Genomic DNA, 72,089 nt, shown 5'->3' with positions numbered 1-72,089 from the left:
AGTATTAAAATTTCTATTCTTATAGGTCATGAAAAGAATTCTCTATGTGATGGTTACATTGTTGAATTCATTCATGATTCTACTGAAAATTATTATGAGGGAGGAACATATGTTTGTAGGAATTGCAATAATATCAAGTTTCCTCTCTATGTGCTTAAAGTTTTAAAGTTATGCTTGTTTTTCCCTCCTATGCTAGTTGATTATTGTTCCCATAAGTTGTTTGCTCAAAAAATCCCTATGCATAGGAAGAGGGTTAGACTTAAATGTGCTATTCATATTCTTCATGATGCTCCCTTTATGTTACAATTCTTATCTTTTATGTGAGCATCATTGAAATCATCATGCCTAGCTAGGGGCGTTAAACGTTAGCGCTTCGTAGAGGCAACCCAACTTTATTTTTGTTCCTTGCTTTTTGTTCCTGTTTAGTAATAAATAATTCATCTAGCCTCTGTTTAGATGTGTTCTTATGTCTTAATTAGTGTTTGTGCCAAGTAGAACCTTCGGAAAGACTTGGGGAAAGTCTTTGCGATCATCCCGTAAAAAACAGAAACTTTAGCGCTCACGAGAATTGCTGCCATTTTTTATTGGAGAGTGATATTTAGTTAATTATTTTTTCAGATGATTAATAGATAAATTACTCACGTCCAGAAATTTATTTTAGAATTTTATGAGTTCCATAAGTATACGTTTGATCCAGATTATTACAGACTGTTCTGTTTTTGACAGATTCTGTTTTCGATGTGTTGTTTGCTTATTTTGATGAATCTGTGAGTAGTATCGGAGGGTATGAACCATAGATAAGTCGGAATACAGTATATATTACAAAAATATGAATTTAGAATGAGTTCACACCAGTACCTAAGTGGTGATTTATTTTCTTATACTAACGGAGCTTACGAGTTTTCTATTAAGTTTTGTGTTGTGAAGTTTTCAAGTTTTGGGTAAAGATTCGATGGACTATGGAATAAGGAGTGGCAATAGCCTAAGCTTGGGGATACCCAAGCCACCCCAAGGTAATATTCAAGGACAATCAAGAGCCTAAGCTTGGGGATGCCCCGGAAGGCATCCCCTCTTTCGTCTTCGTTCATCGGTAACTTTACTTGGAGCTATATTTTTATTCACCACATGATATGTGTTTTGCTTGGAGCATCATTTTATTTTCTTTTGTTTTGCTTTCTGTTTGAATAAAATACCAAGATCTGAAATTCTTAAATGTTAGAGAGTCTTCATATAGTTGCATAATTATTCAACTACTCATTGATCTTCACTTATATCTTTTGGAGTAGTTTATCATTTGCTCTAGCGCTTCACTTATATCCTTTTAGAGCACGGCGGTGGTTTTATTTTGAAGAAATAGTTGAACTCTCATGCTTCACTTATATTATTTTGAGAGTCTTTAGAAGAGCATGGTAATTTGCTTTGGTTATGAATCTAGTCCTAATATGATGGGCATCCAAGAGGGATATAATAAAAACTATCATATAAAGTGCATTGAATACTATGAGAAGTTTGATACTTGATAATTGTTTTGAGATATGGAGATGGTGATATTAGAGTCATGCTAGTTGAGTAGTTGTGAATTTGATAAATACTTGTGTTGAAGTTTGTGATTCCCGTAGCATGCACGTATGGTGAACCGTTATGTGACGAAGTCAGAGCATGATTTATTTATTGATTATCTTCCTTATGCGTGGCGGTCGGGGACGAGCGATGGTATTTTGCTAAAAATCTACCCCCCTAGGAGCATGCGTGTACTACTTTGTTTCGATAACTAATAGATTTTTGTAATAAGTATGTTAGTTCTTTATGAATAATGTTGAGTCCATGGATTATACGCACTCTCACCCTTCCACCATTGCTAGCCTCTCTAGTACCGCACAACTTTCGTCGGTACCATAAACCCACCATTTACCTTCCTCAAAACAGCCACCATACCTACCTATCATGGCATTTCCATAGCCATTCCGAGATATATTGCCATGCAACTGTCCACCGTTCTGTTTATTATGACACGCTCCATCATTGTCACATTTCTATGCATGATCATGTAGTTGACATCATATTTGTGGCAAAGCCACCTTTCATAATTCTTCCATACATGTCACTCATGAGTCATTGCACATCCCGGTACACCACCGGAGGCATTCATATAGAGTCATATCTTGTTCTAAGTATCGAGTTGTAATTCTTGAGTTGTATGTAAATAAAAGTGTGATGATCATCATTATTAGAGCATTGTCCCAGTGAGGAAAGGATGATGGAGACTATGATTCCCCCACAAGTCGGGATGAGACTCCGGACAAAAAAAGAGGCCAAAGAAGCCCAAATAAAAAAAAGAGGCCATAAAAAAGAGAAGGCCCAAAAAATGAGACAAAAAGAGAGAAGGGGCAATGCTACTATCCTTTTACCACACTTGTGCTTCAAAGTAGCACCATGATCTTCATGATAGAGAGTCTCCTATGTTGTCACTTTCATATACTAGTGGGAATCTTTCATTATATAACTTGGCTTGTATATTCCAATGATGGGCTTCCTCAAAATGCCCTAGGTCTTCGTGAGCAAGCGAGTTGGATGCACACCCACTAGTTTCTTTTGTTAAGCTTTCATACATTTATAGCTCTAGTGCATCCGTTGCATGGCAATCCCTACTCACTCACATTGATATATATTGATGGGCATCTCCATAGCCTGTTGATACGCCTAGTTGGCGTGAGACTATCTTCTCCCTTTTGTCTTCTCCACAACCACCATTCTATTCCACATATAGTGCTATGTCCATGGCTCACGCTCATGTATTGCGTGAAGATTGAAAAAGTTTGAGAACATCAAAAGTATGAAATAATTGCTTGGCTTGTCATCGGGGTTGTGCATGATTTAAATATTTTGTGTGGTGAAGATGGAGCATAGCCAGACTATATGATTTTGTAGGGATAGCTTTCTTTGGCCATGTTATTTTGAGAAGACATAATTGCTTTGTTAGTATGCTTGAAGTATTATTATTTTTATGTCAATATTAAACGTTTGTATTGAATCTTATGGATATGAATATTCTTGCCACAATAAAGATAATTACATGGATAAATATGTTAGGTAGCATTCCACATAAAAAATTCTATTTTTATCATTTACCTACTCGAGGACGAGCAGGAATTAAGATTGGGGATGCTGATACGTCTCCAACGTATCTATAATTTTTGATTGTTCCATGCTATTATATTATCTGTTTTGGATGTTTATGGGCTTTATTATACACTTTTATATTATTCTTGGGACTAACCTATTAACCCAGAGCCCAGTGCCAGTTTCTGTTTTTTCCTTGTTTTAGAGTATCACAGAAAAGGAAAATCAAACGGAGTCCAATTGACCTGAAACTTCACGGAACTTATTTTTGGACCAGAAGAAGCCCACGGAGTATCGGAGTTGCACCAGGAGAGTGCCGAGCTGCCCACAAGGGTGGGGGGCGCGCCCACCCCCTCGGCGCGCCCCCTACCTCGTGGACAGCCAGGAGGTCCACCGACGTACTTCTTCCTCCTATATATACCCATATACCCTAAAAACTTCGAGGAGCACAATAGATCGGGAGTTCCGCCACCAGAAGCCTCCGTAGCCACCGAAAGCTAGTCTAGACCCGTTCCGGCACCCTGCCGGTGGGGGAATCCCTCTCCGGTGGCCATCTTCATCATCCCGGTGCTCTCCATGACGAGGAGGGAGTAGTTCTCCCTTGGGGTTGAGGGTATGCACCAGTAGCTATGTGTGTGATCTCACTCTCTCGTGTTCTTGAGGTGGTACGATCTTGATGTGTCGCGAGCTTTGCTATTATAGTTGGACCTTATGATGTTTCTTCCCCTCTACTCTCTTGTAATGAATTGAGTTTTCCCTTTGAAGTTATCTTATCGGATTGAGTCTTTAAGGATTTGAGAACACTTGATGTATGTCTTGTGTGGGATAACTGTGGTGACATTGGGTTATTCTATTGACTCACTTGATGTATGTTTTGGTGATCAACTTGCGGGTTCCGCCCATGAACCTATGCATAGGGGTTGGCACACGTTTTCATCTTGACTCTCCGGTAGAATCTTTGGGGCACTATTTGAAGTTCTATGTGTTGGTTGAGTAGATGAATCTGAGATTGTGTGATGCATATCGTATAATCATACCCACGGATACTTGAGGTGACATTGGAGTATCTAGGTGACATTAGGGTTTTGGTTGATTTGTGTCTTAAGGTGTTATTCTAGTATGAACTCTAGGGCTGTTTGTGACACTTATAGGAATAGCCCAACTGATTGATGGGAAAGAATAACTTTGAGGTGGTTTCGTACCCTACCATAATCTCTTCATTTGTTCTCCGCTATTAGTGACTTTGGAGTGACTCTTTGTTGCATTTTGAGGGATAGTTATGTGATCCAATTATGTTATTATTGTTGAGAGAACTTGCACTAGTGAAAGTATGAACCCTAGGCCTTGTTTCAATGCATTGCAATACCATTTGTCCTCACTTTTATCATTAGTTACCTTGCTGGTTTTATATTTTCAGATTCCAAAAACATTATTTACCATCCATATACCACTTGTATCACCCTCTCTTCGCCGAACTAGTGCACCTATACAATTTACCATTGTATTGGGTGTGTTGGGGACACAAGAGACTCTTTGTTATTTGGTTGCGGGGTTGCTTGAGAGAGACCATCTTCATCCTACGCCTCCTACGGATTGATAAACCTTAGGTTATCCACTTGAGGGAAATTTGCTATTGTCCTACAAACCTCTGCACTTGGAGGCCCAACAACGTCTAGAGGAAGAAGGTTGTGTAGTAGACATCAGGGACCCACTAGGCACTAGGGCACGCCAGAGGCCCCAGGCGCATCCTGGTAGGTAGTGGGGCCCATGGGAAGCTTCTCCACCGACCTTTAGCTCTATAAATACTCTAAAATCCCCAAAACTCTAGGGGATTCGACGAAACACTTTTCCAGCCACCGCAAGTTCTAGAACCATGAGATCCAATCTAGAGGCCTTTTTTGGCACTCTATCGAAGGGGTTCTTCATCATCCTTGTTTCCCCTCCGATGATGCGTGAGTAGTTTACCACAGACCTACGGGTCCGTAGGTAGTATCTAGATGTCTTCCTCTCTCTTTTTGATCTTCAATACAATGTTCTCATTGATGTTCTTGGATATCTATTTGATGTAATGAAATTTTGCGGGGTGTTTGTTGGGATCCGATGAATTGTGAGTTTATGATCATCCATGAATATTATTTGAGTCTTTGCTGAACTCTTTTTATGCATGATCTTTATGGCCTCGTATTTCTTCTCCGAAACTTTGGTTTGGTTTGGCCAACTAGATTGATTTATCTTGCAATGGGAAGAGGTGCTATGTGGTGGGTTCGATCTTGCCATGCTCAATCTCAGTGACAGAAAGAGACATGACACACATGTATCATTGCTATTAAGTATAACAAGATGGGTATATTCCTACATGAATAGATCTTGTCTATATCATGTCATCGTTCTTATTGCAATACTCCGTTTTCCATGAACTTAATACACTAGATGCATGGTGGATAACGGTCGATGTGTAGAGTAATAGTAGTAGATGTAGGCAGGAGTCGGTCTACTAATCTTAGACGTGATGCCTATATACATGATCATCGCCTTGGATATCGTCATAATTATTTGCTTTTCTGTCAATTGCAGAATAGTAATTTGTTTACCCATCATATGCTATTTTCTTGAGAGAAGCCTCTAGTGAAATCTGCGGCCCCCGGAAGGATGTCCTATCATATTAAAACCAAAAATACCTTGCTGCACTTTTTGTTTATTTATTTTATTTTGTGTTTTTGTTAGATCTATTTATCAAATCTCATACAATTTAATTTATCTCAATATCGAGGAGGGATTCACAACCACTCTTATGCGTTGGGTTGCAATTTTTTGTGCTTTCTGTGTAGGTTCTATTTACATAGTGTTGCTTGGTTCTCCTACTGGATTCATAACCTTGGTTTCATAACTGAGGGAAATACTTACCTTTGATGCGCTGCATCATATTCTCCTCTTAGGGGAATTACCAACGTAGATACAAGCAATGAGGTACTACCACCCTTAAAGTTAATGCACAACCACGCAAAAAAATAAAATAAAATGAGTGCACAAATTCATCCATAGGACATATTTCTCATATCCTTGAAAATTGTCAAAATCTTTGTTCATAGAGTAACAACTCATACAATACAACATATGAAATCATGACACCTTGATTTTGTTGATTCATGAATTTATTACAATCCTCGAGACTTCCATTACATACTTCCACTCCATATCCTCAATGAAATTAAAAAATGCATTCTACATTTATTGCATTCTTTATTCTAGTATAACAGAATCTCAACATCTCAACTTCAAGGTTTCCTCGGTTCTAAACATTCTCTAGCAAAATGTCATGCTTCCTTGTAGCGTAAACAAATGATGTCGGACAAATTTAAGGGCTTCATGGTACCTCCTTGGGTTATTTTCTTCTTTTCTGGGAAATCACTGGCATAATGTCATGTGTTCTTACACTCAAAACAGGTAATATGACTCTTATCCTTCTTGGCAGTCATCGGTTTTTTCTGGTGCACATTCTCCTTCTTCTCTTCCTGGACTTCTCCATACTTGTCAGAGTTTCAATCTCCTGTGGATCAAACTTCACTTCTTCTGTCGGGAAGTCTCTCAGATACTCTTGGGTTTCCTTCGTGCAATACTTTGAAAAATGACCTTCTTCTCCACATGGATAGCAGGTATGGGCGAAAACCTATTTAGGCCTTCTCCATCGAGGTCTTCAACATCTTCCTTCATCACAGGTTCTTCTGAAATTTCCATGAGGGCTTCTTTCATAGCTTCTTTCTTCTGGTTGGTAATTTAGTATACCTTGCGGTAAATTGGGCACTGGGCTGGGTAATGAGTAATTCCTTCACACAATAAACAAGTCACCTTCCTAGTGGGGAATTCTTCCTCTGGGCGATGTTCTACACAATGAGGGCATCCATCCTTGTGTTCTTCATGGACGTGTCCTATTTCTCCATAGATCTTGCATGCACACGACTTCTTCACTTTAGGGTCACATGGCTTCTTGATAGAGGCAAAGATGTCTCGTCTTTCGATGAGAAGGTGATTCTCCTTTCGGAGGAGTCGACTTTGACGATCCGACTATGAATGTGCTAGGACGTCGCACCTTAGCAATAGCTAAACCAACTCCAAGATGTTATTGACCACACTGGAGCACCATCAACCTGACCATGAAGGTCTATTTCCTGCAAAGAAAATGAAGAGCAAACAAGAAACTAAGATTGCAATCTAGATATTGCGAATATAAGATGAAAACTTTATTGATCAAGGCGGGGTTGTGTGACATCTTGGCCTGGTCGTTGAACACAAACGAAGTATGCTAAGTTGCAGCTATGGCAAACTTTTTATTTAAAAAAACCCGAAGTCTAAATGATACCCTAAGGGCTGTATATATGTTGGAAGAGGGGCGAGGAATTTCGTGCCTCCTTGGTGGAGGGGTCCGAAACCAACCCTAACTCTATTTTTCCCACACATATGGACTCTAAAACTATCTATACTTCAGTATTTTAAAATTACATGGGACTGGCCCAATAATAAGGTGACGCAACACCTATAATAGCCTCTGCACGAAATTTATGAAGTGGCACCTTGTATATTTCGTCCAAGCCTTCATGCACTCATTATGGTGGCTTCAAAGTCCTGAAATCATCACTTGTAACTCCGTTCTTGTTCCCCTTGCGTATGCCATCATCTCCATGCTTGATCTTGCTCCAATGTTCATCCTCCTTGTCCAAGCTAGGCCCTTCATTTTTAAGCAAGACAAATGTATCCAATTTAGGCAGGATCATATTCTCATGAACATTAGAATCATTACCAAGAAACGGAAGTACCTGGTAATTTAATTGGCGTCGCGAGCTCTAGTAATTGGTCTAGTATGTATAGTGGCAGGGGTGTCGGTGCAACACACCCTAGGTCTGTTGCCCAGACTATGCACATGCACAGGAACGAGATTGAAGCTCCAGCCCAAGTCAAAGTACAAGAAACCAAGAAGATTCGAAGGACCAACATGCAGATCAGAGGGACCAAGGACGAGCCAAGGAAGTAGGATATCGTCAAGAGAAAAGCCTCCCTTGCCGGGCAGGCGAGCAAGGCAAGGGGCGAGGCCACCTCAGAAGCAGACAACCAAAGCACCGCGGTAGGGCTTGCCGGGGGCTCACGGAGGCAGAACCGCCTCACCAACCACTCCACCATGACCCACGTTGTCGATTAGTGTCGTGTCAAGCCGCGAAGTGATTAAGTGGTCGCCATTCGCCACATGGCAGCCAATTCCTACAGGAGAAACCCACAGATGACACCCGTCCTACAATGTGTCAAGAGAACAGGCGCGGAGCTGGCAAGATAGCCCGACAAGCCTTGCTGGGCAACCAATGATGTGACATTAAACGGTGCACTTAATGCGCCCTGTCAGCCCGCAGAGTTAGGTATCACAGGAATTCGCTATCTTATCAGTGCATAATGACTACTTTGCCACCGTGGTTACCCCTTGATCTATAAAAGGAGGCCCATGGCAACCATAGAAAGGGTTAGAAGGTTGGATAACTCACACCCCCATACATGCGTAGTCGCTGCTGCCGGTGGCAACCCCTGCCGGGCAAGTGTGCTATGCTCCACCACCACATTTTCCACCATCAATCCACCAAAGCAGGAGTAGGGTTTTACGCCTCACGGCCGCCCGAACCTGGGTAAATTGCCCGCGTTATCTCTGTCGTGCTGCCCCACGCCGGTCTGCTTTTTGTGCAACGCATCGCCCCCCTGCTGAACTAGCAAGGGACCTCCTGGTCCCATAGGTGGCCGTGGTTTCCTATGACATCTTTAGCGCACTAGGTAGGGGCTTGGTTGCGCTAATCTGAAGGCGTGCGCAACACATCATCTTCATAGCCGTCTTCATCTTCGGTGAGGCCATCGACCATGGCGCCTAAGAAGAAGCCCGGTCCTCCAGCTGATCCTTCCACCTTGAAGGCTCCGCCGCTCGCGGACTCTAACATTGCGAGGGGTGCGGAGGCGCACGAGGATGCGGACGCTGCTGGGGAAGTGGTCGGAGCACGCGGCGCTGTTGCCACTTCTCCCGTAGCCGACGCATGAGCAGGGGGCACCGGAGGAGAGCAGCATCAACAACACCCCGATGGTCACGCTCCGCAAGGTACAGGTGAGGGGGTCACTCCATCTGCGCCCCTCTCCCCCACCGACGGGCACAGCCGCAGCAACGACGGTCGGACCGGGGCGAATCACTGCCCTCCGGCTGCCCCCACCATGGGTGTGGTCGCAGCGCGTCCACCTCCCACGGGACGGGCCGACCAGGCTGCTGTGCTCGATGGAGCCACTGGCCCTCAGGCGTCTTTGCCACACCACATCTAGGTGGTCGCCCCGTAGCGACAACGGGGGCGCGGCATTACCGTCGCAGGCACTGTCAGGAGCCGAATGACGGTACGATCGACTTCGTCAACATCCATGCCAAGTACGGCTTCGGAGGCCATGGCACGAGCTCAATTGCTGCTAAGGATTCTGCCAGCGGCCGAGCAGATTGACGAGTGGCGTGTCACCATCCAAAGCCTGCTCGGTTTTGCCGAAGTTGGGGGCTCACGGCGAGCTGGTCCGCCATGACCTCCCCAAGCGACAACAACAACTCGTGCTACTGACCGCACGGAAGGGGCCATCCCCACGATGCACTCCCCACCACGGCAGCCAGCACGAGCACAACCGAATCAAGACCCCGACGACGTCTCGATGGCTTCTTGTAACCTTCGAGCACGTCCAGGCCAACATCGAACCCATAGGATAGCCGGAGAGGAGACATGCGCGTCGTCGAGCAATGCCGCGATGACCTCCGCCGGACCGACGGGTACGATAGCCTCAACGTCGACGAGCCTCCGCTCTGTGTTGGTGGGTGCCTACCATTCGAGGTTGGCTGCCCTGCCTTTCCACGAGAGTTGCGGCAAGTACGTTGGCCATCAGTTCGCACACTCAAGCCAGAGATACTTGAGAAGTACGATAGGAGGCTGAACCCGGTAGAGTTCTTGAGCATCTACACCATCGTTGTTCAGGCTACCGGGGGAAGAGATGAGAAGGTGTTCGCCAACTACTTCCCTTTGGCCCTCAAGTCCAATGTGAGGTCTTGGTTGATGCACTTACCGGAGAACTCCATTTCATCATGGGCTGACATGTGCCACAAGTTCATTCGAGCCTTCACTGGCGGTCACGAGGACCCCGGCAGGCCCAAAAATTTGCAAATTCTCCAGCGGAAAGAAGGAGAAATCCTCCGTAAGTACTTATAGAGATTCAGCAAAGTTCATAGAAATATCCCAAATATCCATTCGGAAGCTGTAATAGCTGCCTTCTAGTCCAATGTGTGCAACTGTCGTATCCGTTCCAAGATGAACGTGCGGTTGCCCAATACTGTGAAGGAGTGATACGTCTCCAACGCATCTATAATTTATGAAGTATTCATGCTGATATATTATCATTCTTGGATGTTTTACAATCATTTTATAGCAACTTTATATCATTTTTGGGACTAACCTATTGACCCACTGCCCAGTGCCAGTTGTTGTTTTTTGCTTGTTTTTTACATAGCAGGAAATCGATATCAAACAGAGTACAAACACCGTGGAACTTTTTGGAGAATTTTTATGGACCAGAACACCCAGGATGGGCCAGAGCAGCACTTGGGGGTGCCCTGAGGGGGGCACAACCCACCAGGGCGGAGGTGGGTTGTGCCCACCTTGGTAGCCTCCCGCGCCCCCTCTTTACCCTATAAATTCACAAATATTCCAAAAACTCTCGGGGTTAACCTAGATCATAAGTCCCACTGTCGCAAGGCTCTGTAGCCATCGAAAACAATTCTAGACCCTTTCCGGCACCTTGCCGGAGGGGGGAATTGTCTCCGGTGGCCATCTTCATCATACCGGCGGCCACCACGATGAGGAGGGAGTAGTCCACCATCGGGGCTGAGGGTTTGTACCTGTAGCTATGTGTTTAGTCACTTTCTCATGTTCTTGAGATGTCACGATCTTGATGTATCGCGGGCTTTGTTAATATAGTCAGATCATATGGTGTTTTTCCCTCTCTATCTTGTTGTGATGAATTGAGTTTTTCCCTTTGAGTTTTTGTTGTTATCAGATTGAATACTTTTATGGATTTGAGAACACTTGATATATGTCTTGCAATTGAATACTCATGATGACAATGGGGTATCGTATTGATCCACTTGATATATGTTTTGGCACTCAACTCGCGGATTCCCGAGGTGACATTGGGGTAATCTATGGATAGGGGTTGATGCATGTTCTTGTCTTTGTTTCTCCAGTAGAAATCTTGGGGCGCTCTTTGAAGTTCTTTGTGTTGGATTGAATATTATGAATCTGAATTTGCTTTGGTGTAATTTTAGTACTAACTCTTGGTTAGATCGATCGGAAAGAATAGCTTCGTGTTATTTTAGTACGAACTCTAGGCTAGATTGACCGAAAAGAATAGCTTTGAGGTGGTTTCGTACCCTACAAACAATTCCGTCTTATTTTCTCTGCTAGATAGGAACTCTGGAGTGATTCTTTGTTGCACGTTGAGGGACGGTTATATAATCCAATTATATTAGCACTGTTGAGAGATTACACTAGTGAAAGTTCGAACCCTAGGCCTTGTTTTCAAGCATTGTAATACCGTTTTTGTGCCCGTTTACTATTTGCTACCCTGCTGTTTTTATTTATTCTTTTTGTAAAAATATATTTCTACCATCAATATTATACTTTTATCACCATCTCTTCGCCAAGCTTGTGCACATATACAATTTGCCATTGTATTGGGTGTGTTGGGGACACAACTAATTTCTTGTATTTGGTTGCAGGGTTGTTTGAGAGAGACCATCTTCATCCTACGTCTCCCACAGATTGATAAACCTTAGGTCATCCACTTGAGGGAAAATTGCTACTGTCCTACAAAACTCTGGCTTGGAGGCCCAACACGAGTCTACAAGAATAAGTTGCGTAGTAGACATCAAGCTCTTTTCTGGCGCCGTTGCCGAGGAGGTGAGTGCATGAAGGTATATATTTAGATCTTTCAATTGAATATTTTAGTTTCTTATTTTATCACTAGTTTGGTTTATAAAAGAAAACTACATAAAAAATGGAATTGAGGTTGCATCATATTATTGATCATCTTTATAATATCTTTCTTGAAAATGATGGTTCGGAGAATTGTGCTCAATTGTTAGTGGAAGAAGTCAATAAAATGTTTGGCACAAAATATTTGAATGATGAGCATGGTTGAAATGTTGTTAGTATGAATTCTTTGAATGTCCATGATGCTAATGATATGCAAGCTACAATCTTGGGGATGCTATGTTTGATGAAGATGATATTTTTAGTCCCCCAAGTTTTGATGAGAAAATTTATTATGATGATCACATGCCTCCTATATATGATGATTATGGTGATGACATGTATGATATATTTAATAATTATAAACATGAAACTTGTCATGATGATTTTAATTTCCAATCACATGAGAGTTATTTTGTTGACTTTGCTCCCACAACTATTGATGAGAATAAATTTGCTTATGTGGAGAGTGACAAAATTTCTATGCTTATGCATCATGAAAAGAATGCTTTATGTGATAGTTATATTGTTCAATTAATTCATGATGCTACTGAAAAATATTATGAGGGAGGAACATATGCTTGTAGGTATTGCAATAATATCAAGTTTCGTCTCCATGTGTTGAAAACTTTGAAGTTTTGCTTGTTTTGCCTTCCTATGCTAGTTGATTCTTATTCCCATAAGTTCTTTTCTCACAAAATACCTATGCATAGGAAGTGGGTTAGGCTTAAATGTGCTTGCCATGTGTTTTATGATGCTCTCCTTATGTTTCAATTATTATCTTTTATGTGAGCATCATTGAAATCATCATGCCTAGCTAAAAGGCATTAAAGAAAAGCGCTTGTTGGGAGACAAGCCAACACTTTTACCTACTGCTTTTGTGTGTTCACATGATTAGGCTACTTTAGTAATCATGTTTTATTTCTTTTGTTTCAATAAAGTGCCAAGTCATACCTTTGGGATGGCTTATGGTGATAGTTGATTTGATCTTGCTGAAAAACAGAAACTTTTGCGCTCAAGAAAACAATTCTCATTTTTAATAGATGCATCATAAAATGCTGATTCTCTTTGCAGAAGATTAATACACAAATTTCCCAGGTTTTCCTAAGTGTTCAGAATTATTGGAGTAGCAGAAGTATGGTTGGAGTACAGATTACTACAGACTGTTCTGTTTTTGACAGATTCTATTTTCAATGCATAGTTTACTTGTTTTCTAGTTTCTATGGCTTATATTGCTCAATATAAATTGTGGAAATGATCTTCTACAGTAGGCATTGTGTGAGAACAATTATGAATCTTGTCTTTGACAGTACCAAAGTGAAATGGTTTGATCTTTATCATACTAACCTATCTCACGAAGTTCCGTTAAGTTTTGTGTGATTGAAGTTTTCAAGTTTTGGGTGAGATGTCGATATGAGGAGAATAAGGAGTGACAATACCCTATGATTGGGGATACCCAAGGCACCCCAAGGTAATATTCAAGGAAGATTCAAGCAACTAAGCTTGGGGATGCCTCGGAAGGCATCCCCTCTTTCGTCTCCAAACATTATCGGTAACCTCACTTGGAGCTATGTTTTCATTCGGCACATGATATGAGTTTTACTTGGAGCGTCATTTTATTTTACTAGGATTTGCTTGCTGTTATTTAGAATAATATTTTGCATCTTTCTTTTCAATAAAAATGCCAAGTATAGCCTTTACCATGCTTATTTTGTAAGTCTATGTGTTGCTGTTTCAAAATAGAAAGTTCATTGTTGTTGCAAAAATTCCCAAGAAAAGTCAGAATGTGATAAAATGATGAAACTTTTTGCATAGTAATATCTGATAAATTTTATATAGTGTGACAAATTTTCATAATTTTTGGAGTTAAAGAAGTATTGATACTCTTGCATTCTTGACGGACTGTACTGTTTTGGCATATTGCTATTATGTTTGCATTGTTTGCATATGTTTGCTTGTTTAATGATTCTATTTGAGGATATGAGTGTTAAATATGCAGAGGCATTTAGTATTCAACGTTGAATAATAATTTTAGTGATTTGCTATAGTAGAGAATGATAAATTTTTTGCATTGGTTTATACTAACTTATCTCACGAGTTCTTGTTGAGTTTTGTGTGGTTGAAGTTTTTTAGATTTAGGAAAACCGTGATATGAGAGGATAAGGAGACACAAAAGCTCAATCTTGGGGATGCCTAAGGCACCCAAAGATAATATTTCAAGAAGTCTCAAGCATCTAAGCTTGGGGATGCCCCGACAGGCATCCCACCTTTTCTTCTTCAACAATTATCGGTTAGTATCGGTTGAGCCTAAGTTTTTGCTTCTTCACATGCTATGTGTTTTGCTTGGATTGTCATTTTATCTTGTTTTGCTTGCTGTTTTAATAAAATACTTAGAACTGATTTTTTTTAAATATAATAGAGTCCCCAAATAGTTATCAGGGAGGCTAGGTAAGGGGCATTCACATCCCGTTAACGAAGCTCTTTTCTGTGTCATTTACTCTTGTGCTTCACTTATCCTATGAGTAAATTGTTGAATAAATTGAATGTCATGAAGTTGAAATCATAACATTCCTAGTGGTAGCTTCACATTGGGTTTAGAAAGTGAAATCTTTTTAGGCTTGACAATCACAATATTGGTCATACAAGCAATTCATGAATAATTAGTATAAGGAAGAGAACTTTCACATATAAATACACTATGATGGAAATCTTTAGTGATTGTGAGCCCCCATCAAAATATTATATGCCAAAATTGTTGACGTTGGAGAAGGAAGACATCATAACGGTTTATGTTTGTTCATATTCACATAGAACTTATATTGTCATAGATCCTTCAACATGTGGTGCTTTCCCCCCATCTTTGCTAGCCAAAAATTCCGCACCAAGTAGAGATACTACTTGTGCAGCCAAAAAACCTTAAACCCAAATCTTATTTTCAAGAGTCCACCATACCTATCTAAGGATTGAGCAAAATCCTTCAAGTAAGTTGTTATCGGTGCAATAAGGCAATAGAAATTGCTTCTAAAAGTGTTAGATCATTTGGTGTAAGAGAAAATTGAGCATTGTACGAACTTGTGATGGCAAAGAATAAAAGTGACAGACTGCATAATAAAGGTTGCTATCATAAGGGGCAATACAACGTGACATTGTTTTGCACTAAGGGGTTGAGCATACAAACAAATAAGCGCATGGCAACCTCTGCTTCCCTCTGTGAAGGGCCTATCTTTTAATTTTATGTATTTACTTTTATGCAAGAGTCAAAGTTTTTCTCTCTATTCCTTTCTATTTTTCTCTTTTGTCCAGCATCATGTGTTGAGGAAAGATCTAGGCACATATGTCTAGTTGAATATGGGTAGCATGAGTTATTATTGTCGACATCACCCTTGAGGTGAATACGTTGGAGCTCTTACTTAAACTCTGTTGAATAAGTTGAATTGCAATTGCTTGGCGACTAAGAACATAGGTTGTTGAGTTTCAAGAGAATTCATTGTTTGAACCTTAACATGTGAACAAGTTGCTACTTTAACATGAGAAGTTTCATAAGAAAGAATTGCTGTTATGATGCTAGGAAAAGTGATTGAAATATCATTGATCAAACTTATGCACTTTGCTAGCATTTACACTTCATAAATTATTTCTTTTATCATTTACCTACTCGAGGACGAGTAGGAATTAAGTTTGGGGATGCTGATACGTCTCCAACGTATCTATAATTTATGAAGTATTCATGCTGATATATTATCATTCTTGGATGTTTTACAATCATTTTATAGCAACTCTATATCATTTTTTGGGACTAACCTATTGACCCAGGGCCCAGTGCCAGTTGCTGTTTTTTGCTTGTTTTTTACATCACAAGAAATCAACATCAAATAGAGTCCAAACACCGCGAAACTTTTTGGAGAATTTTTATGGACCAGAACACCCAGGATGGGCCAGAGTAGCACCTGGGGGTGCCCCGAGGGGGGCACAACCCACCAGGGTGCGCCTGGGGCCCCAGCCGCGCCTAGGTGGGTTGTGCCCACCTCGGTGGCCTCCAACACCCCCTCTTTACCCTATAAATTCAAAAATATTCCCAAACCCTCGGGGTTAACCTAGATCAGAAGTTCCGCCACCGCAAGGCTCTGTAGCCACCAAAAACCAATCTAGAACCTTTCCGGCACCCTGCCGGAGGGGGGATCATCTCCGGTGGCCATCTTCATCATCCCGACGGCCACCATGATGAGGAGGGAGTAGTTCACCCTCGGGGCTGAGGGTTTGTACCAGTAGCTATGTGTTTAATCTCTCTCTCTCTCTCTCGTGTTCTTGAGATGTCACGATCTTGATGTATCGCGTGCTTCGTTAATATAGTCGGATCATATGGTGTTCTTTCCCTCTCTATCTTGTTGTGATGAATTGAGTTTTTCCCTTTGAGATTTCGTTGTTATCGGATTGAATACTTTTATGGATTTGAGAACACTTGATATATGTCTTGTAATTTAATACTCATGGTGACAATGGGGTATCATATTGATTCACTTGATATATATTTTGGCACTCAACTCGCGGATTCCCGAGGTGACATTGGGGTAATGTATGCATAGGGGTTGATGCACGTTCTTGTCTTTGTTTCTCCGGTAAAAATCTTGGGGCACTCTTTGAAGTTCTTGGTGTTGGATTGAATATTATGAATCTGAGTTTGCTTTGGTGTTATTTTAGTACGAACGCTTGGTTAGATCGATTGGAAAGAATAGCTTCATGTTATTTTAGTACGAACTCTAGGATAGATTGATTGGAAAGAATAGATTTGAGGTGGTTTCATACCCAACAAACAATTCCGTCTTATTTTCTCCGCTAGATAGGATCTTTGGAGTGATTCTTCATTGCACGTTGAGGGACAGTTATATGATCCAATTATATTAGCATTGTTGAGAGATTGCACTAGTAAAAGTACGGACCCTAGGCCTTGTTTTCAAGGATTACAATATCGTCTTTGTGCCCGTTTACTATTTGCTACATTGCTATTTTTATTTATTCAGATTATAAAAATATATTTCTACCATCAATATTACACTTTTATCACCATCTTTTCGCCAAACTAGTGCACCTATACAATTTGCCATTGTATTGGGTGTGTTGGGGACACAAGAGATTTCTTGTATTTGGTTGCAGGGTTGTTTGAGAGAGGCCATCTTCATCCTACACCTCCCACGGGTTGATAAACCTTAGGTCATCCACTTGAGGGAAAATCGCTACTGTCCTACAAAACTCCGCGCTTGGAGGCCCAACACGAGTCTACAAGAATAAAGTTGCGTAGTAGACATCAAGGAGCTTTACACACTAGTGGATAAGTGCGTTCGGATGGAGGAGGGAAGGAAGTTGCCCAGAGAGGAAGATTGCACTAATGTTGATTCAGAGGATTAGGATGAATCAACTAGTCAGAAGAAGAGCAAGATAAGGCAGTGATGACTGTTGAAGGTTCTGGTATGCCTAGTACCGACAAGAAGGTCAAAGCCAAGGACACCGGCAAGGAAGCTGCCATGTGTACTGACTGTCAGGAAGCCACTGCTGCCGAGAAAGTCGGGAAGGGTGATGGGCCGTACTTTAAGAGTGTTACCAAGTTGAACAACTTGTCAAGAAACAGAGAGCAGAGTATGAGAAGCGTGATAAGGAAAAAGGTCAGAAAAAAGGCCAAGGTGGTGTAGTAAATTGCCCCAGCAAATCCTTTCGGAACCAAGGAAAGACCGCCATGGGTCGAGAGAAGGAAACCTGTGATGATGAGAGTGATGGAGCATATGAAGAGGAGTCCAGTGAGCAGGTGTTTCAGAAGGCCACATACGCCCTCTGCATTGTCGGAGGTGCATCTCTGCACACTTTCTCACTGCCAGCTCAATCGGTGGGCGCGAGAAGTCAAGGCCATGGAGCAAGCGCCAAAGGCCCGGAAGCCACTCAAAGGGTCCCGTACGCCCATCATCTTCGATGAAGAGGACCATCCTGGCCGTACCACTGTGATAGGATGTTTGCCATTGTTGGTCTCTCCAACAATCCACAACCTCAAGGTCACAAAGATGCTGGTGGACGGCGGGGCGGGGTTGAATCTGATTTCCCCGACAGTCATTAGCAAGCTTTAGATAGGAGAAGAAGAGCTAGAGGTTACCAGCATGTTTCAAGGATTTAATCCTGGCAAGAGCCGTCCTAAGGGAAATATCACGTTGCCGGTAACATTTGGGGGAGAATTGAACTACCAGACTGAGAGGCGTGTGTTTGATGTGGTCGACCTCCCCTTGCCATACAATAGGATTCTTGGACGCCCGGCTCTGGCTAAGTTCATGGTGGCATCCCACTATGGCTACAACACCTTGAAGATTCCTGGGCTGCTGGGAGTCATCACTATCCCATCAAACGAGAAGGATGCAATCATTTGTGTGGACAAGATGTACCGGGATGCGGTCGCGGCAGATGCAACGGCGGCTCCCGCCAAGGAAAGTAAAGGAAAGAAGAGAGACTGTAGGGACTCCGAAAAAGAGTCCGGGAAGCGAGCCCCCACCGAGTGCACGACACCCATTGACGACAAGCCGGAGTGTTCTAACAGCAAGAGATCCAAGGTTAATGCACCCCAAGTGAAGAAGGTCCCGACAGGGCTGGCTGGCGTTGATGGTACATTTACTATCAGTGCGACCCTCAATGACAAATAGGAAAGCGCGCTCGTTTCCTTCCTGCAGGTGAATGTCGATGTGTTTGCCTGGAAACCATCTGATACCCCCGATGTTCCCAGGAAGGTAATCGAGCACCACCTTGCTATCTCCCCACATGCCCTACCTGTCAAGAAGAAAGTCCAGAAGCAGGCCTTGGAGAGGCAGCAGTTTATTGCAGAAGAGATCAAGAAACTTGAGGCAGCTGGTTTGGTCAGAGGAGTACTTCACCCCACATGGTTGGCAAATCTAGTGGTAGTCTAGAAGGCTAACGGGAAGTGGAGGCTCTACATAGATTTCACAGATCTCAACAAGGCTTGCCCGAAAGACCCATTTCACTTGTCGTGCATCGACCAGATTATGGATTCCACTTCAGGTTGTGATTTGCTCTCCATTCTGGACGCATACTCTGGGTATCACCACATCTCAAGTCCAAGGAAGATGAAGAGAAGACCATGTTCATCACTCCTTGTGGTATGTACTGCTTTGTCTGCATGACTTTCGGATTAAAGAGTGCTGGGTCTACTTTTGCAAGGGCAATCCAGATTGGTTTTGAGCCACAGTTGCACAAAAACATAGAAGCCTATATGGATGATACTGTGGTCAAGACCAAGGACAAGGCCACCCTTATTCAGGATTTGGAAGAGACATTTGATAATCTATGCAAGATCAATTTGAAGCTCAACCCGGAGAAGTGTGTATTTGGTGTTCCCTCCGGCAAGCTGCTTGGTTTCTTTGTTTCCCATCGTAGGATTGAAGCCAACCCCGACAAGATCAAGGCCATTGAGCAGATCCAAGCGCCAAGGACAGTTAAGGATGTGAGGCGCCTGACGGGATGTGTTGTCGCGCTAAGCAGATTCATTTCCAAGTCTGTCGAGCGCGCCCTGCCGTTCTTCAAAATCTTGAAGAAGGCCAGCCCTATGAAGTGGACCCCACAAGCGGATGCAGCCTTGCAAGAGTTGAAAGCTTATTTGTCCTATGTGCCTACCTTGGTTGCCCCCAAATCCCAGGAGCCGTTGTTGCTATACTTGGCGGCAACCAACCAAGTGGTCAGTGTGGCCCTGGTAGCACAATGGCAAGTGGATGAGGTAGAAAGTGAGAAGAGACTGGTAGGATCAGAGAAGGATCAGGACATCAATGAGCACGACATCAAGAGCAAACCCAGAGACGCAGCAAGGAAGAAAGTGGTGCAGCGCCAGTGTACTTTGTCAGCTCCGTATTACAGGGGCCAGATCGAGGTACTCTGGCATGCAGAAGTTGATCTTTGGTCTCATCATGGCCTCAAGGAAACTTCGCCACTACCTCCAAGCCCATGAGATCATGGTTGTTACTCGCTTTCCGTTGCAAAGGATATTCTGAAACCCTGAGGCTACCGGTAGAATAGTGGTGTGGGCTTTCGAGTTATCCAACTTTGGTTTGAAGTTTGAGAGCACATCAACTATTTAGAGTAGGGCATTGGCAGAGTTTATCACAGAATGGACGCCAACCCCTGATGAGGAGGTGATAGAGACAGTTATCCCCGGCAAGGAATTGCCCCAGGAATGGATTATGTATTTTGATGGTGCTTTTTCCCTGCAAGGTGCCAAAGCTGGTGTGCTTCTTGTCGTCCCCTCCGGGAGGACTTGAAGTACGTCGTCCAAATGCATTTTGCCCGGGAAGAAGCAACCAACAATACAGCTGATTATGAAAGGCTGCAAGCCAGGCTTAGTGTTGCAGCCTAATTGGGAATTAAGAAGCCGATCATTCAAGGAGATTCACAGCTTGTGGTGAGACAAGTCAACAAGGATTATCAAAGTCAATTGATGGAGGTATACGTTGAGGAAGTGAGGAGATTGAAGGAGCGCTTTGACGGATTGCAAACAGAGCACGTACCTCGTGCGGAAAAACAGCATAGCTGATCATCTGTCAAAGTGTACTGCACAAAAGCTTCCTATCGAACCAGGAACTTTTGTTCTCCATCTCACAGAGCCCTCCGTATCCCCGGCAATAATGGCCCGGAAGAGGAGAAAGTTGGACACCGGAAAGCCTCCCCGGTAGAGCCGTCCGCTCCCGGCAGATTCCCTACCGGAAACAACTCCTCACAGCCTCGCGGGCCACCCCCTCCAGCCGGGTCTACGAACCCCGTGAACGAGGCTGGTGCTCCCGCAGCAGAGGAGGTGTCGCTAGTCCTTGTTGCCGAGCCCCAGGCTCCCACTTGGGCAAGGCACATTGTCCAGTTCCTCCAAACCGGAGAGCTTCCCGGCGACCAAGATGAAGCTGAAAAAGTAGCCCAGAGGGCAGTATGTATCAGTTTGTCGATGACACTATGTACAGAAGGAGGCCCAATGGTGTGAAATTGAAGTGTGTCTACCGGGAAGAAGGAAAGGAACTGCTGGCTGAGATTCACACAGGAATGCACGGCTCCCACATTGGATCAAGGGCATTAGTTGGGAAAGCATTTCGGCAAGGATTCTATTGGCCCACAGCCCTCCAAGATGCGGTCGAGCTAGTCACGACATGTGAAGCCTGTTAGTTCCATTCCAAGAAAACACACCTACCTGCCCAAGCTCTTCAAATAATCCCTCTATCATGTCCATTTTTGGTTTGGGGGCTCGATATCCTCAGCCCCTTCCCTCGAGCAATCGGGGGCTTCGAATTCTTGTTCGTTGCCATTGACAAGTTTACAAAGTGGCCGGAAGTGACTGCCGTGAGAAAGGTGACTGCTCAGTCAGCTATCAAGTTCATGAAAGAATTGGTGTGTCATTTTGGAGTTCCAGAAAGGATCATCACCGACAATGGCACCCAGTTCACGAGCCACACCTTCATGCAATATGTTCATTCCCTCAGATGCAAGATCTCATTCACCTCTGTGGCACCCCCCGAAGCAATGGACAAGCTGAGAGGGCGAACGCTGAACTGCAACGTGGACTCAAGACAAGAACTTTTGATACACTACAGAAGCACGGCAGGCAGTGGATCGAGGAGCCGCCGGTAGTTCTCTAGTCCCTCAGAACGACACCAAACCGAGCTACCGGGAAAACTCCCTTCTCCCTGGTATACGGGGCAGAAGAAGTTATCCCCGCGGAACTCATTTATGGGTCGCCTCGAGTGCTTGCCTATGATGAAGTAGCACAAGATCAGCATCAACGTGACGATGCTGTGCTACTTGAGGAGTACACTGGTGTGCGTCGGTCCTAAACAAACGGGTTTTAACCCCTTTCCACGACGACATTTGGAACCGTCGCCAAGTGAGTGTGGGCGATAGGGGGGTCCTTCCCACATGACCCATAAACCGTCGGGGATATGCCCTCCTGGCAGGCACGCTCGGCAAAATGAGAACGTGTGCGACCGGCGAGCGCTCAAATATGGAAATACGTACAGTAGAGCTAAAAAATACACTTATACGGCGAAATTGTTTCCGGTCGCAAGTACATCCCACACAGTCAGTCCCTGCTAAACGTTTATGTTCATATGTACATCCCACATAGTCTCTCCAAAGAAAATGTTTCCGTTCACAGGTACATCACACACAATTTTTCCCGTTAAATCGTTTGCGTTATTGAATGTATCACACACGGTCCATAGAAGAAACTATGTGGCGAAGGCTATCCATCACACACAATTTTTATGTGGTAAATGTTTGCGCAAGGTGGCCTAACACAAACAACTTTCAAGACGTGTGTGATTGTTCATTGATCCAACACGGTTTATTCCTAGAAACTGTGTGCATTGCCTGAGGTCATCGCCCACTGTATTTTTTCAACAACCATTTGGAATAGCAAAACCCAATTAGTAGGCTAATGCGCCATTAGCAGGCTAATTATCTGACTATCCATAATTCATTTATTAATCTAATTGACATTTCATATTAAGAACACAATATATTTCATTTCCATATTAAGGAAGCATAATTTCATAATTGAAATACATCAGAGTACAACATGATATAGCTTCAACACTCAGCTACCCCATTACACAACTGCACCAGCAGCAAGTTCCACATGCAACATGTAGAATCTTTTGAAATTAGCATCATAGACGGTATATAGAAAGATGCATCTCATCTGGAAAACTGCTGAAGCGGAAGGCAAATATTGAGTATTCATTCATGTTGAAGGTCTTTGCAACTTTAGGCCAGTGCATGTGGATGATTGACCGTCCGTCCTTCGTCCTCTTCAGGAACACCTCAATATTGAACCGTGGGTGTTGTATGAATACCTTCCTCGCCTCCTGACCATAGAGGTGGTTTGAGAGGTAATCATCCGTGAACTGCTTTAGAAAGGCCTGAAAACAAGGATGTGCATAAATATCTTCTCTATATTGGAAATGGGGCAAATGAATAAAAAAGGCAAGGTATAATAGTTAGTACCATCTTGTAGTGAACCGATGTCTTCTTCATTGTGCAGACAAAGATCTTTTTGTTTTTGTCGCTAATTTCTTTATCCTAACAATCTTTCTGAGTTTCTTGATTTGATTGATATTCATGGATAACTCATTTCCCCATATGCAACAAGGGTCGAACAGTGGGTCAAAACCTCTGACAGCAGGACCTACATGTGCAAGACCAAATTGTTAAAAACCAAGATATTAGAATGGTTCCCGCAATTGCACAATAATGTGCTATTAGAGAACGGACCATGCACGTGCTAACCTCAATTGTAAAACTCACTGCTTCCCATTGTTTCCCTGCAACACATATAAGGTAGTTAGTCATCAGGTTAAGTAAGGGTTCACATGCTATAAGTAAAATACGTTGATGAAATAAGCACATTGCAGATTCATCAGATTAATTCAAGCCACACGGAAAACCCTTTTACCCAAACCAAGCATGATTAAGAACTAGGAAATATAGCACTTGTATATGTTTCTCATGTATTAAGTGCAGCCAAATTCGATTTATTCCTCACATGCACAACAATACAAAATTCTACCCATGACAATTGGACATCGCGTTGCAGAATTGAACCAAGCAGTTAACTAAACACCACCACAAATGAACCAAACATTAACTAAGCACCACATTGCACAATATAACATACTCCTAATAGAAGATTAGACAATTAACCAAACAGTTAACTACAACCAATTGTAGCAACTGTATTTGTTTCTCATGTATTTACTATAGCCAAATTCAATTTATTCCTCACATGGTATACAATAACAGAATGCACCCACAACTATTGAAGATCGCATTGCAGAATTGAAAAAAACAGTTAACTAAACACCACTACACAAATGAACCAAACATTAACTGAGCACCGCATTGCACAATGTATAACCAAACCAACCATGCTTGACAAGTTGGAAGTATAGCAATTGTATTCGTTTCTCATGTATTTTGTAAAGATAAATTTGATTTATTTCTCACATGGAAGACAATACAAAACTGCATCCTGAAGAATTGAACATCACATTTGCAGAATTGAACCAAACAGTTAACTAAAGACGATAACTAATTAACGAAACACTTAATAAGTGAGCACCACATGGCACGACATATAGAACATATACACTAGAGCACCAGATTGCACGGTAAAATTAGATAGCATAATTCACTAGAATTTGTGAAGGAAAGGCAGGAGCAGCACACGCAATGGGTAAACCGAGCATGCTTAACCGGCGTAGCTAGCAAATGGAAAGGTGCTCCTCCAAGATCTGGGGGTCGGCATGAATGGCAACCATCGCGACCTCATCCGCACGTGCATCCGCAATTTGCTTCTCCGCTGCCAAATGCTCCTTGAGATCCTGGCTATACTGCGTGCACCATGGCTTAGGGCAGCACTTATTTGGTGGAGGGTCGGTGATTTCGGTGGAAGGTGTCACGCTCGCGTCGCTGGTCGGGGCATGTGGGATGTGGAAGGAGGAGGAGGATAGGGGTCGGATGTGGATTACCTGCCTGGATAGATGAGGCCAAGCAGCGTGAAGGAGGGTCGCCGATGAGGAGGCGACGCCGCAAGCAAGGAGTGAAGGTTTCAACTTGGAAAGGAAGGAAGAAAGAGGGGAAATGTGGCTTTTGGTAAGGGGGAGGGGCGGGGAGGTAGATATTTCCGCGGAAGCCAAAAATTTGAAATCGCTTTAGCAAAAAAAACTGGCGCACAAAGTGTCATCAGACACGGTCCCTTATTCAGAACTGTGTACGATATGTGGACATCACAAATGATTCAGAGAGCTTCACCCGTGTGTGATGAGTTTGAACATCAAAAGTTTTGGTTCGAATTTCCATGGTTACAGTGGTCATCCACGTCATTGCATAATGTGGGTACACAAAGGAGACTACAGAACACCTACACTTCTTAATCAAGCAAGTTCAGCAATTAAACAGAGATAGCTGACCTAAACATTACTCTCACAAATTAAAGACCAGCGCTCTTAACTAAACAAAACAAAGAGTACTACTATGGCTGGTGCTCGTCGATCTCCGCCGCCGCCTCCATGTCCAGCTCGCGCCGGGCGGTCTCCTGAGGAAGGGGCTCCATGGCATCCATCGCACCATACTCGGCAAGCATCTCGCCATCTACGTCCACCATCTCTTTGGAAAAGGCCGCCACGAGCTGGGCGTGGGCGGATGCGATTTGGGCTTGGACGGGCTCCATCATCGCAAGGTATGTGGCGGAGGAACGGACCGCTGCTCAAACGCTCTCGGCGATTGCCAGCTCTTCCGCCATGGGTTGCCGACCGTTGTCGGAGAATCTTTGTTCGATTTGTGCGGTGACTGCCAGGAGCTGGGCATTGGCGGCCTCGACATGGTCATGGGCGGCCTCCATCAGGGCTAAGGCCGCCGCTGCGGAACGGACAGCTGCTGTGCCGCTCTGGCTAGTTGCTATCCCTGAGGCAGATGTTGCTGTCGCCACCTGAGAAGCAACAGCGGCCGTTTGGGCTACCTTTGCCGCCAGATCGCAGATTGCGGCCGCGCACATGCACCTTGTTAGCACGCGGATGGCGGCTGCGGCCGTGCTCTCGCCGGAGTGGGCTACCGAAGTTGCCCTCATGACGCGGGTCCACGTGCCCATCCTTCACCGGCAATGATTGAACAGTGAAATGATATTTGAGGAGCGAGCTAGTGTGCTTGAGACGCCAGCTGTGGACTATAGCCGATGCACCATCTTGCGTAAGCCATAGGCGTACTATACACCGACAGTGCTCCAGGATATTTTTTGATGCATCTCTCATGGTTGCTGATAATAAACTGTGTGCAATCTACTTGATTTTTCATCTTTATTTGAATTACATAATGGAGTCACTGCGGCAATGGACGGTGTTTGAATTGCTAGAGCTTTTATCTGGAGTGAACATGCAACTATATGTGTGTCGTAATAGAATTGGAATTATTTAGGGTTCATTTGAACATTTTATACATTAAATTGGTTTTCTAGCCATTTCAGGTGCATAATTCAAAATTGAACTACATGCACATGCTCCAGTACATATAAATTGGTTGAAAAATCAAATCTGTGTCCTTGGGTGCATGCTTAGGTCCCATGCAAGAAATGAGAATGAATTTCAAACACCAGGGCACCGTTGATTGCCAGCAAAACATTGAGATGCCTGGTTTTTTCATTCTAGTAAAACCAAAACCCGTCTGAAATTCATGAAACTTGGCATGCTATCATGGAGCGGCATCAACATGCCGTGGTAATTTTTTTGTCCCATTTGGGGCAGGTTTGGGTATATGCTTCTCACTAACCGGAGCTTCTCACAACAAGCATGATGGTTTTCGGTAGGGAAGATCCCACCTTTGGGGACGAAACGATAACCATTGCCTCTTATTGCTTTCAATTTTTTTCTCGTGTCAACATAGGACAACAGGAGTGTTGTGTGAATTTTTGTGATTTTTCAGGGTTCGTTTGGACATTTTTATGCATTAACTGAGTTTTTAATGCATTTATGTGCATAATTCAAATTTGAACTGCATGCACATGCTCCAGTGCATATAAATTGGTTGAAAAATCAAATCTGTGTCCTCAGGTGCATGCTTAGGTCCCATGCAAGAAATGGGAATGAATTTCAAACACCAGGGCACTGTTGATTGCCGACAAAACACTGCGATGCCTGGTTTTTAAATTCTAGTAAATCCAAAACCAGTCTAGAATTCGTGAAACTTGGCATGCTATCATGGAGCGGCATCAACATGCCGTGGTAATTTTTTTGTCCCATTTGGGGCAGGTTTGGGTATATGCTTCTCACAAACCGGAGCTTCTCACAACAAGCATGATGGTTTTCGGTAGGAAACGTCCCACCTTTGGGTATGAAATGATATCCATTACCTCTTATTGCTTTCAAATATTTTTCTCATGTCAACATAGAACAAGAGGACTGTTGTGTGATTTTTTGTGATTTTTTGGGGTTCGTTTGGACATTTTTCTGCGTTAAATAAGTTTTCAATCCATTTATGTGCATAATTCAAATTTGAACTACATGCACATGCGCCAGTGCATATAAATTGGTTGAAAAATCAAATATGTGTCCTTGGGTGCATGCTTAGGTCCCATGCAAGAAATGAGAATGAATTTCAAACACCGGGGCACTGTTGATTGCCGGCAAAACATTGAGATGCATGTTTTTTATATTCTAGTAAATCCGAAACTCGTTTGAAATTCATGAAACTTGGTATGCTATCATGGAATGGCACCCGGCATGCTATGGTATTTTCCGCGTCCATTTTGAGAGAAGGCGCGCTCGAAAAATGACAGCCAACAAAGGCATTTTGAAAAAATAGCTACCACTTCAATATCTCAAACGTTTGTATAATTCAAACCATGTGCCTTCTGTTAACCATTCACGTGATGCCATGTGTCTTGGTTTTAATGGTTGTAGGAGGTGCCGTGCGGACAGCTGCTTGACCTTGACTGAACGGGAGGCGTGCGAGCACCGTCCGGTGTGCAGGCTTACCGAGAGGCGTGCAAGCTGTCCGCGAATGCACAGGCTCACTGGGAAGCGTGTGAGCTGCATGCTGCGCAGGCTCACTGGGAAGCGAGCCATTTGACTTCCATGGCCGCCCTCCTTGCTCGCATCCTCTCCATTAATGGCGCCTAAGCCGCAATTTAATTCGATTTTTAAATATAAAACAATCATCGCAAACATTTTAGGTAGAACACTCGTATGCAAACCGACAGCTTCCCCAGGAAGCAAAATGAAAATGTGCCGAGCAGGATTTCTGCTGCTCTTGATTGCAAACGTTTTAGATAGAACACCCATACACAAAGTGAGAGCAGCGCATGATTTGTGCATCCCTTCAACACAAACGGTTGTTTTGGATGACCCGTGTGCAACCACGTACAAACAATTTGGTAAGATTTGTCAATCCTTGTAACATTGCGATTTGTCAAAATATGATGCTAAAAATCACTAGTAGTATCTAATTTTTGCAACTAAAATTTAGTAATTAAGAATAGATTTCATTCATAGATTAAGCAGTCATTCTTAGTTTATACAAATAGTTCAAATCGACAGCTGAACCGACCAAACTTTTCCCCAATTGTTGCCAACCACGTACTGAAATAGCTATCTCAACTATATATACTAGCTAATTTGAAGTACGTTGTACAGTTCCACCACATCTATAGTCAGATGAACTGAACAAAATAGCCCCTAAATACTACTACTACTGCAGAGGGGCTTTGTACTACTTCCGGCTGCGTCTCCTCTGTCGAGCGCGCTCAGTAAGAGGTGGAGCAGGAGCCTACCGACGAGCTGGGAAACCGCAATACGGTGCCTGCCGCTGTTGCAGCTTGAGCGACGCTCACCTCGAACGCCCTCTGCTGCTCCAGACGACCCCGAAGCGGTGGTTCTCCTCATAGTTCTCCTGATTCCTCACCTCTAAGGAGGCGTGTGCCGCGGTTAGGGCGGCGGCAAGGCTCACTCCTCCTCCTCCCGTAGGAACTTGGTGTAGCGCACAAGGTTGCTGACGCACATGCGGGCATCCACCTCCGCCACCCGCCTTCAGGCGGCGGTGGCGGAGCAGGTGATGACCCCGGTGGTCAACGGTAGGCTGGCGGCCACGTCGGCCAACGACGCGGTGGCGGCCATGACCACCACCACCCACCTTCGGGCCGCGGTGGCGGAGGGGGTGATGGCCACAGTGGCCGGCAGTGGGGTGGAGGCCACGAGGGCCACCTCTCGTGTTCGGGCCGCGGTGGCAGAGCGCGCGATGGCCCTGGCTTTTGACGGTGATGTGGTGGCAACGGCTGCCGGCAATAGCTACCGATGGGCACCGGCGACGGAGCGTGTGGTGGGTGTTCCGCGCACACCCAATAGGGACGCCACGCGCACTACAAGATGTCAGGGACTGCGCCGACACCGCGGTGTAGCCTCCCAGTTGGAGCTGTCCTCTAATGACGACAGAGTGGATGAGCGATGACGATGAACCGGTTCCATTGGCAATTGTGGGAGAAGCAGACAAGATAAGCTACAGGGAGGGAGGGGAAAATGCGACGCAGGACTCGCCGGCCATGAGGGTTTATATAGCAGGCCGGTAAGCATTGGGATTTTGGGGGATATCACCGAGTCGGGCGGGAAGCTTTTGCAGAAACCTACGAGGTTGGGTGGGAACAGGCTCACCGATGATTCATTGGCGCCATCGTTTGGCCAAAAGAACACCCCACGCGCTGCGCAAGCTTGCGCTGTAAGCCGACTGCGGCAACGGGGGGACAAGACGTGCGCGAGGAGGACCAAAGTTCACGTACACATATGGTTAATAAAAAAATGTTTGCGATTTAATTACCTACTATACCACTGTCCTGGTTTATAAGTATGATTTAAATAATAAAATACGAATCCATGTCGCCAAAGATTATACAGTTGGATTTGTATTTGAACATAGTTTCCAATTATATAATTTTTAAAACATGCATCAACATTTTGTTTGTTAAATTTGAGGGCAAAGTATGGCACAAAATATAAAGGAGACTATGGACTAGATGGAGGTGGTAGCACACGGCCGCTCTCTACGCAGCGGCGCAACTGTCGGCCGGCTTGTAGGCGACCATTTCCTGCCTGTTCAACTGCTCTATGCGTGTGGTTGCTTGCGGTTCAGGCGGCCGCGGCGCGCTCTGCTCGCGTCCCGCCACACGCGCTCTACTCTCGCGTCCCTCCGGGTGCTCTGCCCTCGTCCCACCACGTGCGCTACCAGTGTTTGGGGCCGGCGCACGATCACGCACGTTCGTGTGCAAGTGGTTGCGCCAAGCGCGGCGCGACGATGCAGTTACCCGCTTCAAAAACTGCCATGCGGACGCATCGAGATTCCACGCCGCCCAGCCCCCTTTTATTCCTGCAGCCATTTACCTTCATCTCTCGTCTCACACGACACAATAAGCACACCCACGAGTACACATACAGAGAGGACATCCAGCGGTTCCAATGGCGCTCCCCGTGGCTCCAATGGCGCTCCCAGTGGCCGACGACGACAACGGCGGGCAGTTCACCACACATCACGTAGTGGACACCCACGTGAGGGGGAAGGCCCTCTCAGTGGTGTACACAAACGATCCAGTCTCGGTGGAGTGCTCCATCCAAACTATGGAGCAGTTCCTTGCCGACGACAAGTACCGGGTGGTCTGCTTCGACCTCGAGTACACCAGCGGTCGTGCCAGGCACGATCAAAAGGTTGCCGTCGCCCAGTTGTGTGTGCGGCATGACATCCTCGTCTACCACTACCACCTTGCCACAAGGCCTTTCGAGTGTTTCTCCAGGTTTATCAACAGCTCCGACTACAGTTTCGTTATGGTGGACACCACCAACGATCTAAAAGCGCTCAAGGTTTCGGACTTGAAATGCCCGAATCTTGTCAACATCCAAAGCCACTACAAGGTCTGGGGCAATGACAAAAACAAATTGAACTCCCTGGTTGACCTCACCTTGGCCATCATCGACCCCTACTAGATGAAGAATGAGAGCAATAAGGACAGGAACGCCTGGCATAGTGTGTGCCATAAGAGACTGGATGAACAACATGTCAAGTACACGGCCATGGACGCGTACACAAGCTACGAGATGTACAGGAAGATCGTTGACATGAGGAACTGTCTTCTTCCTGACCCAGACAAGGGATCGAGCCACATAGCAGTGGCGGGAGTGTCACAAGAAGTAGATGACTAGACGATCGTTTCTCCTCCTTTAGAATGCACGCAATTGTTTATTGAGGTGTGTGCGAATGATCTGTATAGTCACTTATGTAATTGGATGTTTATTTCAGTTATATATATATACGTACACACACACACATGTTATTCTATTATAGACAGAGCAAATCACACGGCTTATTAGCAATAATCGTCTGTGTTATTATTGGTCTTCGCACACATTTCTGATTAGGGACCTGCTTGCCGCGTATCACACACACGTTGATCTTGCTGAATGTTTCTTTTGTGTTGCCTAATCACAAACAGTTCATCTGAGTGAACGGTATGCTCTATATCGCACACGCCTTCATTAGGCTGCCCGTTTCTTTTGTTCCTCCTCATCACAAACAGTTCATTGAGCTGAACCGTATGCCCTACATCGCACACGCAACTAAAATCCAAACCGTGTTTGATAGCTCCGCCATTGCAAACGCTTTGCACCTTTTTTGACGGTTCTTTTACACCACCGTTTGCAATTATGGCATCGCACACAGTTTCATCGAAGGGTCTCTGATCATAGTGTCACGTTTGGACCATCCTCCAGTAGTGGAACCGTCTCCGAGCTGCTACGTGTGCTGCACACTACCAGCAAGCCCTACGTCACTATCATAGCCGCAGGGTTCATGCCCGGTGTTTTGAGGAAGGTGACCTTGTCCTTAGGCGTGTTCAGTCAGCCAAGGGTACACACAAGTTGTCACCGAAGTGGGAAGGCCCTTACTGGGTAGTACGAGTAACCATACCTGGCGCAGTCCATCTGGAGACCGGAGATGGCACTCAGTTGCAAAACTCATCGAAATTGAGCATCTCCATAAGTTCTACTTGTAAGGCATGGCTGTCGGGCCTTGCCCTGTAGCCACCCTTTTGTATAGGCCTTGCCCCAGCTGCATGTAACCCCTTGTACAAAGCTGGAGTGATGACCACATGCAAGAGAAAATAAAGAAGCATTGTGGGGGCCCCCGACCGAGATTGCATGCATGCATGAGCATTCCAAGATCACTGCATAAGCATTTCATGAGCATTTGCATATGCATATAGATAGGATCGCATTCTGCATTCATTCTCATCTTCATGAAGTTGCAGGTTCCTGTCGTGGTCTTGGCTTCGACAAAGATTTGAGAAGATTTCCCGGCACTACAGTCCCCGGCGAGCCAAGCAGATAAATTCTACCTCCTGCCCGTTAGTTTTCTGTAAGCTATAGATGTGCATTAGAAAGCCTCGCCACCCTTTTGAGACTTAGGTGCTCCCGTCCATGACTCGAGCGTTGCTTCGGTCTGGTTGGTCGCAGTGGCCTTTGGTAAAAAGAAGTTGGCGGGGGGCTGGTCCCTCTGTCTGTTCCCCGGTAGACGAAGTTCTCCGGCAGACGAAGAGGGTACCGACATGATAGCTTGTCAGGAAAAAACTCGTTTATTTATATTAAAGAGGCATCGCACCTCTGCATGGACATACACATGCACGGGTTCCTGGCAGGGCTCATCTTTTTCATTAAAATGCTACTACAAGTACAAGCATTATAGAACACAGACATGGGATGGAGAAATTACATTATTTGAATTAAAATTTGTTAAGAGCCGACTGATGACACACAAGTATAGGGGATCTATCATAGTCCTTTCGATAAGTAAGACTGTCGAACCCGATGAGGAGCAGAAGGAAATGACAAGCAGTTTTCAGTAAGGTATTCTCTGCAAGCACTAAAATTATCGGTAACAGATAGTTTTGTGATAAGGTAATTCGTAAGGGGTAACAAGTAAGAAAAGTAAACAAGGTGCAGCAAGGTGGCCCAATCCTTTTTGTAGCAAAGGACAAGCTAGGACAAACTCTTATATAAAGGAAAGAGCTTCCGAGGACTCATGGGAATTATCGTCAAGCTAGTTTTCGTCATGCTCATATGATTCGCGTTCGTTACTTTGATAATTTAATATGTGGGTGGACCGGTGCTTGGTTACTGCCCTTCCTTGGACAAGCAGCCCACTTATGCTTAACCCCCCTCACAAGCATCCGCAACTATGAAAGAAGAATTAAGGTAAACCTAACCACAACATGAAACATATGGATCCAAATCAGCCGCTTACAAAGCAACGCATAAACTAGGGTTTAAGCTTCTGTCACTCTAGCAACCCATCACCTACTTATTACTTCCGAATGCCTTCCCCTAGGCCCAAACAATGGTGAAGTGTCATGTAGTCGACGTTCACATGACACCACTAAAGGAAAGACAACATACATCTCATCAAAATATAGAACGAATACCAAATTCACATGACTACTAATAGCAAGACTTCTCCCATGTCCTCAGGAACAAACGTAACTACTCACAAATCATATTCATGTTCACAATCAGAGGGGTATTAATATGCATAAAGGATCTGAACATATAATCTTCCACCGAATAAACCAACTAGCATCAAATACAAGGAGTAATCAACACTACTAGCATCCCACAGGTACCAATCTGAGGTTTTGAGACAAAGATCGGATACAAGAGATGAACTAGGGTTTGGGAGGAGATGGTGCTGGTGAAGATGTTGATGGAGATTGACCCCCTCCCGATAAGAGGATCGATGGTGATGATTTCCCACTCCCGGAGGGATGTTTCCTCGGCAGAACAACTCCGCCAGAACCCTATATTGGTTCCACCTCGAGATGGCGATGCTTCATCCTGAAACCTTCCTTCTGATTTTTTTCAGGGCAAAAGACACCTTATACTAGAAGATGGGAATCAGAGGCCTGCCAGGTGGCCCACGAGGCAGGGGGCATGCCAGGGGGGTAGGGCGCGTCCCCCACCCTCGTGGACGGTAGCTGGCCCCCCTCTAGCGATTTGTTCGCCCAATATTTTTAATATATTCCAAAACTGACTTTCATTGAGTTTCAGGACTTTTGGAGCTATGCAGAATAGGTCTCTAATATTTGCTCCTTTTCCAGCCCAGAATTCCAGCTGCCGGCATTCTTCCTCTTCATGTAAACCTTGTAAAATAAGAGAGAAAAGGCATAAGTATTGTGACATAATGTGTAATAACATCCCATAATGCAATAAATAGCGATATAAAAGCATGATGCAAAATGGACGTATCAACCTTGCTTGTCCTCAAGCGGAAGCCGATATCGAAAAATATGTCCACATGTTTAGAGATTGAGGTGTGGATAAAATAAAATACGGACATGAGGGCATCATGATCATTCCTAGAATAGCAACATATATATATATATATACATATATATAGTCATATGGTTTCTTATGCTAAAGTAACAATCTATTCACAATGTAAAGTATGAATCAGAAACTTCATTGAAAACTAGCAAACTATAATCTCAGTCACTGAAGCAACTGCAATTTATCATAACATCGGAAAGAGTCAATATAAGAGCTTTTTAGCAAGTCCACATACTCAACTATCATTTAGTCTTTCACAATTGCTAACACTCACGCAATACTTATGGGTATGAAGTTTTAATTGGGCACAGAGAAAGATAGGGGCTTATAGTTTTGCCTCCCAACCTTTTACCTCAATGGTAATGTCAACAATAATGCTTCATGAAAACCCACGTCCAATTAGCTATATATATCAGGATCTTTCGAACACATAGTGCTTGCTAAAGGATAAAATGTAAAAAGGAAAGGTGAAGATCACCATGACTCTTGTATAAGGTTGGGGACAAAAATAAAAGATAGGCCCTTCGTAGAGGGACGCAGAGGTTTTCATGAGCTCTTATGGTTGGATGCACAAAATCTTAATGCAAAAGAACGTCACTTTATATTGCCACTTGTGATAGGGACCTTTATTATGCAGTCCATCACTTTTATTTCTTCCATATCACAAGCTCGTATAAAGCTTATTTTCTCCACACTAATAGATCATACATATTTAGTGAGCATTTTTCGTTGCTTGCAACAATGACAACTTACTTGAAGGATCTTACTCAATCCATAGGTAGATATGGTGGAATCTCATGGCAAAACTAGGTTTAAGGATATTTGGAAGCACGAGTAGTATCTCTACTTGGTGCAAAGAGTTTGGCTAGCATGAGGGGGAAAGGCAAGCTCAACATGTTGGATGATCCATGACAATATAATTTATTTTGGATATAAGAGAACATAACCCATTACGTTGTCTTCCTTGTCCAACATCAAATTTTTAGCATGTCATATTTTAATGAGTGCTCACAATCATAAAAGATGTCGAATATAGTATATTTATATGTGAAAAAATGTCCTTCTTTATTACTTCCTATTAATTTCAATCATTACCAAAACTATGTTTGTAAGCTCTCAACAACTTTTATTCATCATACTCTTTATATGTGAAGTCATTACTTTCCATAAGATCAATATGATCTCTTTATTTCTTTTTGTTATTGTTTATTCCCTCAATATCATAGCAAGATAACTAAGCCCTCGACTCAAGACTAAAATTTATTATATATAGCTCACGGACTCGATTACATAGATAAGGATCGACACAAAAAACTCGAAGCTAGATCATACTAAACTTTATTCTACTAGATCAAGATATAACCAAAATTATCGAACTAGGAAAAACGGTAAAGATAGAAGTGTGATGGTGATACGATACCGGGGCACTCCCCAAAGATTGGCAGTTGCCAAGGGGAGTGCCCATACCCATGTATTTATGTCTCTTTCTTCAGCGGTGGTGATGATGGAGTTGTTGATGATGTAGGCTTGTCTTCCATCTTCCAAGGCATAGGCTCACCATTATAGAAGGATGATCGAGTCTCTAGGATCCTTAAATCTGCAGCCAAACTCATCCTCTTGAATCTATATTCATACTCACAGTTTTGGTTTTGCAGGTCATAGATCTGGGCTTGGAGGTGCTCGATTTTCTCATGAAGCTTGAGGATGGTCTCCCCAATGTTCTTGGCATCCAGCATGTGGTTATTGGTGAACTTCGCTATCATCATGTGGTTGGCATCGAGTCCACATTCCACCATCCCCTGGCACTTGAAAACTTGTTGCTCCATTGCTTTGAGTCTTGTCTCCACGCTTTCGGTCCTCCTTGGTCTCTCAACATCACAGATGTGCAGCACCCCCTCATGCATCTCAATGGTTTGAGGGTGTTGCAGCACCTCCGCGAGGTAGGGGTTAATGACCTTCTTGAAAAACTTGTCCTTGGGGGCACTTGAAGATGTCATGGTGATCTAGATTTGTCAGAAAAACAGCTCGAAACAAAAACAGGAGATATTTGTGTGGTACGTTGGTCAAAACCTTCGAGAGATTATATAATGAATTTTTACCGACCAAAAGAAGTATCGTGCAAGAAACCGGAGTCTGGAGGGCACACGAGGTTCCCACGAGGCAGGGGGCGCGCCCAGGGGGGTAGGGCGCACCCTCCACCCTCGTGGATGCCTCGTGTCCTTTCCGGACTACTTCTTATATTCCTATTTTCTTAAATATTCCAAAATGGAGAAAATTGCTGTTAGAACTGTTTTGGATTCGGTTTACTTACCGTACCACGTACCTATTCTTTTTCGGAGTCTGAAACGTTCTGGAAAGTGTCCCTTATGTACTCCTACAGGGTTACAGTATTAATAACATTAGTTTCAACATTTATGGGATTACCTGAGATATAATGTTTGATTCTTTGACCATTCACCACCCTCGGATTTGTGCCTTCGAAGTTGTTGATTTTTATGGCACCGGAACGATAGACCTCCTCGATAACATAAGGACCTTCCCATTTAGAAAGGAGTTTTCCTGCAAAAAATCTTAAATGGGAATTTTATAACAAAACATAATCACATACATTAAACTCATGCTTGTGTATCCTTTTGTCATGCCATCTTTTAAATTTTTCTTTAAACAGTTTGGCATTCTCATAGGCCTGGGTTCTCCACTCATCATGTGAGCTAATGTCAACTCTTCTCACCGACAAGTTTGAAATCATAATTGATTAATGGCCCAATATGCCTTATGTTCTAGTTCGAGAGGTAAGTGACATGCTTTTCCATAAACCATTTTATATGGAGACATACGCATAGGATTTTTATATGCAATTCTATAGGCCCATAATGCATCATCAAGTTTCTTGGACCAGTTATTTCTAGATCTATTAATAGTCTTTTGCAAAATTAATTTAAGCTCTCTATTACCTAGTTCTACTGAAACTAGACTGTGGGTGGTAAGGAGATGCAATTCTATGATTAACATCATACTTAGCAAGCATTTTACGAAAAGCACCATGAATAAAATGTGAACCACCATTAGTCATTAAGTATCTAGGGACTCCAAACCTCGGAAAAATAACTTCTTTAAATATCTTAATAAAGGTGTTATGATCAGCACTACTAATTGGAATAGCTTCTACCCACTTAGTAACTTAATCAACATCAACTAAAATATGTGTATACCCATTAGAGGAAGGAAACAGTCCCATATAATCAAAGCCCCAAACATCAAATCGTTCAATAACAAGTGAATAGTTCATATGCATTTCTTGATGTCTACTAATATTACCAATTCTTTGACATTCATCACAAGACAAGACAAACTTGCAGGCATCATTGAAAAGAGTAGGCCAATAAAAACCGGATTGCAATACCTTATGTGCAGTTCTATCTCCAGCGTGGTGTCCTCCATAAGACTCAGGTACACAACGTCTAATAACACCATCTACTCCTTCTTTATAAAGGTGTCGGTCATCCCAGAAGTAATGTCTTAAATCATAGAAAAACTTTTTCTTTCGCTGGTATGTGAAACTAGGTGGTATAAATTTATCAACAATGTAATTAGCATAATCAGCATACCATGGAGCAGTACGAGAAGCATCTATGATAGCTAATTGTTCATCAGGAAAGCTATCATCTATAGGTAGTGGGTCATAAAGAACATTCTCTAACCTAGACAAGTTTTCTGCAACGGGGTTCTCAGCTCCCTTTCTATCAATAATAGGCAAATCAAATTCTTGTAGCAAGAGAACCCATCTAATAAGTCTAGGTTTAGCATCTTTATTTTCCATATGGTATTTAATAGCAGCATGATCAGTGTGGACAATAACTTTAGAATCAACAATATAATGTCTGAACTTATCACAAGCAAATACAACTGCTAAAAATTCTTTTTCAGTAGTAGCATAATTTCTATGGGCACTCTCTAGAGTTTTACTAGCATATTGGATAACTTTTAATTTCTTATCAACTCTTTGTCCTAGAACAACACCTACAACATAATCACTAGCATCACATATAAGTTCAAAGGGTAAATTCCAATCAGGTGGCTGAACAATAGGTGCAGAAATCAAGGCTTTCTTAAGTATTTCAAATGCTTCTACACAATCATCACCAAAGACAAAAGGAACATCTTTTTGTAAGAGATTAGTCAGAGGCCCAGAAATTTTTGGAATGTCTTTAATGAAACTCCTATAAAAACTGGCATGACCAAGTAAACTTCTAATACCTTTAATGTCCTTAGGACACGACATCTTTTCAATAGCATCAACTTTAGCTTTATCAACTTCAATACCTCTTTCAAAAACTTTATGCCCCAAGACTGATGTGACATCATCTTCGGAGAAGAGGGTGTTCAAGGGGAGGTCCGATCTTCACGGCGTAGGATTGATAAACCGATGGGGATAACTAGCTGCAGGCAGCCGGAAAATGGAAACTAAGAGAGTATGACCCGACGAGGAGGAGGCTCACCAAAGCTTGCAATCCGAACACTCGCCGATCCACAACCCGCAATACTACCCCACACAACCATGCTCAAGTCATGGAGCACAGGATAGGTGAAATCCGCAAGGGAAACCATGAACTCTAACCCACACAACACGATCTAGTCGTGGAGCATGAATTAGGAGCAATTTCTCAAGGAATCACGAGAATAAGGGTAACAAGAGCTCTCCAATCTCAGGAGGAGTCTATGTCTTTGGTCATTGATAGAAATGGAAACAGTCCCCAACGAAGGGAAGACCTAACCTATTTATAATAGGGACAATCCCCCCTGGATAGGTGTGAAAGAGAAGTAGCTTCTGGAACCAGCTTGGGTGTGAAAGGGAACAAACTTTGTTTGACTAAATGGCTTCAAGACTTAATGAGGTAGCTTCTGGAATACTCTCGTTGGAGGTTGTTGGCAGTTCTCGACCAAACATTGTTCACTCGAGTCGAACAATGTTTCCTTCAGCAGCGAACTCAATTTGTGGGAACCTTTTGCAAGTTGGAATTTGCAAACTCGTACAAAACATTCTTTCGTCCGAATCAGAACAATGTTTCTTCAGCAGACAACTCATTCTTCATGAATTCCTAACTTTGTTCCTTCGCCATAAAACATTGTTTTGCACGAACTAAAATGTGTTTGGCCTTCTTCGATATTGCACCTGAGTTCAACCAACAACAAAGGAGGTGAAGGCACAACCATGTTTTCAAGGTCAAATGATATAGTTAAGTTAGCGTTCACCTGATCATGTATTTGCATTGCGCGGCTTCTCGTGATTGGACCGTTGATGATTGGTGGTGTGTTGCCCATGGTTGAGATGTCCTCATCATACTCCCCCTCTTGAGAAGGAGTTGTTCTTGACTCTAAAGGTCCAAAGTATGGGGAAAGATTGGAGACATTGAAGGTCGGGCTAACACCATATTCTTCTGGAAGATCGATCTTGTAAGCATTGTCGTTGATCCTTTCGAGCACCGCAAATGGTCCATCACCGCGTGGCTACAATTTGCACTTGCGTTTCTTAGGGAAAAGGTCCTTCCGAAGGAGTACCCATACCAAATCGCCTTGCTCGAACACCAGCTTTTTCCTGGTCTTGTTTACCCGCTTCGTATAATGTTCAGTCATTTTCTCAATGTTCTCCTTTGCTTGGGCATGAAGTTTCTTGATGAAATCAGCACGCTTACTTGCATCAAGTGTAACACCCACAATGCGGCTATATCTCCCACGTGTCAGGGCACGACTTGGAGGCTTAGCAGCATGGTAGTTTTTTCGCAAGAGGGGTAATCTTCACACAATCCCATGTACTAAATAAGGAAGGGATAAAGAGTTGGCTTACAATCGCCACTTCACACAATACATAAATAATTCATACATCATCCATATACACTCAAAGACCGACTACGGTCAAATCCAACAGGAAAGGAAGATAAACCCCAAATGCTAGATCCCCGATCGTCCAAACTGGGCTCCACTACTAATCATCGGGAAATGAAACGTAGTAACGAGCCAGATCCTCGTCGAAATCCCACTTTACTTCGGTAGCATCACCTGCACTGGTATCATTGTAACCTGTAACTGTTTGGAAATATCCATGAGTCACGAGGACTCAGCAATCTCACACCCGTGAGATCAAGACTATTTAAGCTTATGGGTAGGGAAAGTAAGGAGGTGGAGCTGCAGCAAGCACTAAGCATATATGGTGGCTAACATACGCAAATGAGAGCGAGAACAGAAGCAACGCAACGGTCGAGAAGCTAGAAGTGATCAAGAAGTGATCTTGAATCTACTTACGTTCAAGCATAACACAAGACCGTGTTCACTTCCCGGACTCCGCCGGAAAGAGACCATCACGGCTACACACGCGGTTGATTCATTTTAATTAAGTCAAGTGTCAAGTTATCTACAACCGGATATGAACAAATTCCCATCTGCCACATAACCACTGGCAAGGCTCTCGAAAGTTTACACCCTGCAGGGGTGTCCCAACTTAGCCCATCACAAGCTCTCATAGTCAACAAAGGATATTCCTTGTCCCGGAAAGACCCGATCATTCTCGGAATCCCGGTTACTAGACATTTCGACAATGGTAAAACAAGACCAGCATGACCACCCGACTGTGCCAACATATCCCGATAGGAGCTGCACATATCTCGTTCTCAGGACACACCGGATTGTCCAAACTTCCGGTAGGCCAGCCTAGGATTGCCCCTGCTGGCCACCGGCGGATGACAGGTTGGACTAACACTTAGAGGAGCACTGGCCCGGGGGTTTAAAATAAAGATGACCCTTGAGTCCGTGGAACCCAAGGGAAGAAGGCTTAGGTGGCAAATGTTAAAAACAAGGTTGGGCCTTGCTGGAGGAGTTTTATTCAAGGTGAACTGTCAAGGGGGTCCCATAAATCCCCAACCGCGTAAGGAACGCAAAATCAAGGAACATAACACCGGTATGACGGAAACTAGGGCGGCAAGAGTGGAACAAAACACCAGGCATAAGGCTGAGTCTTCCACCCTTTACCAAGTATATAGATGCATTAAATTAAATAAGAGATAATATGATATCCCAACATATCCATGTTCCAACATGGAACAAATTTCAACTTCACCTGCAACTAGCAATGCTATAAGAGGGGCTAAGCAAAAGCGGTAACATAGCCAAACAACGGTCTGCTAGGAATGTGGGTTAGAGGCTTTACATGGCAATCTAGGAGGCATGATAAACAAGTGGTAGGTAGCGTGACATAGCGATAGAGCGAACAACTAGCAAGCAAAGATAGAAGTGATTTCAAGGGTATGGTCATCTTGCTTGCAATGTTCTCAGAGTTGTCGAAAGCTTGATCCTCGTTAGCGTATTCAACAGGTTCCTTGGTCACTTACTCGTCTCCCGCCTCTACCCAAATAAAGAACACAATCAATGAAATAACAATCAAACACAGTGCAATGCACAAGCAACATGATGCAATACATGGCATGATATGCAAGATATGATATGCAATGCATATGTGTGCTCTAGAAGGGAAAGATGAGATGATTTCAGTTGAAATCAATATAAAGATCACCGGAAATGGATGCACGGTTTGCAAATGACAAGCAACACAAGAATGACGCAAATCTGCGATTGACAGCATGATAGCACTTAGAATGCAACAAGAAACAAAGCTACTACACTCCAACATAGTAACAAAGCATATGGAAGTGATGTACAAGAAATTCTTGACAAAACATGTACACTGAGCTACGACTAATTCACACTGGAATAGTTTTAGACAAGCATGGAAAAAGTGCAAAAGATATTAGCTTCACAGACTTAGAGAAAATACTAACATGTCAAAAACAACATCAACAAGCACTGTTTAGAGCTAACAAAAACATGGTACAAGAACATATCATAGCAAAAGAAGGCATGTAATGATTCTACTAAATTCATAGAACAAAACTCCCTTACTTACCAAGAGCCAAAAAGGCACAGAAGATATCATGGCACCCATGTAAATATAGCAAGTTTTATAAACAGATCCAGACTTAGAAGAAAAACAGAGCATGGCATAAACAGATTCATGATCGCAACTTTGCAAGCTCATGCCACTCACCACAAAGCATTAAATGACAACATAAGCATACGAATGGCAAGATGGCATGTTCATCAAGCTAAGAATGGCAATATCAAGATCATAGGGTACACACATCACTAACAACAACCATGGCAATATTGATTAACATGTTAACAATCTGCAAGGAATAATATATAGCAAAAGTAGATCAAGAAAATGACATGCTAGAGCACTCCATAATTGCAACCAGAGAAATTAATGGATACAGCATAACCACATGTTCAAAACATCCTTACTGAAGTATCTCAAAATAGGCATGGATCTCATGGTAGCATCAAGTTTACATGGCATCAAAATAACAGCAGGAAAAGGACTTCACAAAATCCTAAGTCCCTGAAAATAGCAACATTATGGAGCCTACTTTGCATGCTTGTGCTAGTCACCACATAGATAGATCAAAAAATACAAGACTTGCACCCTTGTAAAGATGGCATGTTTTAGTTCAAAACAAATGTAGACCTCATGCTCAAAGAATGCACACATCAAATGCAACAAAAATGACAAATCAACATGTTCCGCTAACCACCAGCAGTTAACATTTTATAGCACTCTTGCAGCAATGTAAATGGCATCATAATGGACAGTAACATGCAGGGAAATGCTTCTAACATGAAGAGCTCAATGAGGCGAACATTTTGACATATCATATGCATGATTTGGAGCCACGGTCACCGAGATACAACAAGATGAAGATGGCATAAAAACAACAGGATTCGGGGACTTAGTGAAAACAACCTCTCCGAAAGTCAACGGGACGGAGCGGTGCGGGACGAGGATTTCCGGGTCGCGGGACGGTGCTTGGTTGACGGGGGTGGTGGATCTCGTCCCGATCCGGGGGATCTCGCCGGAGTTTGCCGGGGAGGTGGCCGGAGATGGCGAGGAGGAACTCAGCGGCGGCGCGGGCGACGAGGTCGGGCGGCGCCGGTGATGCGTGGTGGCGGCGGAGGGTGCAAGGAGGCGGTGGTGCAGGTGCGGGGCGGCGGCGCGGGAGCGAGGATGCGGCGGCGCGGGCGCGGTACGGGCGGCGAGCCGGCGCAGGTCGCGGCGGAGCGGGGACGTGGGAGACGGGCGGCGGCGGATGGGCCTCACGGGCCGGCGGCGGAGGGCGGCAGTGGATTCCACGTGGCGGTGGCGGATTGGCGCGGACACGGCGGCGAGTTTGTCCGGCTCGGGCCGGACGTGTCCGGTGGCGGCAGGGGATGATTTCTAGGGTTTGGACCTGTGATTTGGAGGGGGTGCACATATATATAGGTAGATGGAGGTAGAAGTGTCCAAATGAGGTACGATTTTTGCCTACACAATCGTGATCCAACGGCGGAGAGCATGGATGTCATTTAGATGGGTTATTGGGCTGTTTTGGAGGGGTGCTGGGCTGCAACACAAAATAGGCTTTTGCGGTTACCCTATTAACCGTTGGGGCATCAAACGGCCTCCAAATGGAACGAAATTCGACAGGCGGTCTACCGGTGGTGTACCGAGGCCACTTGACAAATCTCGACCGATTATGAGAATGTTTAACTCCCGCTCACGAAAAGATACAAGAGGGGTGCGCCGGGTGCATGTGGGAGTGTCGGATTGCAAAACGGACAACGGGGAAAATGCTCGGATGCATGAGACGAACAAGAATGCAAATGCGGTGCACATGATGACATGATATGAAATGCATGACATGAAAAAAATGCAAAACAAAAGAAAAAACCCAACCACGAAGGGAATCTCATAACATAAAGCCGAAAATGGTAAGAGTCGGAGTTACAAATATGGAAAGTTACATCCAGGGGGATTACATCAAGGCTGGTTCGTTCCTGCACTGGCAAAGGCAAGAGATCGACGTGAGCAATAGGTTTGAATCCATAGACAAGTTCAAATGGGCAAAATTTAATGGTCGAATGTACCGCCCTATTATACATGAACTCCACATGAGGTAGGCATTCTTCCCACATCCTCAAATTCTTATTGAGGACTGCTCGTAGCATCATGGACAACGTTCGGTTGACAACTTTAATCTGTCCATCAGTTTGTGGGTGGCATGTCATGGAAAATAGGAGCTTGGTGCCAAGTTTTCCCCACAAGGTCTTCCAAAAGTAGCTCAGAATGGTGTCATGGTCTGACACAATCGTGCGTGGTACTCCATGTAGCCGCACAACTTCCTTGAAAAATAGACTAGCAATGTGTGAAGCATCAACGCTCTTATGACAAGGGATAAAATGTGCCATTTTGCTAAAACGATCAATTACCACAAACACCGAGTCGCTCCCCCTCTTAGTCCGTGGTAAACCAAGAACAAAATCCATAGAAATATCTTCCCACGGAGTATTCGGAATAGATAGAGGAGTATATAAACCATAAGAATTCAAGCGGGACTTAGCTTTGTGACAAATGTCGCATCTCATCACGTAGCGTTCCACGTCATGTCTCATGCGCGGCCAAAAGAAGTGATCAACGAGCACACTTTCAGTTTTCTTGGCTCCGAAATGTCCCGTGAGACCACCAGCGTGAGCCTGCTGCAAGAGCAACAAACAAAGAGAACAATCTGGGATGCACAATTTGTTAGCTCGAAATAGAAATCCATCATGCAAGTGAAACTTCTCCCATCCCTTTCCCTTGTTGCACTTTGAAAATGGTTCAGAAAAGTATGAGTCGTTAGCATCCAATTCTTTGATGCTTTCTAAACCAAGGATTTTAACATCAAGTTGGGAATGTAAAATGTGACGCCTAGACAATGCGTCGGCAACAACGTTATCCTTCCCTTTGTTGTACTTGACAATATAAGGAAAGATTCTATGAACTCCCTCCATTTTGCATGTCTACGGTTCAGTTTGAGTTGGCCCTTTAGATGTTTTAAAGATTCATGGCCAGAATGTATTACAAACTCTTTTGGCCATATGTAATGCTGCCATCTTTCCATAGATCGAACAAGTGCATATACTTCTTTATCATAGGCAGAATAATTAAGAGTTGGACCATTAAGCTTCTCACTAAAGTAGGCAATGGATTTACCTTCTTGCATTAGAACTCCACCAATGCCAACACCGCTTGCATCACATTCAATCTCGAATGTCTTACCAAAATCAGGAAGTGAAAGCAATGGGGCTGATGTCAATCTCATCTCCAGTTCTTGGAAGGACTTGTCATGGGCATCACCCCATTGGAATGGAGTGTCTTTCTTCAGCAACTCATTCATGGGTGCAGCAATGGTGCTAAAATCCTTCACGAACCAGTCGTAGAAACCTGCAAGTCCGAGGAAGCTATGTACTTGCTCACATTTTGTGGAGGCCTCCACTCACTAATAGCCTTGATCTTCTCTTGATCGACCTCCACACCTTTTGCTGAAACAACATAGCCAAGAAACACAACCTTGTTTGTGCAAAATGTGCACATTTCCACATTAGCATGCAAATTTTCCTCCCGTAGGACAGCAAGCACACATTTTATATGTCCGACATGATCCTCCAAAGTTTTGCTATAAATCAATATGTCATCAAAGTAAACCACTACAAACTTGCCAATGAAGGATCTAAGCACATGATTCATCAATCTCATGAAAGTACTAAGTGCATTCGTTAATCCAAAAGGCATGCCCAACCATTCATACAAGCCAAATTTTGTCTTAAATGTAGTTTTCCATTCGTCACCCTCTTTCATTCTTATTTGGTGGTAACCACTGCGCAAATCAATTTTGGAAAATATGGTGGAGCCAAAAAGTTCATCAAGCATGTCATCGAGCCTAGGAATAGGGTGCCGATATCTCACAGTTATATTGTTAATGGATCTACAATCAGTGCACATGCGCATGGTACCATCTTTCTTTGGAACTAGAAGTATAGGAACAACACAAGGAGAAAGACTTTCCCTTACATACCCTCTGTTAAAAAGATCTTCCACTTGCCTTTGAATTGCCTTCGTCTCCTCTGGGTTTGCTCGGTAAGGTGGTCGGTTTGGTAGTGGGGCACCCGGAACCAAGTCGATTTGGTGCTCAATGCCCCACTTTGGTGGCAAACCAGGTGGTACTTCCTTGGGAAACACATCCTGATACTCCTGCAAAAGATCAAAAACAACACTAGGAAGAGTTGTGGGTAGATCGTTAGTAGCCAATAAAGTTTCCTTGTACACGAGTAAAAAGAATGGAGTATTAGGTTCTCTTGATTCCCGCATATCCCTTTTCCTAGCCGTCATAACTAATCCATGTTTTTCCCCGGGCTTGGTCATATTTGGATGTGGAGCTTTTTGCTGTGGAAACACTCCCTCACTATGTTGGTGGCTCACTTGTTGTGTATGATCACTTTCTCCCTTTTTCTTTCCTATTCTTTTCATCTCATCAAGATTGACTTCCTCGGGTGTCATGGGCAGCCAAGTGAGCTTTTCTCCTTTATAAACAAAACATAAGAGATTCGCACGCTCGCTGATGTGCACATCACAGTCATGCAACCATGGTCGTCCAAGAAGAAAGTGACAAGCGTGCATCGGCACCACATCATACTCAACATCATCTTGATATGTCCCAACTAAAATTGGTATTCGCACGCTGCTAATCACCTTAATTGCGCCACAATCATTCAACCATTGCATGCGGTATGGGTGTGGGTGACGTTTTGTTTGCAATTGAAGCTTATCAACCATCTCCGTGCTTGCAATATTGTTGCAGCTGCCACTATCAACAATCACTCAACATATCTTTGAGTTGATGAGGCAACGGGTGCGGAAAAGATTATGCCGCTGCCCCTTGTCCTCCTCCACAACTTGGGCATTAAGTGAACGACATACAACCAAAGCTTCTCCATCAAGTTCCTCATGACATAAAATAGTTCCTCCTACTTCCCAACCTTGCTCCTCTTCCACTTCATCATTCCCACCTTCAGGGTCACTTTCAAACTCCCATTCACCTCGTTCATTGATGATCATAGTTCTTTTGCTTGGACATTCCGAAGAGATATGACCTCTTCCTTTACACTTGTGGCATTGAATGTTGCTGCTGCATGTAGAACTCTTTTCTGGAGGTGGAGCAGAGGATACTCCGGCTGTAGCTAATGACCTCTTATCTTGATTGCGAATAGTAGGTGAGGAAGTCATCGAGGCATGTGGGTGTCTACGTGGTGCACCCTCAAACTGAGAACCATATGGATGTTGTGCTCGCTGCCATGAACGTGTGGTGGTGCGGCCTTGGAAGGCAGGAGTATGACCATTACGCATATTCTTCTTCTCAACTCTTATAGCTTGATGTACCACATCTTGTAATGTATCATAAGTAAGCATCTCCACAAAATCTGATATTTCATCATTCAGCCCATGTAAAAATCTCGCCATCTTTGCCTCATCACTTTCACGGGTTCTTGTCCGAATTAGCAGCACCTCCATCTCTTTATAGTACTCCTCAACCGTGTGAGAACCTTGAGTGAGCCCCTGCAACCGCTTGTACAATTGCCTCTCATAGTATGATGGAACGAAACGACGCCTCATGAATTCCTTCATCAAAGTCCAGCTACGGATATGATTATTGCCAGACATCAACCGATCGTCTTGCAGCTGATTCCACCATGTAAGAGCATAACCAGAGAACTCCATAACAGCAAGATCAACTCTCTTGGCTTCAGAAAAAACATGTATGCGAAAGATTTGATCATACTTCTCTTCCCACTCAACATATGCATCTGGATCCTCTTTTCCCGTGAATGATGGCACATGGAGCTTCACTCTCGCTTGGTTGTCACGATCATCCTGATCACGACGGTCATAATGATGACCATTGCGACCAAAAATAGCACCACGGCGAGGCAGGGAGTAGGGTTCATAGTCCCCCATGCCTTCATCTTCGTCACCATGCTCGGAGAGATCTTCAAGGAAGATGGCATCACCATCATGTGCCACTCGTCGTCGGTGAGCAACAGCAAACCCGCGGGGGTCATGGCCTCGCCCGCGAACTTCTCCTCCATGTAGCCCACCCTCATGGGGGGGGGGGGTAGAAAAATCGCCACACCTCTGTTCAACACCAACAGCAGGGGTGCCATGGGCAGCAGCTCCTGTCGCTCGTCCACCACCAACATGGCGATCGTTGTGTTCTTGACGGTGCCAGTTGTCGGCGGCCCGCGAGGCAGCGGGGCTGTGTTGATGTTGATCCCCATTACCCGCAATAGGAAGACGACCACTGAACCTCCTCGCATAGCTGCAACTATACTCTCCTCAATCATATCACCAAGTGTTGCGCGGGTTTTTGGGAGATCATATTCCACATGTTGATGTCCATTTACACTCGAGTTGGATCCTGTCATGTTAAGTTTTGGAAACAAGTGGACAAAAGAAAAATATATGTGGAAAACACTCAGCTCACCTTCTTGCTTACCCAAATTCTAATGATTCCTTGGCGGCTCTGCGGAATTAGCAAATCAGGAGTGGACAAGCGAATGAAAGGAAGGAAGCTGAGGTTTCTAGGTGGATTTGGGTGGGGTAAAAAGGGAGGGCTAGTGCTGAGATCCAATCGATGCAAACCAAATGAACAAGAAAAAATTGTAGATCCTTGCACCACGTTTGAGCTGCAACACTTGCCACTACAACTTCTGAAATTTCTCACCCAACTGAAAATGATTGCACACTTGCTCAACACTTTCTCTTCTCTTTTTTTGCTCTTTTCACTCTTTTTTTGCTCTTTTTTGCAACACAATAGATCCAACAAAAAGACTCAAAGAAAAACAGCAGAAACTTTGGATAGAACTTGGTGCAAACACAAAGAGGAAGGCAAACAACTAGATCTCAACAACAAAGGCTTGGATTTTTTGTGGCTTTTTGGCTTTCGACTCTAGGACGAGGAAAACCAAACTAAAATGGATAGATCTAGCAACAAAGATACAGATCCTACCGTGTAAACCTTTCTCCGAATACCAGATGATGCGACACCGTCTTTGGAGAAGAGGGTTTCCAAGGGGAGGTCCAATCTTCACGGTGTAGGATTGATAAATGTATGGGGATAACTAGCTGCAAGCAGCCGGAAAATGGAAAATAAGAGATTATGACCCGACGAGGAGGAGGCTCACCAAAGCTTGCAATTCGAACATTCACCGATCCACAACCCACAATTCTACCCCACACAACCACGCTCAAGTCGTGGAGCATGGGATAGGTGCAATCCACAAGGGAAACCACGAACTCTAACCCACACAACACGATCTAGTCGTGGAGCACGAATTAGGAGAAATTTCTGAAGGAATCATGAGAATAAGGGTAACAAGAGCTCTCCAATCTCAGGAGGAGTCTATGTCTTTGGTCTTTGATAGAAATGGCAAAAGTCCCCAATGAAGGGAAGAGCTAGCCTATTTATAATCGGGACAACCCCCCTGGAGAGGCGTGAAAGAGAACTAGCTTCTGGAACCAGCTTGGGTGTGAAAGGGAACCAACTTTGTTTGACTAAATGGCTTTAAGAGTTAATGAGGTAGCTTCTGGAATCCTCTCGTTGGAGGTGGTTGGCAGTTCCCGACCAAACATTGTTCACTGGAGTCGAACAATGTCTCCTTCAGTAGAAAACTCGAGTTCTCGGAACCTTTTGCAAGTTGGAATATGCAAACTCGTACAAAACATTGTTTCGTCAGAATCAGAACAATGTTTCTTCAGCAGACAACTCATTCTTCATGAATTCCTAACTTTGTTCCTTCGCCATAAAACATTGTTTTGCACGGACTAAAATGTGTTTGGCCTTCTTCAATATTGCACCTAAGTTCAACCAACAACAAAGGAGGTGAAGGCACAACCATGTTTTCAAGGTCAAATGATATAGTTAAGTTAGCGTTCACCTGATCATGTATTTGCATTGCGCGACTTCTTGTGATTGGACCGTTGATGATTGGTGGTGTGTTTCCCATGGTTGGGATATCCTCATCAAATACAATACCTTCATTAAGCATAAAGTGGAACTTCTCCCAATTCAAGACATGATTAGTTTCTTCACATCTCTGCAAAACTCGATCAAGGTTCAAAAGAAGTTCCATACATGGAAAAATTATCCATGAAAACCTCAACAATCTTTTCACAAAAATCAGAGAATATAAAAGTCATACATCTTTGAAAGGTAGCAGGTGCATTGCATAAACCAAAAGGCATACGTCTATAAGCAGAGGTACCGAAAGGGCAAGTAAAAGTGGTCTTTTCCTGATCCTCTTTCGACACAAGTATTTGAGAGAAACCAGAATAACCATCTAGAAAGCAAAAATGTGTATGTTTGGATAATATTTCTAGCATTTGTTCAATAAAAGGTAAAGGGTAATTATCCTTTCTAGTAGCTTTATTTAATTTGTGGAAACCAATTACCATTCTATCACATGTAACAATTCTTTGTGGGATCAATTCATCTTTATCATTAGGAACAACAGTAATACCTCCCTTCTTAGGGACACAATGGACAGGACTTACCCACTGACTATCAGCAACATGATAAATTATACCTGCCTCTAGAAGCTTTAGAAAAGGAAAATCAGTAGGATATTTCACTTTCCCACACAAGACTTCAACATCTCTAACAATCCCAACTGATGAAATAGTATCTCTATTGGCAAGCTTAATTGTAACATCAATATCTTCTATCTCAGTAGGTGCAATATCTTGCATAATTTATTTGTATAAGGAATGAGGTATTGCACTCGCACTAGAACCCATGTCACATAAGCCATGATAGCAATGATCTCCTATTTTAACAGAAACAACAGGCATGCCCACAACAGGTCTACGTTTATCTTTAGTATCGGGTCTAGCAATTCTAGCAGCTTCATCACAAAAGTAAATAACATGCCCATCAATATTATCGACCAAGAGATCTTTAACCATAGCAATACTAGGTTCAACTTTAATTTGCTCAGGGGGTGTAGGTGTTCTAGCATTACTCTTATGGACCAAAGTTGAAGCTTTAGCATGATCCTTTATTCTAACAGGGAAAGGTGGTTTCTCAATATAAGCGGTAGGAACAATAGGATCAACATTATAAGTGATAGTCTTTTATTAAACTTTAATATGTTAAACTAATTTTACTTCAGTGGGGGGATGATATTTAAACCACTTTTCCTTAGGGAGATCAACATGAGTAGCAAATGATTCACAGAAAGAAGCTACTATCTCGGAGTCAAGTCCATATTTAGTGCTAAATTCATGAAAAGCATCGGTATCCATAAAAGATTTAACACAATCAAAATTAGGTGTTATACTTGACTCCTTACCTTCGTCGAGTTCCCAATCTTCAGAGTTGCGTTTAATTCTTTCCAATAAATCCCATCTGAATTCAATAGTCTTCATCATACAAGAACCAGTACAAGAAGTATCGAGCATGGAGCGATTATTGAGAGAAAGCCGAGCATAAATTTTTTGAATAATAATTTCTATTGAGAGCTCATGATTGGGGCATGAATATAACATTGACTTAAGTATCCCCCAAGCTTGAGCGATACTTTCTCCTTAGTGAGGCCAAAAATTATATACATATATATATATATATAATTACGATCATGATGATCGAGATGCATAGGATAAAACTTCTGATGAAATTCCAATTTCAATCGGTTGTAGTTCCATGATTCAATATCATCACATAGCCTAAAACATGTCAATGCCTTTCCCTTCAAAGATAAAGGGAAGACCTTCTTGATAACATCCTCGGGCATACCTGCAAGCTTAAATAATCCACAAACTTCATCCACATAGATTAGGTGCATATCGGGATGTAATGTTCCATCTCCTATAAAAGGATTAGCTAGCAGTTTCTCTATCATACCCGAAGGAATTTCAAAGTAAACATTTTCAGTAGGTTCGGTAGGTTGAGGAGTGACTCTTTGCTCTACTGGTTGGGGTGAAGATACCCCGAACAGGCCCCTCAAAGGATTATTTTCCATAGTAACAAGTGACAGTAAATTTCAGCACACTATATAAATTTTTCCTTACCAAAGGCGCTTCACTCCCTGTTAACGGCGCCAGAAAAGAGTCTTGATGACCCACAAGTATAGGGGATCTATCGTAGTCCTTTTGATAAGTAAGAGTGCGAACCCAGCGAGGAGCAGAAGGAAATGACAAGCAGTTTTTAGTGAGGTATTCTCTGCAAGCACTGAAATTATCGGTAACAGATAGTTTTGTGATAAGGTAATTCGTAACGGGTAACAAGTAACAAAAGTAAACAAGGTGCAGCAATGTGGCCCAATCCTTTTTGTAGCAGAGGACAAGCCTGGACAAACTCTTATATAAAGGAAAGTGCTCCCGAGGACACATGGGAATTATCGTCAAGCTAGTTTTCGTCATGCTCATATGATTCGCGTTCGTTACTTTGATAATTTGAAATGTGGGTGGACCGGTGCTTGAGTACTGCCCTTCCTTGGAAAAGCATCCCACTTATGATTAACCCCCCTCGCAAGCATCTGCAACTACGAAGGAAGAATTAAGGTAAGCCTAACCGTAACATGAAACATATGGATCAAATCAGCCCCTTAAGAAGCAACGCATAAACTAGGGTTTAAGCTTCTGTCACTCTAGCAACCCATCATCTACTTATTACTTCCCAATGCCTTCCCCCAGGCCCAAACAGTGGTGAAGTGTCATGTAGTCGATGTTTTCACATGACACCATTAGAGGAAAGACAACATTCATCTCATCAAAATATCGAACGAATACCAAATTCACATGACTACTTAAAGAAAGACTTCTCCCATGTCCTCAGGAACAAACGTAACTACTCATAAATCATATTCATGTTCATAATTAGAGGGGTATTAATATGCATAAAGGATATAAACATATAATCTTCCACCGAATAAACCAACTAGCATCAACTACAAGGAGTAATCAACACTACTAGCAACCCACAGGTACCAATCTGAGGTTTTGAGACAAAGATCGGATACAAGAGATGAACTAGGGTTTGAGAGGAGATGGTGTTGGTGAAGATGTTGATGGACATTGAAACCCTCCCGATAAGAGGATCGATGGTGATGACGATGGTGACGATTTCCCCCGCCCGGAGGGATGTTTCCCCGGCAGAACAGCTCCCCCATACCCTAGATTGGTTCCGCCAAGGTTCCGCCTCGAGACGACGGCGCCTCATCCCGAAAGCTTCCTTCTGATTTTTTTAGGGCAAAAGACACCTTATACGAGAAGATGGGAATCAGAGGCCTACCAGGTGGCCCACGAGGCGGGGGCGGACCCAGGGGGTAGGGCGCGTCCCCCACCCTCGTGGATGGTGGCTGGCCCCCCTCTGGTGCTTTCTTCGCCCAATATTTTTAATATATTCCAAAACTGACTTTCCTGGAGTTTCACGACTTTTGGAGTTGTGCAGAATAGGTCTCTAATATTTGCTCTTGTTCTAGCCCAGAATTCCAACTGCCGGCATTCTCCCTCTTCATGTAAACCTTGTAAAATAAGAGAGAAAAGGCGTAAGTATTGTGACATAATGTGTAATAACAGCCCATAATGCAATAAATATCGATATAAAATCATGATGCAAAATGGACGTTTCACCGATAGATTTAAGATTGAAAAAGATAAGTGCTCCGTAATTCCCTTTCTTGTGCCTCCCCTCCTAGGCATGGTCGTCGAAGGCGAGGAGGGAAAAAGGAGCGCCTGGGTGGAAGCCCAGCCCACTCCCATCGGGCTCCAGGAGAGGTAGCCTGGTGGGAACAGGAGTACGAGGGAACGCCTCGATGGAGAGCACGACAGAAGGAGGCCCTATCAACCACCGTCACTGGGGCCAGCAGGACTCGGCAAGGGCTAACGGAGCTGCAGCCTGAGAGGAAGCCTGCCGAGGTCCAGCTGGAAGACTGCTGGAGGAGCCTGGGAGCACCATCCGCACCTCTGCATCCAACTCCCCGGCAAATCACATTGCCGGGGAGATGTAGATGCAAATGATGGTGCTTTCGCCTAATGAAGATGGTGTGGGCGGCGATCAGCCGGAGTCAGAGTCATCGCTCCCCCACCCGCTACCATCGTAATCGCCCGTCATTGTCCTCCTCTTCGCTTTCGCTCGAGGAGGAGCTTTCGTCGTTGGTCGAGCTCTCTGCACAACACCCTAAGAGACCTCCAGAGCGCCAGAAGATCTTGACGGAAAGCAGGTCGTTCTGCATTAATTTGAATAAGAGAATGTGCCCTCCGAGAAGCTGTGGGCGCGAGCAAAGGTCTTCCAACCACGGCGAAGGTACATCACATGAGGGGTAGGGAAGTCGACATCGACCCTCATGCCTCCATTCTCGCAGTCCCTCACGTGCAGTCGCAGAGCGTGTGGTTGCTCGAGTTCCACCTCCCGCAAGAAGGGAGTTGGGAGGCAAAGATGACCAAACAAGGTCATATATAGCCTGATGATGAACTTCTGAGGTTGGTCACCGACATGGCCTTCCATCGGGGGAGGAGCAGCCGCTGGGGGTGCCACCAAGGCACCGCCCCGCCCTCCTCTTCCCCGAGCACTGCGGCGACCGCGGCCTCATCCTCTTCCTCCTCCCCTCGTTGCCGGCTCCACCACCTCAGGGTCAGGGGGAGGAGGGTTGCGCAGTCAAGTAGAAGCTCTCGTTGCCACCACCGAGACGTCACCACGCCCTCGTCCTCTCACCATGGCTAGAAGGAAAGGGTTGTGGATAAGTAGGACAATAAGTGTGCGCAGAGAGGCACCACTCCCGCCCCTTTTTATAGGGAAATGGGGCAGGGGCTGGCTCCTCATATAGGAAACGGCCTCCCCGCTCCTCCAATACGACCTCTATGCACACTCCGCGACTCTGAGAGTCGAGGCCAACCCTCTGCTCCAACCATTGGTGCTCGGTTTTCAGCCATGTCACTCCTCCTCGTGCCCTCCACATCCACCACCTACAATTCCCAATGCACGCGGGACACGTGGCAGGTATGCGCGGAACAGGAGGCAAGTGGGATGGTAGTTTCTGCCCCGTGATCATGGGGCGAGAAGAATCCGCAGGCCATGATCTAAGTTCCTCCACAACGTTGCACACGGCGCGCGGGGAAACTGGGAATTAGCCCGAAATCAAGGATAATGAATATGCAAAGAAATCTTCAAAAGACCAGCCTCTTCAGCAACTCTCGGCTATGCACTTATTAGGCCCTACCCCGACGTTGCTCGGCAGCATGTTTGGGGCAGGCCGGTGGCTTCTGTCGGTGCAACAAACCCTGGGTCTATTGCCCAGACTGTGCATAGGCACGGGAATGAGATTGAAGCTCTAGTCCACGCCAGAGTACAAGAAACCAAGAAGATTCGAAGGACCAACATGCAGATCAGAGGGACCAAGGACGAGCCAAGGAACTAGGATATCATCAAGAGAAAAGCCTCCCTTGACGGGCAAGCGAGCCTGGCAAGGGGCGAGGCCACCCCAGAAGAAGATAGCCAAAACACCCCAGCAGGGCCTGCCGGGGGAACACGGATGTATAACCGCCTCACCAACCACTCCATGACGGCCCACGTCATCGATCAGTGCGGTGTCAAGCCGTGAAGTGATTAAGTGGAAGCCATTCGCCACATGCATGGCAGCCATTTCCTACAGGACAAACCCACAGACGACACCCGTCCTGCGACGTGTCAAGAGAACATGAGCGGAGCTGGTGACATAGCCTGGCAAGCCTTGCCGGGAAACCAATGATGTGACGTTAAGCAATGCATTTAATGCGCCTTGTCAGCCCAAAGTGTTAGATATGATAGCACTGTTTGCTATCTTATCAATGCGTAATGACTACTTTGCCACTGTGGTTACCCCTTCATCTATAAAAGGAGGCCCATGGCAACCATAGAAATGGTTAGAAGGTTGGATAACTCACATCCCCATACGCGCATAGTCGCTGCTGCATGTGGCAACCCCTGTCGGGCAAGTGTACTATGCTCCACCACCACCTTTTCCACCATCAATCCACCAAAGCAGGAGTAGCGTTTTACACCTCACGGCGGCCCGAACCTGGGTACATTGTCGCGTGATCTCTGTCGTGCTGCCCCACGCTGGTCTGCTCTTTGTGCAATGCGTCGCGCCTGTGCCGAACCAGCAAGGGACCTCCTGGTCCCATAGGTGGCCGTGGTTTCCCATGACAAGGGGATGTGGGTATAACAATGGTATTGGTGTCCTCATCATCCTCCCCTTCTTGAAATGAAGTCGTCCTCGATGGAAGATCATCTTCTTCACCCAAATAAGGCTTCAAATCTACAATGTTAAAAGTGGGACTAACCCCAAAATCTGTAGGCGGCTCAAGTTTATATGAATTATCATTTATTTTCTCTAACACCTTAAAAGGACCATCCGCACATGGCATTATCTTTGATTTGCGCAAATCAGGAAACCTATCCTTACACAAATGTAACCAAATGGGATCTCCAGGTACAAAGACAACATGTTTTCTACCTTTATCTCGAGTAAGTTTATATTTCTCATTCTTACGCTCAATGTTTTCCTTAGTTAACTCATGCATTTTTAAGATCAATTTAGCATGTTGTTTAGCATCAAAATTAACCTTCTCCGAAGATGGAAGAGGCAACAAATCAATAGGTGCACGAGGTAGGAAACCATACACAATTTCAAAAGGGCACATCTTAGTAGTAGAATGCAGCGAACGATTATAAGCAAATTCAATATGAGGCAAGCATTCTTCCCACATTTTCCTGTTATTCTTCAAAACAACCCTAAGCATAGTAGACAATCTTCTATTGACTACTTCAGTTTGTCCATCAGTTTGGGGTGAAAAGTAGTAATAAAAAGCATTTTAGTCCCCAACTTAGCCCATAAACATCTCCAAAAGTGGTTGAGAAATTTAGTATCATGATATGAAACAATAGTATTTGGCACACCATGCAAGCAAATAATTTCACGAAAGAACAAATCAACAACATTAGCAGCATCATCGCTTTTATGACATGGTATGAATTGTTCCATTTTCGAAAATCTATCCACGACAACTGATACACTATACCTCCCCATCTTTGTCCAAGGTAACCTAAAACAAAATCCATAGATATATCCTCCCATGGAACACTAGGTACATGTAAAGGCATATATGAACCATGAGGATTGAGCCATGACTTAGCTTTTTGACATGTAGTGCAGCGAGCGACAAAATGCTCAACATCCCGTCTCATCTTTGGCCAAAAGAAATGTGTAGCAAGTATGTCCTCCGTCTTCTTCACACCAAAGTGTGCTATTAATCCTCCTCCATGCACTTCCTGCAACAGCAAAAGACAAACAAGGCTAGCTGGAATGCATAGCTTGTTAGCACGAAACACAAATCAATCATTAATGATGAACTTGTTCCATGTTCTCCCTTCTTTACAATTCTGAAACACATCTTTAAATTCAGCATCATGCACATATTGATCTTTGATGGTCTCCAAACTAAATATTTGAAAGTCAAGTTGTGAAAGCATAGTATAACGACGAGACAATCACTACAAAAAAGACACATCCATGACATTTTGGGCCGAACGGAATTTTTTCTGTCATGCTTATGACACTTCTATGACGATAATTGTGACAAAACCCGGTATCATCATAGATGTGGTGGGCTCCTACTTCTACGACAAAAAATCATGACAAAAAATGGGCCGGAGACGCAGCTGCATGACATTCTTTGGGCCGTCCATGATGGAGAAAACCATGGTAGAAGCGAGGGCGAGGAAAATATCGGGGGAGTTCCTGGTTACGGTGGGTGGTCGGGGGCCGAGCGATGCACGTTTCTCTCGTACGTACGCGTGTGTGTGTGAGGCATTACGCTCTAACTGAACCCGAGTGAGGCGTTGGGCTCTAACTAAAACCAAGCGATTGCCCTGTAGGCTACACGTTACTGAACCCGAGCGATCGATCGATCCCTTGCTGTGAACTGAACCCGAGTGATTCCTTCACTACTGCTACTAACTCATGCTGATCGATGCTGCCTCTAGATGAACAGTGAGCATTGTTGGGGGGTTTGGATGAACAGTCCCGGTGGGGGTTGGATGAATAGGACCCATGGTAGTAGAGGCCGTTGCCGCTGGATGAACAGTACCCCGATCGATCGAGCCGGTGGATGAACAGGACCCCGTGGAGGGGTGGATGAACAGGACCCAGTGGAGGGCTGGATGAACATGACGACCTCGTGGAGGGATGGATGAACAGTAGCCGGTGGAGGACTGGATGAATAGTAGCCAGTGGAGGGGTGGTTGAACAGGACCCCGTGGAGAGGGCTGGTTGAACAGTAGCCGATGGAGGAGCGCGCGGTGGAGGCTAGATGAACAGGAGCCCGTGGATGAACAGTCGCAGGTGGACGCTGGAGGAGGTCGATGGTGGAGATGAACAATATCCCGTGGAGTCCCGTTTTGTAGTACACCACACCCCTCCCAATGAACATGACCCCCGCTTCGACCGTAGCGCTCCAACACAAGTCCGTGTCCTCCGTTTTGCGGTATGCCACACCCCTCCCGATCAATAGGACCCCATTTCGGCCGTAGGAGGTCTGTTTCCTCTGTTTTACAGTATGCCAGACTCCACCCAATGAACAGGATCCCGTTTCCACTGTGGCCGGTCGAACACAAGGCCGTTTCCTCCTTTCTGCAGTACGCCAGGCCTCGTTTCCATCGGCTGTTCCGTCCAAGGCGGTTGGCTCCCGATGAACATGACGACACATTCTGTTCCGACCCAGCCGGTTGCCTCCCCATGATCACGACGACGGCGCAGCTTCTCGGTTCCGACCCAGCCATGTACACGAGTCCTGGCCGAATGTATGCGCGAGTAGGCGTTCGAGACCCCTCCCATATGTATGTACGTGGTCGTATTTACTTTATTGCATCCTAGCCGCTATACGTACGTGTGCATGCTACATTTGCGCCTCTACTACAACACATGCCCTTCCTTACACGGCCACGGTTCATCGCTGCAGCCTGTAGACAGACCGACTGACCAGTATGTACATACACGTTCCCGACAAGAATGACAATGCTATGTACGCTTCAACCGGGTGGGTCCCGACTATCAGACACTTCCTTGCATGCAAAGATGTAGCTGGTGGGTTCTAGCAGTGAGGGGGGCGAATCATTTTTTTGCCTGTAATATGGACGCACTTCCTTGCGTGCGAAGATGTAGCTGGTGGGTCCCAGTAGTCAGGGGGAGAAAACATTATTTTTCAGGGTAAAAAGGATGCAGTTGCATGCATGCGTCCATGGGCGTGGTGCGTCCCCACTCTGAGCCTCTCATGTATAGTCATCTTCCAATGACTCTCATTTATTGACCACATTGACCACACCGTGCCGAGTGCACCATGGCCGGTGGATGACGGCGAGGCCCCAGACTGGAATGACCCGAAGATGGGGAAGACGCGGCAATGGAGTCGTAGATGGAGAGGAGTAGGAAACTGGACTGGTTCGGGTGCGCGGCAGCACTACCGCCCATGGGAGACATGAGCAAGAATAGAGGTTGAAGAAGGAGCACGACTGTTGGATTAACATCCAACGGTCCAGCTGCTAGAATCATTTGTTGATTAAGTTGACAAAGCCCTGTGTACACGTCTGCTTAATAGGCCCACAAGTCAGCCACCAAATCTGTCGGGGCCCAGCTGTCATCGGAAGGAATGGTTTTTTTCGCATAACAAGGAGGCACTTACACCTGAGGGTCGTCGGGATGTGGGCGACGGTAGGTCGTATTCTTGCACAATATGGCAGGGAGGAAGAAGGGTTGGAGGACCTCCCGAGCCGACGCTGTGTTAGAGAGAACGGCACGGGCAGAGGATCGGGCCCCTCTCGCAGCTGTGGGTTTCCTCCCTCGCCGGCGAGGACCGCGTGAACGATGCACCTAGTCCTCTATAGACACCAACCGAAGGGATCCGGCCGGATCTGTGACCAGCGGTGAGCAGAGAGAAAATGTCGCTACCGTTGTCTTGTTTAGATCTGGAGAGGATGAGAGAATGAAGAGAGCAACCATAGTAAAGAAAGCGCTCAGGCCCCTGCGTACATATACATTGGAGTGATTATCTTTTTATCTCCACAACAAGCGTTTCAATTTGTGTATGTGGCAATCCATCGATACAAGATTAGTATAATGTATTGTTTAAAAGTCGAGGGCGGGGCTTTTCCCATGCGGTAGGCAGGGAAGTTCCTCCTAGTCGGTTCAACGGAGACGCGAGATGATGAGGGAGTAGGCTGCTGCAAACGTAGGGCTGTGTGATTTGATAGTGAGTTACTGTTGGACAGGTGGGGCCCGATGATTTCACTTGCCATTATCATTTCAACTACGGCGCTACGACCGGCGTGAGTCTCCCGACTCCTGACCACCTCCATACAGGTACCTCTCCCGATGCTCCACCATGTAGAGGTTGGCTCTTGCATGAGAGCCCACTCCTCCACTTTTTCCTTGCCTCTTTCCCCCACATATGCAAAAATGCCATGCAAAGCGGGCTTATAGCCCACTATTGTACTTGATCCTACATGTGCTAAGCCTGCCACATAGGCATAAAGTCTGATGTGGCAAGTTAATTAATAAGAGAGAGGCTGGTTTTGTGACCCGAGGAAGAAACGGTGCTAAGCGCGTGTACCTGGATGAAGCAAACTTAGCAACAAAAAATTAAGCACCTATGCATTGGGGACTAGAGTTACTAAGCCATTTAATGCCCATAGCACCTCATCTAAGCACCATTTCATTGGAAGAGGTCACTCCTTGGCAAATGCAATAAATACTACGAAGAAAGAGATAGAGAGAAGTAAACAAAAAATACTCTTATATCCAATCTTATAGCTAACCTTGTTGTAGTATGAGTGACTAAGTGATGACTATGTATGACATGCCAACATCAGATAGCCTAACACACCATGTTATGCTGTTTGGTTTGTGACTAAATTAGCCAAAGATTGCCACAACTAAGGTTAGGCAAGTTTGACCAACTTAGGTGAGTGTTTGGTTCAAGCCACATCTTAGCCAAGCCACACTTAGGCCCCACATTGCATAGACACAAAAAGTGTGGCAAGATTCCCTTAAGCTTGACAACTTGTGGCTCTCATTTTGATGAACTAACATTAGGCAAGTTTGGAAAAAATGTGTGGCAAAGTGTGGCAATGCTAGTCCTAGAACCTTATGTTTGGTTCTAGGCCTAACCATGCCACACTTTGCCATACAATGGGGCTGTTTGGATTGTGACTATGTTTGCCTTATGTTGCCACATTATTTTTTCCACACTTGCCACACTTGCCTAACTTGAGTTGCTCAAATTGTTAGCCACACTTTGGCTTGCCTAAGGGAATTTTGCCACACTTTTTGTGTCTATGACATGTGGGGTTCACTGCTCATAAAAAAATTCTTGCCTTAGGTGTGGCTAGAACTAAGCACCCACCTAACTTGGTCAAACTTGCCTAATATTTCCACACTTGCTTAAGGTTATAGTTCTTCAAAATGAGAGCCACAAGCTGGCAAGCCTAAGGGAATCTTGCTACACTTTTTGAGTGTATGTGATATGGGACCCTAGTATGGCTTGCTTAAGGTGTGGCTTGAACCAAACACCCACCCAAGTTGGTCAAACTTGCCTAACCTTAGGTGTGGCAACCTTAGGCAAACTTAGTCTCAAACCTGAATCTCCAAGGGCGCGACCGCGCGAGCGAGACGATGGTCGTGGTAGGCATGACCATGATACAGGCTGCAGGCAGCCCTTGGATCTTCGCATGCTAAGTTGCTGAAAATTTGCAGAATAACCCTCCAGGATAGGATATTCACCCATAGGTCTAGAATCACGCCATGCAACCGTTCGATCTCAGATCCAATGGCTCTCGGAAGCTTCGTATCACCTGTAATTTTCTCGACGCTTGACATGACATTGAAAGCCATTTAATTGGGCGTCGAGTAGACATGACATCTAATTGGGGCCCCATAGTACTATGCATGAATCCATTTAGCCACACACGTTTCATCCTGCATGGTAGTGGAATGTACTAGATATAGACCACATCCACTACGCTACAATGGATGGCTACGTTTGTTTCAATATCTACAAGGGTTGGATGAAGAGCAAGAGCCAAGTGTGCGGTTGAAGCAAAGAAATATCGGCCAAGAGGAAGAGGGACAAGGACGAAGTCGAGGACATGGACGAGGACTCCGAGTAAGGTGGCAGTGTCGTTTCTCATGGTGTTCTAATGCAGCGTGTACCAGATTAGTTGCTTAGTTTAATTTATGGTGTGCTTAGTTTTATTTGAGGGGTGTGTTGTGCTGAGCCCCCAGCAGAACTATATAATGTTTCTTCTCGTTACTTTAACTCTTCAGTACGTACATACTAGTATTTCTTACAGTTCATCTTTAGTTGGTATAGTACTACGACTACCACTCGTTCTTCACATTATATACGTATAATATATATGGCCAACATCATATAGCCAACAGTTTAGTTGTCAAAGAATTTTAGTGTGTGTAGTTTGTCAAAGAATTTCAGGGTGCTTAGTTTTATTTGAGGGGTGTGTTGTGCTGGATACCATTATTGTGACTCAAATATCTTTTCCCATGTTATAATGACATAAATACCGATGGACGAACATGCCAACTCTCCCTCTATCTCACTACAGTAAAATAAAGTGTGGGGCCTACTTGATCCCAATAGCATTCTTATTTTCCTGTAAAATTGTTCGCTTGGTTACTCCTAACAAGCGGGGCCACACTTATCATTGTGAGAATCGGATTATTTTTGTCATGTAACATGGTCAATGGTTTTGACGTGAAAATCACAATGTCTAATGGCATTTTGAGCAAACATCTAAGTTAATGATGGCATTTTGGAGATATCTAATTGCATTTTTGAGCAGGCATCTCACGGATTGATGGCATTTTTGAGTAGTTGTAACTTCTAATAGAAAAACTGAGTAGTGATAGACAACTTGTTGGATAGCTTGTTGTAGTATTAGTCTATACCAATATAAAAAGATCCAAATGGGCAGATCCAAACTTTCTTGACCGTCAAATCATGTTATCTAGCGGTTCAAATCGCTCCAATGTTGAACACCAAACACGTTTAACGCTCTAATTACCCACCACTGCCATTGGTTATAAACACGTTTTGACTCAACGCTATCCCTTGAAATCTACCATGTAATTAATATCCTACCATTCCCGTGAAAAAGTAATTGATATCTTACCAAATACCAACATGCAATAGATATAACTTACCTAATATAACCTGCAACTAATATCCTACACGTATATTATTACTAGTATAAGCAAAAGCCTGTCCTCGTCTGTGAGCCACCATGCGCATGGGCGAGGGAGAAGGCGTGTAGTAGTAAAATCAAGCTTCTCCTCGTTGTACAAGTTGACGCGACACATCATAGCACTGGCCCCACATGGTTGCCTCTAAACTTGGCTAAAAGACCCATAGTGTAGAATCCTCCATTTGCTACAACCTCTAACATTTACCCCACCACAAATTAAAATATATATTCCTGTCTTGAGCAGATGAGCATGCAAACTACAATCACCGGGATGACAGGTAGGGCCAGAAGATTATTTTAATAAAAAAAGCATTGAGCCAACCCGAATGATTTTAAGCTTACAGGCACGGTACATGCTACCCTAGACTACTCTACACATGAAACTGCCACATGAGCTTCCGGGCTGCGCTTGGCTCTTTGCCTCTTCGGGAAGTCGAACAATGATGGAGTACTACTGCAGTGGAGTAGTACTACAGTATGCTTCTAGCCATCTGACATCGATTGAACTGCTGCATGTCCACCGCGTGCGGGAGGGAGAGCGTGTAGCGAGCGAAAGCTTCTCCTTGTCCTACCAGCCACCACTCTCATGGGCGAGGGAGGGATGCAACTTCATTGACTTACTACTCCTGCCTATGTGTGCATGACAGGTGGGCCCAACAGGCGGGTGGCCCACCTGTCATGCAGCCACCAGAGCTCTGTCCGCGAGGGAGAGGGCGTTGTAGTAATCAAACTTCTCCGTATTGTATGAGTTGACACGACACATCAAAGCACTGCACTCAATATATTTCAATAATTTGCGTTTACCAATGCATGCCGTGACTCTCCTTTTGATACTTGCATGTGTTAATTTAATGCACCTAGAAGTAGTATGAATATTATGTGACGGTAAGCTTTGTAATGCCCCGGCCCTAATAAAGCGAGAGATGGTTGTGCACGAGGAGGGCGAGATCATGCAGATGGAACAGGACCCGATGATGGAGCTCTCTGTGGTCTCGATGGACCTCAGCTTGCTCCACTACCCCTTGTGCCTCCGCCCCTTGAAGCCTCAAGTGTACGAGGTTCGAATACACCTTGTCCGTTCGGCCGATCGAGCAAGGTGTAGGTTTCTTGAATGATGTGTTGTTCGATTGATTTATGCAGTGCAAGGGAGGGCACCTGGGCTGCGCGGACTACCGCGTCGAGCACCCCGGGAACCAATGGTAGTGCCAGAAGTGCGAGCGCGGTGGTGGCTTCGACGTGCGGAACACGGCGGTGGACGCCGTCCTCTCCTTGATGAGGGTGGAGTGCCCGCACAAAGGCTGTGGGCTCTATGTCACTTACCACAAGCTCGCCGAACACCAGAGTGTGTGTCCGCACGCGCCCTGCAAATGCCCCGTGCCAGTCTACGGCTACGAAGGCCCGCCGCTGGTGCTCTTCCACCACATTAGTACCATGCATCCCATGCCCGTGCACAGGATCCACTACGGCAAGGCGCACTAGCTGCAAGTGCCACTGTAGTAGCCACGGCTCTTATTGTTCATGGAGGAGGACGACCGCTCATTTTTCTTGGTCGGGGGCGTGCTCGACATCGGCGGGCGTATCGCCGTGTCGGTCGTCTGCATCAGAGCGGGGCGTCCCAGCTGCCGCACTACGTGGCCAAGCTGTGGGCAAGCGGCCTGCCGGGGGAGCCCAAAGGCAGGACCGACGCCGTCAAGGTGGAAATGGAGGTGACAAGCAGCAAGGATCCCGGCGACGTCACCATGCAGGAGCTGACCTTCGTCACAGTTCCACCCAAGCTGCTGGCCTGGGCTAAGCTGGTGTCCCTCCACATTTAGATTGACAAGCTCACGTTGTAAATGCTTCTACATTGCCTTCTGTTTATCTTAGTAATATGCTAATATAGGGTTTAGCTCGGTCTACTTTAGCTTAAGAGATGGTGGGTTTTGGTGGCGATGTAGCAATTACTTCGACATCAGATCAACATTTAAAGTAATTTCCAACAGTCGAATGGATATTTTGTGTCTGTTGGATATAAAGATCCTTTGGGTAAGAAGTATAAGAGCATCTTCAATAGCTTGTCTATATGGATGTCCATACTCGTTTTCCACGACGTGAGCCCAAAACAAGCATCCAACATCTTGTCTATATGGTCGTCCAAATATATACATCCTCTAAATCGACCTCGACAATGTCCACGCCTGGACAATGTGAAGGCGTCGTCTAAACTGAGCTGCAGCCACGTTTTTTTGCTCTCCCCAGCGATGGCCCACCTGTCATGCTCCCTGTATATAGGCGTTCTGATGCAAAACTGGACATGTATATGAGGGAATATTTTTAGACCATTGTCTATATGAATATATAGACATCCAAATATACACATGCTATTGGAGATGCTCTAACAACTTATATGCTTGTTTGTTCAGGAAGTGTTGCATACTTGTGCGAGTTGACCCGACACATCAAAGGAGTTCTACTAGTAGTACACCCTCCGATCCTAATTTCTCTGCGCATAATAAGTCGAGGCGCAGATACCAAGGAGGGCCTGGTTGTGTCCATACTTGGACAACCCACCCGACTGCGCACCAGGCAGACGAAGCTCGTGTCGTGTTGGTGCCGTGTGCGGCCCGCACATTAACCAAAACCTCACTCCTCTAGCTTAGCCTCCGTGTTTTAAACTTCTCAATCTCAAGGCCAACGAGCAACATGAAACCTATGATATATCCAATCGGATGGTTGAGAACACTACAATTCGTAGATACAGATGCGTGTGTGAGAGAGGACGAGTGTGTGCGTGCACCTCTTCTCTTCCTCTATAACATACTCCCAAATTACCCGTCGCAAATTACTTGTCGCAGAAATGGATGCATCTAGAACTAAAATACATCTAGATACATCCATACCTGCGACAAGTAATTTGGGATGGAGGGCTAAACTCAGAGTACAAGTGTATGTGGGTGGCACCGACCTAGGGAGCTAGAGATGGTGCGTGCGAGAAGTCCCAAGATATAGATGTGTGCGTGGGAAAGAGGGAGGGAGATGATATATGTCGATGTAATCGTGTGAAAAAAGACTAGTCTACAGCTCGCCACGAGTCTATTCTTGTCGAACACCCCAATAACCGTAAGATATGTATCCGATGGTGCCAATTATTGCACGTACACAGCAGTAGAAAAAGAAGTACCATGGCATATGCTACACCACGGCCGAGAACACGTGCCTACGTTATGCCATCCAGGAATAGTGCAGAACTTCAGAACTAGAACCGCAATAAATTTTGAGCTTGTGTCTCATCACATTCCAAATTACTACTACCATGCTATATTTAGTTGCAAACCTGTTCACACTGATCACAACCTAAACGGTTTCCCACTTAGGAGCGTATTAGTAGTACTCGATTATAAATACTACTATGCAAAGATGACTGCACATTCCTCCTCAACTCCTCATCCACAAAAAACAATCAAGTCATTCAGCATCGTTCCCTTGCGTCTGCCATGGCTAGCGTGAGTTCTAGGTCGAGAGGTTTCCACCAGGGAGAGGCGAGCATGGAAGAGGAAGCATGAGAGATGTCTCGCCTCTCTGCGAAAGCAACCGACATGTCCAGCCACACAGCTGTAGCAGCACAGAGGTCCCGCCGCTCCATCGGAGCAGCACGGAACCGCGCCGTCGATGTAGCAAACTGGTAAGACCATGCCGCGGAAGCAGCAGAGATGTCCCGGCCGAAGCAGCATGGAGGTCCCGCCGTGCCACGACGGCTTGGGAAAATTTCTTGCGGGTAGACGAGGACTCTTACAGGCGCATGCATGCGATCGTCCATAGCCAAAGGGATCAGATCTCCGGTTGGGTGAGGTTGCAGGACGAGGCTACCGGCGTCATTCGTCAACTAGGGGAGGGCAATGCGAAGTTCCGTGCCGAGCGCGACCTACTGAGGTTGAAGATCGCCGGAAGGGTGAAGTAGGCGGAGGAGACTGCTGCCTTGTTGCAGAGGACATGCGTCATCATCAAGAAACTTATGGATGAGAATGCCATGCTCCGCATCGAGCACAACAGGATGGTGGAGGAATCCAGGGATGCTGCCAAGCAGCGTATTAAGGACATGAAACTGATGAAAGAGATCATCGCCACTCGCCGCGAGAACTACTCTCTGTGACCTGCAGCGCATAAAGAAAGTAGAGATCAGCGAGCCAGATCGTTGAATGCGTCTTCCTTCTTCTTTTGCCCTTGTGTATTTCGGGCGTAGCCGCATGTGGCTTTTTAAATTATCTTCCTAATTATGTAAGACAATTATTATCCGCTCTCGTCATCCTCATATATATTCATCAGTCTTGCTATAAGTCGCAGTAGATGCTATATAGGTCCGTCGGATCTTACATCAAGATCCGTGCAAAATTTTCTTTTCGGATTTTATTTTCTCTCTCTTAATCTCAATCGAGTGAGACATAATCACGCCATTAAACAGAGGCTCGAGTGCCATTAATGGAGACCTTGGGAGAGAGGTGGACGGCAGATGGAGGTCAAAGGGCCCTCCTCCCGATAAGCACGCGCAGGGGTCTGATCGCACGCCTCCCGTACTCAAATAGCTACCCTACACGACGCCTCCTAGCTAATGAAAAAAAGGGACTCGTGGCGGCACATAGATGGTAAATAGAACGCCCACGGTTTCTATAATACATGTGTTTCCGATTGTAATGTGACAACACTTGTTCCAAAATGACTTTGTTGATTGTTAATGTGTGCGCCTTCGCTAATCGGATAACAAAATTACCACAACATGTTGGTGCCATGTCATGACACCAAGGCAAGTTTCATGATTTTCATGCTGTTTTGGATTTACATGAATTAAAAAACCAAGTTTCTCAATGTTTCCAGCCGAGCCACGACGCCCGGATGTTTGAATTTCATTCCCATTTCTTGCATGGGACCTAGAAATTTACCCAAGGACACACATGTGATTTTTCAACCAGCTTTGGTGCACTGGAGCATGTGCTTGTCTTTCAAATTTGAATTATGCACACCAAGGTGACACGTTCCCTCTCAGAACCACGAACCTTCTTGAGAGAAGCTCCGGTTTGAAAGAAGCTTATACCAAAACTTGTTCCCATTTGGCCAATTTTTTACCACAACATGGTAGTACCTTGACATGACACTATGCCAAGTTTCATGATTTTCAGGCGTGTTTTGGATTTACAAGAATTTTAAAACCAAGTTTCTCAATGTTCACAGCCAAGCCATGATGCCCAGATATTTGAATTTCATTCCCATTTCTTGCATGGGACCTAGAAATTCACCCGAGGACACACATGCAATTTTTGAAGAAACTTTGGTGCACAGGAGCATGTTCTTGTAGTTCAAATTTGAATTATGCACATTAAACGACCAGAAAATCAATTAATGTATAAAAAAGGCCAAACGAACCCGGTATAATTCCAAAATTTAACAGGGAACTCATGTAGTTCTATGTTGCCTCTGTAAAGAAACTCAAGGGGGCAGCATATATTGTTTCACACTCAAAGGTGACACGTTCCCTCTCAGAACCACGAGCTTTCTTGAGAGAAGCTCCGGTTTGAAAGAAGCTTATACCAAAATTTGTTCCTATTCGGCCATTTTTTTTACCACGGCATGGTTGTACCATGACATGACACCATGCCAAGTTTCATGATTTTCAGGCGTGTTTGGGATTTACAAGAATTTTAAAACCAAGTTTCTCAATGTTCTTGGCCGAGCCATGATGCCCAGGTGTTTGAATTTCATTCCCATTTCTTGCATGGGACCTAGAAATTCACCTGAGGTCACACATGTGTTTTTCAACAAACTTTGGTGCACGGGAGCTTGTGCTTGTAGTTCAAATTTGAATTATGCACATTAAATGACCAGAAACTCAATTAATGTATAAAAAAGGCCAAACGAACCCAGAATAATTCCAAAATTTAACAGGGCACTCATGTAATTCTATGTTGCCTTTGTAAAGAAACTCAAGGGGGGCATCGTATATCGTTTCACACTCAAAGGTGACACGTTCCCTCTTAGAACCACGAGCCTTCTTGAGAGAAGCTCCGGTTTGCAAGAAGCTTATACCAAAACTTGTTCCAAATATGCCCAATTTTTTACCACAACATGTTAGTGCCACGACATGACAGCATGCCAAGTTTCATGATTTCCTGGCGAGTTTTGGATTTACATGAATTTAAAAACCAAGTTTCTCGATGTTCCCGGCCAAGTCACGATGCCCAGATGTTTGAATTTCATTCCCATTTCTTGCATGGGACCTAGAAATTCACCCAAGGACACACATGTGATTTTTCAACCAACTTTGGTGCAGTGGAGCATGTGCTTGCAGTTTAAATTTGGATTATGCACATTAAATGTATAGAAACTCAATTAATGTATAAAAATGCCAAACGAACCCAGAATAATTCTAAATTTAACAGGGCACACATATAGTTCTATGTTGCCTCTGTAAAGAAAATCTGGGGGAGGCAGTGTATATCATTTCACACACAAAGGTGACACATTCCCTCTCGAAACCACGAGGCTTGTTGAGAGAATCTCCAATTTTGCAAGAAGCTTATACCAAAACTTGTACCAATTCAGCCAAGAATTATAGACATATGAAAACAGGGTTTAGATTCTCCCGAACATCTCACCACCTAGACCAATGTACTCTGATTTGAATTCAACATAAAATGGATACAAATATTTGAATTGGAGATCGTATGTCACATGTAGTTTATAGTGAAATACGATTACTGCTATATGCATGTTTTTTGTTATCAAGATAATATTTAAATGATTGTATAACTTGACAACAATCGTATTCGAATAAGGAAAATTGATTCAAATTTAGTCTATATGGTAGACCACAATATATATGTTCATAGGGTGGAGTAAAATATTCATATATGATGGAAGATCAAAATGTAGGACTACATCCATTATAAACCGCAAGGTTACCTAGCGATATATTCGAATTCAACATAACGTGGATTCAAAAATTGAAATTCAAGATCCTGGCATTTGTAGTCATATAAAAAGGTACACGACTCTTTCTTTTGGTGGGAATTGATTTTGTTGTTGTTGTTGTTGAGGCAAGTGCGAATCGATTTGGTACTGTACAGGGTAATCTTGTTCTCCCGATTTTTTAACATTTTTCTTGTAGTTTTTTCAATGACATTTATAGCAATATAGTAAAAGGGGACATGACTCTCTTGTTTCTTTTATGAATTGTTTTTTTGTACATGTTAAGTTTGTTTTGCCGAACAAGGAATCCGCGCCTTGTTATCCCGAAATTTTCAAGCTCGAGTATCTTTTGTCTCATCTGCTTTCAAACTCCAGCCTCTTCAACCCATGCCATGCCTTGTTATCCCGAAAGATGCGCGCGAAAACTCCCTCCTCATCCGAAATCGGTCCCGCAGCCCAGACACGTGAAATCCCCCTTCTACCCCTCAGCCAGAAATGCCGGTTCGACGTTGCAGTGTCAAAACCGGTGGGGGTTCGCTGGTCACTTACCCTACATTTTGGACAAGCGCGTCCCTGAGCCATGGCTCCCCCTACCTTCCCCTTCGCTCCCATTCGTACACCGAGGCTGCCAAAACCTACGAAACCCCATGCTCCTTGGTCGGCCTCCCAACCGCCGCCCAGCCGGAGACTCTTCCCCGACGAAGTCGTCCCTTATCCACCGCACCGGATGAGGATCCATCGTCGATCTCGTCATCCCGCTGGATCAGCCGCCCCGTCCTCCACCTCCAAGGAGCTGCCCTGACGTTCGCCTTGTCTATCGCGCCACCTCGATCCCCACAGCACCGTCTTGACCTGCCCCACCAGAACAGCAACACCCTCACCAATTCCTCCGATGAAGCCGAGGCTATCTCGGCGCCACCAAGGAGGTTCTGCACTCACCGCTGCATTTTATCTTTCATTCAATCTCACGGGGCTGCCGGGGCTCGATACCGAGCAGCCATGGCGGGTCTCCATCGACGGCGCCGTCGCTGGCCACTTCATCCATGGTGTCCGTCCCCCATGTCATTGCTTCCTTGGCGGTGACTTCCACACCAGCACTAGATGCAGCTGCTCTGACTCTCGCTCGCGGTGTTGCTGCTGCTCCGGCTCTCGCTCGCGCTGCGGCTCTATTCTTGCTGTCGGTCACGCTGCTGCACTGCTCTTGCTTTCGTTCGTGCTGCTGCTCTGCTCTGATATTGCTGTCGGTCACGCTGCTGCTCCACTCTTGCTCTCATTCGTGCTGCTGCTCTGGTCTTGCTCTCGCTCACGCTGCTACTGCTGCTGCTGCACGACCTTCGGCAGCTACAGGAGTTGCTGCTTTAGCACTTGCTTGCGGTTCTGCTGCACGACTTGCTCTCTGCTAGTGCATTCCTTGCTCGAGCGTCTGCTGATTTAGATCACTGTTTCTCTGCTACTAGTTCTCGAACGCCCTAAACATCTATTGCAATGCTCTTCTACTAATTCAATCAGTTTCAACAGTAAAATTCAGTTTTCACTGTAAAGTTCAGTTTCTTCAGTTAAGTTCGGAGTAAATAGTATTTATAGCATCTGTCGGAGCGGCCATGGTGCGGCTGATGCGTTTTACATCTAGCACTTTTGGTTGATGTATTTTACATCATATATTGCAGATGATATTAGAGTCCCACTTCAGATTAACATTGTCTGTATTGTCCTGCTTCAGCCTCGCCGCCGCACACCTCACCGGAGCTGCTCCAACGACGGAACCGTCCATCACAGCGAAGCAGTACCCTCGGCGCCAT

At 44.6% G+C, this 72,089-nt stretch overlaps 1 protein-coding gene across 1 annotated transcript; it reads right to left on the bottom strand.

Annotated features, from left to right (window-relative positions):
- Positions 1-23,506: 23,506 nt before the first annotated feature.
- On the bottom strand, positions 23,507-47,786 carry LOC125518859 (retrovirus-related Pol polyprotein from transposon opus). Its single transcript, XM_048683734.1, is given in 6 exon segments — positions 23,507-23,527; positions 44,675-45,003; positions 45,006-45,054; positions 45,489-45,581; positions 45,723-46,328; positions 47,448-47,786. Coding segments are annotated over 6 exon segments (1,437 nt in total).
- Between the last annotated feature and the right edge of the window lie 24,303 nt (positions 47,787-72,089).

The sequence above is a fragment of the Triticum urartu genome, chromosome 7, assembly GCF_003073215.2.
Source record: "Triticum urartu cultivar G1812 chromosome 7, Tu2.1, whole genome shotgun sequence".
NCBI classification, from domain to species: domain Eukaryota; kingdom Viridiplantae; phylum Streptophyta; class Magnoliopsida; order Poales; family Poaceae; genus Triticum; species Triticum urartu.
This window is presented reverse-complemented; position numbering and strand designations above follow the sequence as displayed.